Source organism: Haematobia irritans, chromosome 5 (genome assembly GCF_050003625.1).
Source record: "Haematobia irritans isolate KBUSLIRL chromosome 5, ASM5000362v1, whole genome shotgun sequence".
Taxonomy (NCBI): domain Eukaryota; kingdom Metazoa; phylum Arthropoda; class Insecta; order Diptera; family Muscidae; genus Haematobia; species Haematobia irritans.
In genome coordinates, this window is record NC_134401.1 from 27,543,598 (window position 1) to 27,604,496 (window position 60,899).

General features: G+C 33.7%; 1 protein-coding gene and 5 non-coding genes across 6 annotated transcripts; 2 read left to right on the forward strand and 4 right to left on the reverse strand.

The window, feature by feature from the left end:
• Nucleotides 1-2,505: 2,505 nt before the first annotated feature.
• Nucleotides 2,506-2,577, reverse strand: TRNAE-CUC (transfer RNA glutamic acid (anticodon CUC)). Its single transcript has one exon. It is a non-coding gene; the product is annotated as a tRNA-Glu (tRNA).
• An 11,199-nt stretch (nt 2,578-13,776) lies between these two features.
• LOC142242081 (5S ribosomal RNA) lies at nt 13,777-13,895 on the forward strand. Its single transcript, XR_012723968.1, has one exon. It is a non-coding gene; the product is annotated as a 5S ribosomal RNA (ribosomal RNA).
• Nucleotides 13,896-14,336: 441 nt separating this feature from the next.
• On the forward strand, nt 14,337-14,455 carry LOC142242093 (5S ribosomal RNA). Its single transcript, XR_012723980.1, has one exon. It is a non-coding gene; the product is annotated as a 5S ribosomal RNA (ribosomal RNA).
• A 2,592-nt stretch (nt 14,456-17,047) lies between these two features.
• On the reverse strand, nt 17,048-17,119 carry TRNAE-UUC (transfer RNA glutamic acid (anticodon UUC)). Its single transcript has one exon. It is a non-coding gene; the product is annotated as a tRNA-Glu (tRNA).
• Nucleotides 17,120-46,959: 29,840 nt separating this feature from the next.
• On the reverse strand, nt 46,960-47,031 carry TRNAE-CUC (transfer RNA glutamic acid (anticodon CUC)). The gene has a single exon. It is a non-coding gene; the product is annotated as a tRNA-Glu (tRNA).
• Nucleotides 47,032-52,695: 5,664 nt separating this feature from the next.
• LOC142238746 (uncharacterized) lies at nt 52,696-53,735 on the reverse strand. The gene is made up of 3 exons (XM_075310472.1): nt 53,177-53,735; nt 52,959-53,118; nt 52,696-52,889 (listed from the first exon to the last, which is right to left on the reverse strand). Exons 1-3 carry the CDS (start codon nt 53,690-53,692, stop codon nt 52,780-52,782), a joined length of 786 nt encoding a protein of 261 aa, XP_075166587.1. The 5' UTR covers nt 53,693-53,735; the 3' UTR covers nt 52,696-52,779.
• Nucleotides 53,736-60,899: the final 7,164 nt, after the last annotated feature.

Sequence of the window (60,899 nt, forward strand, 5' to 3'; positions counted from 1 at the left end):
TACCAGACACTTTGACTTCGTCGCATTGAGGAACTAGCCATTCCTCTGCGCCCATAGGTTTACTCTTCGCAAATCCCCCCAATATCTTGGTTGAGAACGGAGTCAGATGGGCATACCTGCTGAGGCCAAAAACGTACCTTACAATTGCATTAAAGGAATCATTAAATTTCCGTTTGCCCCTGGAGAAGATTTCACACCCATACATCAATACCGGGATTAAGTAGGACTTCGCCAAGATCAGTTTGATTTTCAGTGGTAGATATCTCTGTGTCTTCCAAAGAGATATGAGAGTGGCAAATATCCTACCACAGATCATGGTTATATGGTCTGACCACGTTAAAGAATCATTAAACATAACACCAAGATTCCTATACTTTCTGACAATCTCAATAGATTCGTCATTTATATGAATATAGGGAGTTAGTGACAGCCGATTGACACGCCTTTGGATTAGCAGACACTTGGACTTCGCCGCATTGAGGCACAAGCCATTCCTCTGCGCCCATAGGTTTACTCTTCGCAAATCCCCCCAATATCTTGGTTGAGAACGGAGTCAGATGGGCATACCTGCTGAGGCCAAAAACGTACCTTACAATTGCATTAACGGAAACATTCAATTTCCGTTTGCTCCTGGCATCACAACTGGAGAAGATTTCACACCCATACGTCAATACCGGGATTAAGTAGGACTTCGCCAAGAGCAGTTTGATTCTCAGTGGTAGATATCTTTCAAAGAGATCTGGGAGTGGCAAATGTCCTACCACAGATCATGGTTATATGGTCTGACCACGTTAAAGAATCATTAAACATAACACCAAGATTCCTATACTTTCTGACAATCTCAATAGTTTCGTAATTTATATGAATATAGGGAGTTAGTGATAGACGATTGCCACACCTTTAGATTACCAGACACTTGGACTACGTCGCATTGAGGGACAAGTCATTCCTCTGCGCCCATAGGTTTACTCTTCGCAAATCCTCATTAAATCTCTCTACACATCTATCAAAGTCTTCTGGGCTACTGCTCAGGTAGATTTGAAGACCATCCGCATTTGGAATGAATTAAAACATCCGGGGGTCATTCGCATAGATAGAAAATAGTAAAGGTCCTAAGATAGAACCTTGTGGAACACCTTGTAAGACTGACAGTGTCATAGATCTATTCCGAGCAACCTGAACATACTGCGATCTGTCACTAAGATAGGATGATATTAGGCGTGAAGAGAACACCAAGAAGTGCATAAATCCTGACAGTTTCTGTCGCAGGACGTGATAATTAACCGAGTCGAAAGCTTTCGAATGATCAAGCAGGGTAAGTAGTGCGATATCACCATTGTCTATACACTCTCTGATATCCTCAGCCACATCCGTTAATGCTGAAGTACAGCTATGATGAGCTCTAAAACCAGATTGTCGATCCGACAGAAGATTATTGTGGCAGACGTGTGATGTAATTTGTCTATGCAATAGGTGTTCGAACACTTTCGATAAATATTGCAATTGACCTATACTCAGAGTTCTTCTTCGGAATCGGTATTATCCTGGCGGTTTTCCAGCGATCATGAAAGATACTCCTAGTAATAAATTGATTAAATACGTATGTCAAGTAAGTCATCAGTTCCGGCAGAAGAATCTTAATAAATCTCGGATCAATATTGTTCGCGCCAACTGCATTGGACTTCACAGATAGGAAGCTACCGAGGACATCAAAACGAGGACATCAAAACACATTCAAAATTGAAAGATGATTCCATTGGAGTATTCAGTGTATCATAAAATGATAGATCCGCAGAAGATGTAAAACGTTTCGTTAAGGGAATCAAGATCGATAGATGGATCAACCGCTCCACTACATTTGCCAAAACCAATATCTTTAGAGTCTTCCATGTCCTACCTGAACCTAGAGCATTCCCAAACTTACTTTCGAAGTGCCTACGTTTCTCCCTAGAGATCTCTCTATTCACTGCCCTTCGACCAAAACTTGTCGATGGGCAGTAGACCTGACGATTTTCCATTGGGCGAACCTCAAATCCCTTTGATTGATCAGCTCCCTGATACGAGAGGTGAACCAGCTATTACCTTTTCTCCTTACAGTCTTTGTACTTTAATTAAATCTCAATATATACTATGTATACTATGGTAACAATGAATTTAATCTATTTAGTCTATATTTATCAATCATTTACGGCCATTTTCATGTAGCTCCGTTAGGCTTTAACTGCCAGTTAACAGAAAGAAAAATGGTAATATCTTTTCTCCGGTTAACTTTAACTGAAAAATTTTCAGCAGTTAAGTTTCTAACTGGCATTTGGAATATATACGCAAAATGACAGATATGTAGATATCACGGTTTAAAAGTTCGTTAGCTAACGTAGCACTAACGGAGCTTCATGAAAATGGGGGTTAATCTGTATATATCAAGCAATTTAATCTATATTTTAAAAATTGCAATTTTTAATATCTGAGTGAATTTTTAACCAAAATAAAACAATATAAAAAATTTTCCCGTACCGGGAATCGAACCCGGGCCTTCCGGGTGAGAGCCGGATATCCTAACCACTAGACAATACGGGACTGTTGTTTCCATTCTGACAAATTTACATTTTATATTGGATCGTAACAAAAAATAATAAAAAACATAAACCCACGGTTTTGGCAGCATACACTTAAACTGAACAAAAATAGACTCACCAATCAGTTATGCCCATAAGTCTCACATTCATTGCTACAATAACGACAAACACACTGGCATAACATACCTACATGTATTTGTTTATTTTAATCCCACTGTCTGTTTGCTTGCTCTCTTGATTTTTTTCTTATTGTCGCACACAACGTCATAGACTAAAGTAAAGGGTGATTTGTTAAGAGCTTGATAACTTTTTTTAAAAAAAAAACGCATAAAATTTGCAAAATCTCATCGGTTCTTTATTTGAAACGTTAGATTGGTCCATGACATTTACTTTTTGAAGATAATTTCATTTAAATGTTGACCGCGGCTGCGTCTTAGGTGGTCCATTCGGAAAGTCCAATTTTGGGCAACTTTTTCGAGCATTTCGGCCGGAATAGCCCGAATTTCTTCGGAAATGTTGTCTTCCAAAGCTGGAATAGTTGCTGGCTTATTTCTGTAGACTTTAGACTTGACGTAGCCCCACAAAAAATAGTCTAAAGGCGTCAAATCGCATGATCTTGGTGGCCAACTTACCGGTCCATTTCTTGAGATGAATTGTTCTCCGAAGTTTTCCCTCAAAATGGCCATAGAATCGCGAGCTGTGTGGCATGTAGCGCCATCTTGTTGAAACCACATGTCAACCAAGTTCAGTTCTTCCATTTTTGGCAACAAAAAGTTTGTTAGCATCGAACGATAGCGATCGCCATTCACCGTAACGTTGCGTCCAACAGCATCTTTGAAAAAATACGGTCCAATGATTCCACCAGCGTACAAACCACACCAAACAGTGCATTTTTCGGGATGCATGGGCAGTTCTTGAACGGCTTCTGGTTGCTCTTCACTCCAAATGCGGCAATTTTGCTTATTTACGTAGCCATTCAACCAGAAATGAGCCTCATCGCTGAACAAAATTTGTCGATAAAAAAGCGGATTTTATGCCACTGATTTTGGTAATAAAATTCAATGATTTGCAAGCGTTGCTCGTTAGTAAGTCTATTCATGATGAAATGTCAAAGCATACTGAGCATCTTTCTCTTTGACACCATGTCTGAAATCCCACGTGATCTGTCAAATACTAATGCATGAAAATCCTAACCTCAAAAGAATCACCCTTTAGAAGGGAATGTATACATTCCACACATCACGTGCTTACAAAATATTTATAAAATTCATTTCGAATTTTCACTTTGTTATTTAAGTGGAAAATTATGGTCGAAATAAAATATGAACGTTCGCATTAAATTACATATGAAACCATAAAATTGGCGAAACAAAAGGAAAAAGTATTCTACAAAAAAAAAGGAAAAAATCTTTTTCACTCGAATAGTCGAATCGAATGGCACAATGACGCGCCGCATCAATTTGATGTGACCAATAAAGAAAAATAAAGAAAGGAGTAAACCGTGTATGATGGTCGTTAACATTTTGACCAAGTTCTTTCAACCATTGTGGCAACAAATATTAACTGGTACTTTTTGGTATTTTCCCTCCTTCAGGCGGAACATCGAACATTCATACAGTTGGCGAAAATCGAATAAGGTGACATTAAAATTGTCATTAGTCCAAAGAGAGGGTATAACGTAAGGAACCAAGTAACACATTTTCAAGCCAGGAGAGTTTATTTTTCCTTTTGCGAACAGCTTGGATAGTATGTTTCACAGGTATTTCTTTCTTGCAAACATCAAATATAATAAAAATGTAATGTTAGACGGACGGATGGTAGACCGAGGGTATCATTCTGAGTCGATCGTGTATACCTTACGGAGTCTAAAAGGGTAAAAAAAATTATAGACATTTTACTCAAACAATCATTGATTTCCAATATATAAATTGATTGTAAACCGGCTTTTATCCGTGAAAACTTTAGCACGTCAAAATACAAATGTGCGACTGCAATATACACTACAAATATGTTCGCAAAACGTCTACATTGTCAAATCTCCTTTTTTAGTTTATACTAACATACGTTCACACTATGCCCGAAATCTTCTCATCAGTCCAATTGGTACCAATTCAATCACTATCCCAGCAAAAGAAGCGTCGCCAAAAAAGTAGTGAAAATGTTCTTTTTTGGATCTGGCAGTGGAGCAAAATTGGCGCTGAAGCGATGAATTTACATCACTTCTCAAGGTCTAATCCGAATTTGGTGTTGTGGATGTGAATTAAAAATGTTGTTATATTTTGCCAAAAATATAATTTTTATGATTATTATGATTTTTAATGCATTTAATACAAATTCAAAATTTTTCTAAAATGTATTTAGCATTGTTTTCGACAAAATTGGAATAACTGTATCATTTTATTAGTTCTTACTCTATTTTTAACCTATTTGAAACAAAAAAAGTTAAAACTACCCCCTAAAAATATGAAAAAAGCGAGCTTTTAACAAGTATATACGGCCGTAAGTTCGGTCAGGCCGAATCTTATGTACCCTCCACCATGGATTGCGTAGAAACTTCTACGAAAGACTGCCATTCACAATGGAATTACTTGGGTTGTGGTATCTTAAAACTTCTTACCATCGTTTTCTAAATTGTGAGTTAGTTCATACGTGGTATATATTAGACAAAAAAGTTATGTATAGTTAAGTCTACTAATAATTACGAATTGATATGGACTTTTTGCACGGTACGTAGAGAGCCAGAATTGAAATACGGGGGTCGCTTATATGGGGGCTATATAGAATTATGCACTTGATATGGACCGATTTTTGTGTGATTGGGGATCGATTTATCTGAGGGCTATATAAAACTATAGACCGATATGGACCTAGTTAGGCATGGTTGTTAACAGCCATATACTAGCACAATGTACCAAATTTCAACTGACTAGGATGAAATTTGCTCCTCCAAGTGGCTCTAAAATCAAATCTAGAGATCGGTTTATATGGACTGATATGGACCACTTTTGGCATGGTTGTTAAATATCATATACTAACATCACGTACCAAATTTCATCCGAATCGGATGAATTTTGCTCTTCCAAGGGGCTCCGGAGGTCAAATCTGGGGATCCGTTTATATGGGGGCTATATATAATTATGGACCGATTTCGACCAATTTTTGCATGGCTGTTTGAGGCCATATATTAACACCACGTACCAAATTTCAACCGAATTGGTTAAATTTTGCTCTTCCTCGAGGCTCCGGAGGTCAAATCTGGGGATCGGTTTATATCGGGGCTATATATAATTATGGACCGATTTTTGCATGGTTGTTAAAGACCATATACGAACACCATGTACCAAATTTCAGCCGGATCGGATGAAATTTGCTTCTCTTAGAGGCTCGGCAAGCCAAATCGGGGGATCGGTTTATATGGGGGCTATACATAATTATGGACCGATGTGGACCAATTTTTGCATGGTTGAGTTAGAGACCATATACTAACATCATGTACCAAATTTCAGCAGGATCGGATGAAATTTGCTCCTCTCAGAGGCCTCGCAAGCCAAATTTGGGCGTCCGTTTATATGGGGGCTATACGTAAAAGTGGACCGATATGGCCCATTTGCAATACCATCCGACCTACATCAATAACAACAACTTGTGCCAAGTTTCAAGTCGATAGCTTGTTTCGCCCAGAATATATATACTTTATGGGGTCTTAGAGCAATATTTCGATGTGTTACAAACGGAATGACAAAGTTAATATATCCCCCATTCTATGGTGGAGGGTATAAAAATTAACCAAAGATGTAACATCCTCAAATTAAATATTAGGCTATTTTTGAAGTTTTTTATCTTTAATTCAAAGATTCGATATTTCAATTCGTTAAAAATTATTGCTTTAAATCAAAAATATTTTTAAGCAAAAATACGTGTCCTAAATTTAAAGAATATATTTTGAATGCAAACATGAAATTTCTTTAATTAATTTTTTTTATTTGAAAGAAATTTGTCTTAATTTTGAGTAAATTGCAGGTACTAAAATTTAGGTAATTTTGGGTCAATATCTTTTCAGAATACTCTTCATTTTGGGCTTTTGTATCGGTATCCGATTTGCAAGTCCTAAAAAGGCAAGATCCCATGTATAGTGTAAAAGTAGTATTACCGTATACAATTCCCCACCACTGTATATTTCCCTATTATGTGTGTTTTATTGTTCATTCCTGGGTCTATATAGAGGTTAACTAACATGTCTACCAACAACAGCTGTTTAAACAAACAAAATTTTGTTCAAGTTGTTGTTTCGCTAATATTATTAGAACGCTAGGTTATAGTAACACCCTCATAACCATTTTTTTTTTTGTTTGTTATACGATGGGCCACCCATAGGCCAACGGTTCCACCTAATTTCAATTAATATGACCTCCCACTTGTTTACCGTTGTTTGGACGAGCGTGTGTTCTTGTTTTGTTGGTGTTCCATTCACCAACATTCAACAATCATTGGAAAAGACACACGCTCTTGGTGCCAGTCAGTCAGCCAGGATACCAAAAAACACACCTTTGGCCCCAACCCTTTTTCATACGCCATTTCCTATGCATGAAACCTTGTAAGTCAACTCTTTGTCCCACAAGAGGAGTATATACCGTTGCGAGGGTGGGGTACATTTCTAATAAAAATTCTTTGTGATTTTTATTTTATTTCCATTAATAACAAATAGGCATGCAAGTGCCATTGCTGTTCATATTGGAGATGGTGCTTCAAGTACAAACCCCTCAATCGTTTCCCCATCACTACCTATCCTCTAAGGACAGCCAGAATCTAATAAACGTGTTGTATACATGTCGGCACTATTGGTATTGCAAAAAAAAACCAAGAATTGTTAAGGCTGTACACGTGATTCACGTGATTGTGATGTTATTATTGTCCTTATATTGGTCACTAATGGGAAATGTTTCGGCGTAATTTACTTCTTTTTTCTGCTAAACCTGATGAGCGGCTTGAATATTTAAAGACTGTTTATTTTTCAATTTCCTTTGCAAGTGTACAATTTAATACACTTGGGATGAAGTAAAGAAACATCAGTCTGGGAGACACACACTCCTACGAGAAGTACTTAAAATACAAAGAATTTTGATTTTCTTTTATTTAATTACAGTGCACTCGCGGCAACGTGAACACCGCTTAACGTGAACACCACATAACGGGAACAAACTTTTTCTTACACTAACTACTCCGTAACGCTGAAAAACATGAAATTTTACGTTAAAGACACATTTAAAATGCCAAGTACAATTTCAAATACACCTACGGAATATGTTAGTGACTTAGTTTGGCTTTTTTCGTGAATTTTAATTATTAATTTGAATTGCGTTACAATTCCACATACCCACTGATATATTTTCGATCTCTTTATTTTAATTTTTTCATGAAATTACATTAAGGTTTTTATATTACTTATAACAAATAAAAGACTATCACGCTATAACGTGTAAAACTCTCGAATATCGCTATGTTTTGTTCTGAAATTCGCTAACGTGAACATTTTCGCTAATGTGAACTCTCTTGGTTTTAATTAGTTCACGTTACTGCGAGTGCACTGTATAGTGTTGTAAATTTTGATTACTTTTGAGTTGAGTACTCGTTACTTTAATAAGTTCGGCCAGGCAGAATATTAAGTACCCTCCACCATGGATTGCGTAGAAACTTCTATGTAAAACTGTCATCCACAGTCGAATTACTTGGATTGTGGTAATACTTACCGATGGCAAGGTATATTAATTCTTCTTGACATTGTCTTCTAAATTGTAAGTTAGTCCATACGTGGTATATATATTAGACAAAAAAGCAGATTAAATACGTATATAATTCAGTTCTTAACCGCTATATATAGGGAATTCCACAAATAAATACGAACCGGTATGAACTTTTGCACGGTAATTAGAGAGCCAAAATTTAACAAGTAAGTAAAGTCTAAAGTCGGGCGGGGCCGACTATATTATATCCTTCACCATTGTGTATACCAAAATTTGTGTTACAATCTCAACTCCTTCAAATTTGTTGGGAGTTATTATTAAGATTTATATTCCCATATACAAATATTTATATCTGAAACGATTTGGAGACAATTGTTTGTGCTTCTACAAAATCGCTAGAATTAAAAATTTTAAATTCGACCATTCTGTGGAAAGTTTGGCATTACAATGTGAAGGATATGACTACGATATAGGGAAATCATCACAGAATTTTGTGTAAAATGTTGGTATTTTGGCCACATCAGATCAAGATGACACACTTACACGCAGAGAAGAAACATGATTGTCACAATCATATTCGAAGAGCAAAATAATATGATAGCAGCTATTTTTGCGGCGACCATGTAACATTTTAACTTGCAACCATGTTGGCTCAGTGAACATGGTTCTAAGAAAAATACAATTGTCCTCATCTAAAATGTTATTATATTGATAACAAGAATTTTGTTTCCATTAAAAGACAATGGTCACGATCTAAAATATTATGTTATTCGTCAAAAATGTTTTTCTTCTAGTTAAAAGAACATGGTCACAGCCTAAAATGTTTTGATTTTTATGAAAAAACTTTTTTCGTCGTCGAAAAAAGGACGCCACTTGAGAAAAGAAAACACAAAATCAGCTTTATTTATTTGTTTTTATTTATTTATAAACTAATTCATTGTTTATTTGTATTTGTAATGTCGTGCAAGCAAACATCACATATTTTTACACAATCTAGTTTGGTTCAATTTCAACAATAAGTAATCATTCCATATTTACTTCGTGCCCATCAAATGTACAAACGCAGACATCATGTAACTGCAAATAAAAATAAATTATACCATATATCAAAATGCAGAACAAAAACCAGGTACATTTTTTCAATTACACTTTCCTTTTTTGTATTCACATAAAACCACGTGCCATTTCTGAATAAATAAATTAACACAAAACACAATAATTCCGTATTCTCCGTCCATTCCTAGAAACAATCAACACACGACTGACGCGCAAAATGAAAATTGTGTGTACCTGCTCAATGTTTTTATAAAATTCTTGTCGCTGCAAAAAAATTAAAAAATTAAATGGTCACGAAAACAATGTACATGGTCTTTATGGCCATGTAATGGTTGTAGACATGTCTATACGTAAACTATAAAAATACTTTTTTCTCCGCAAAAAAGTAAAAAAATTGAATGGTCAGGTACATGATTTTCCTGACCATATAATGGTCTCAAATTCTATAATTTAAATAATAGAACATGTTTGCGGCATTTGAGAACCATTTAAATGCTTATTGCCAACATATATTTTTCTCCGCTCGAAAATTATTTTTACAAAGACAAAATATATGGTTTTCGCGACAATTACATTCTGTAAATAAGCATTAAATGGATGCGGCAACAATGTCCAAACATGTTTTTTCTGTGCGTGTAAGTAGCATATTAAATGTATTCTCTGTGGAAACTATCGAGTCAATTGGAGGAAACTCCCATTGAATATGGGTCTAAAATATGAAACATTCTACCATATTCCCCCTACTCTGGTGTACATATATATGGGAGCTATATGTAAATATGAACCGATTTTGACCAGATTTGACATGCATAATTAAAATAATAATCCTGCTATTAAAGCAAAAAACGTAAATGGGAGAAAAATTTTGGCCTCCGTGGTCATATGGGTATAAATCGGACGAACGATATATATGGAAGCTATATCTAAATTTGAACCGATTTGGCTGATAGTTTGCATATCTTACGAAATCCCCAAAATATTTGGCTGCCCGAAATTTTGAGAAAATACGTTGATAAATACGTCAATTATGACCAGATCGGTGATAAATATATATGGCAGCTATATCTAAATCTGAACCGATTTTTTTCAAAATCAATAGCGATTATCTTTGAGCAAATGTAAAACTCTTTGCCGAATTTGAGGACGATCGGACTTAAACTGCGAGCTGTACTTTCCACACAAAATATATACAGACAGAAGGACGGACAGACAGACTGACAGATGGATATCGCTAAATCGAATCAGAATTTTATTCTAAGACGATCGGTATACTAAACGATGGGTCTTAGACTTTTCCTTCTTGGCGTTATATACAAATGCACAAACTTATTATACCCTGTACCACAGTAGTGGTGAAGGATATAAATATAGTGGTCGATTTATATCGGGGCTATATACAAATATGAACCGATACGGACCATTTTTTTTATCTGATGGCTATATATAACTATAGACCCACATGGACCTAGTTAGGCACCAAATTTCAACCGGATCGGATGAATTTTGCTCCTCCAAGAGGCTCCGGAGGTCAAATCTGGGGATCGGTTTATATGGGGACTACATATAATTATGGGCCGATATGGACCAATTTTGGCATAGTTGTCAGAGACCATATACTAACACCACGTACCAAATTTCAACCGGATCGGATGAAATTTGCTTCTCTAAGTGGTCCAATATGGCCCACGTAAAAGTGGTCCAATATGGCCCAATTGCAATACCATCCGACCTACATCAATAACAACTACTTATGCCAAGTTTCAAGTCGATAGCTTGTTTCGTTCGGAAGTTAACGTGATTTCAACGGACGGATGGACGGACGGACATGCTTAGATCGACTCGGAATTTCACCACGACCCAGAATATATATACTTTATGGGGTCTTAGAGCAATATTTCGATGTGTGATCCTACGGTGGAGTGTTAAAAATGACTCTCTTAGCAACAGTGATGGCAATGTACTTTAATTTTTATACCCTCCACCATAGGATGGGGGTATATTAACTTTGTCATTCCGTTTGTAACACATCGAAATATTGCTCTAAGACCCCATAAAGTACATATATTCTGGGTCGTGGTGAAATTCTGAGTCGATGCGAGCATGTCCGTCCGTCCGTCCGTCTGTTGAAATCACGCTAACTCCCGAACGAAACAAGCTATCGACTTGAAACTTGGCACAAGTAGTTGTTATTGATGTAGGTCGGATGGTATTGCAAATGGGCCATATCGGTCCACTTTTACGTATAGCCACCATATAAACGGACCCCCAAATTTGGCTTGCCGATCCTCTAAGATAAGCAAATTTCATCCGATCCGGCTGAAATTTGGTACATGGTGTTAGTATATGGTCTCTAACATTCATGCAAAAATAGGTCCACATCGGTCCATAATTATATATAGCCCCCATATAAACCGATCCCACGATTTGGTTTGCCGAGCCTCTAAGAGAAGCAAATTTCATCCGATCCGGCTGAAATTTGGTACATGGTGTTGGTATATGGTCTCTAACAACCATGCAAAAATTGGTCCACATCGGTCCATAAATATATATAGCCCCCATATAAACCGATCACCAGATTTGACCTCCGGACCCTCTTGGAAGACCAAAATTCATCTGATTCAGTTACAACGTGATTTTAATATATGGCCTCAAACACCCACGAAAAAATTGATCGAAATCGGTCCATAATTATATATATGCCCCATATAAACCTATCCCCAGATTTGACCTCCGGAGCCCCTTGGAAGAGCAAAATTCATCCGACTCGGTTGAAATTTGGTACGTGATGTTAGTATATGGTATCCAAGAACCATGCAGGAATTGGTTCATATCAGTCCATAAGTATATATAGCTCCCATATAAACCGATCCCCAGATTTGACCTCCGGTGCCTTTTGGAGAAGCAAAATTCATCCGATCTGGTTGAAATTTGGTACGTGGTGGTAGTATATGATATTTAACAACCATGCCAAAAGTGGTCCATATCAGTCCATAATCATATATAGCCCCCATATAAACCGATCCCGAGATTTGGTTTTGGAGTCTCTTGGAGGAGCAAATTTCATTCGAGTCAGTTGAAATTTGGTACATTGTGCTAGTATATGGCCGTTAACAACCATGCCTAACTAGGTCCATATCGGTATATAGTTATATATAGCCCTCAGATAAATAGATGTTTCTACGCAATCCATGGTGGAGGGTACATAAGATTCGGCCTGGCCGAACTTACGGCCGTTGACGATTATTATACAGTACTTTTCGTGGACTATAAGTCCACACCTATATTTGCATAACTTTTTTGACAATATGTCAAATCGACAGCTAAGCAATTTCTTTTATATGCCACTTTGGTATGTAACTGTTTTCGCACATTACCAGGAATATGACTATAAAAGGAAAAATAAGTAAAATACGATTTATTTTTTTATTAAAATATATTTAAATCAATGGAATACATTTTCAAGAAAGTAAAATTAATGCACTTATTATATATGTCTGGTTGAAGCCATGATGTTGTCAACATTTTATTTTATAGTGGTCTATATCGATTTCTTTTTATCAGCACAATCAAAACTGGAATATTTGGAAAATCGGCCTATAAGTGAAATAGATAATCGGCCGATATTGGAAATGGATATTGTTAGATGATACTAGAAGAATGATTTTTGGACTAAATGTGAAAATCTCCTACATATATATACGAATATATATTCACCAATGTGGTATCACAATGGACTGAATAGTCTAAGTGAGCCTGATACATCGGACTGCCACCTACCCTAACCTATATATGCGATGAACTATAAGCGAAAACTACTGTAATGTCAATAAAGAATCTATGGAAGCGATGGAGATAAAATCGAACTTTGAAATTATGGCTGGGAACAGGCTTTCTGCCAATTGGAGTACAGTAGGTAACGGATATAAGCACATTTCATATAAGAACAATTTTTGGGTGGTTTTTGGTACGAAAAATGTTTTGTATAAGAAAAACGCTTAAAAGAAAAAAAAACTTATTAAAAATATAACTCCTATAAGAACGTTTCGTTATGAGACTATTACTATTTAAAGCATTTTTTTTTTAATTATTGGTAATAAGTTAAATATAAGAACAAAAATCGGAAGAAAAGGAAGCAGATATATAAGAGCTCAGCTTGATTTTTTAAATTTATTTTATATTTATTTATAAATTCTTTTCCACAAGACAAATTTTCAATATTTTATTATTAATTATCTTCATCTTTTACACCACATTGAAGGAAGATAATTATATTATGACCTCATATGAATTCAGAAAAACAATTAATTTTACTCTAGAAATCAGTTTGTACACAACATTAAATTATATAGTGTGCATTGATTTTTGATTTCGCAAAGAAGTCAAATAATAGTTTATGTTCTATCGCCAACGACCATACCACGCTGAGTACATCGGTTCTCGTCCGATCACCGAAATTAAGCAGCGTCGGGCGCGGTTAGTACTTAGATGGGGGACCGCTTGGGAACACCGCGTGTTGTTGGCATTAAATTTACATTTTTTTTAAATTAATTTCTAGTATAAAAATCGGAAGAAAATGAAGCAGATATATCAGACACTACAAGTAATTCAAAGTTCAGATTGATTTTTAAATTTATTCTTATTTTATGACAATTATTTTATTCTTATTAATCCAATTTTTTAAAAATTATAAAGCGATTTTTTTTTATTTTCTTTCAAAATCCGAATTTTTTATGAAGGAAAGTTTTTATAAATTCCTTTCCACAAGAAAAATGTTCAATATTTTATTATCATATTCCTACTATATATTTTACACCACATTGAAGGAATTATTTTATGACCTCATATGAATTCAGAAAAACAATTAATTTTACTCTACAAATAAGTTTGTACACAACATTAAATTCTATAGTGTGCATTGATTTTTGATTTCGCAAAGAAGTCAAATAATAGTTTACATTCCTTCGCCAACGACCATACCACGCTGAGTACATCGGTTCTCGTCCGATCACCGAAATTAAGCAGCGTCGGGCGCGGTTAGTACTTAGATGGGGGACCGCTTGGGAACACCGCGTGTTGTTGGCAATAGATTTACATTTTTTTTTAATTTATTAATCGTCACTAAAGCTGAGTACTATGTCCAGTTTTCAAGCTGAAAACCAGCTTATTTTCACGGTTACTTTTTTTAATCAATTAATTTCGAAATATTAAATGGTTGGCAATCAATACAATGGACCTTTTCCATCCATAATTTGAAGAGACTTGATAAAAATGTTATCGTCTTCATATACATTTTTGCACTTTTAATTTAGTGTTTTGGTGAAAAACTCGAACATAGTACTCACCTTAACTCTTTAAAAATCAACAAAAAATCTGTCAAAACTAAATTAATTTTTTGGTTAAAAACAAAAGTATTTATTTCTTCTAAAGAACAGAAAATTAACACACATTCAATGCATGCATTTCAACAACAAAAAAGGATAATGAATTCAGTTTTGTATAAAAATAATATAAAAAACATTTTTGTGCAATTCAAGTAATAATATAAAAATTAATTTTTAATATTTAGTTAATAATTCGGTAAGATTTTTATTTAAAAATAAAAATGAATATCTTTAATATTTACGTATGTGTTGCCCGATTTTCCAAAATTTTATCATAAAACTCTTATTGATTGACTCTCCAATTAAGAGGTACAATTTTGCATACAAATAAATTTTTAACAAAATCGACAGAAATAAAATTTTGACAAAATTTTCTATAGAAATGAAAATTTTCAAAAATAAGAAATAAATTTTTGAAAACAAATTCCATAAAAAAATGTTGACAAATTTTTCTATATAAATAAAATTTTGACAAAATTTTCTATAGAAATACAATTTTGAAAAAAAGAATTCTATAGACATTTAAATAAATAAAGGTGTATATTAAGTTCGAGTTAAGCCGCTTAAATCTATGTTTTTGTCAAGACTACTTTTGTTTAATAATCAATTTTAAAGAATATGAACTAGTGTTGGGAAAGTAACGAGTATTTGATTACAAGTACTCGTTACTAGTAAAAGAGTACTCAATATCTTCAATGCCAGTTTTTTTTCTTCTGACGGTAAGTAAGTTGGCGGTTTGGAAGTAAAATTCTTGACTTCTTGGAAAATATTAATTGAAGTTTTATCAGTTAAAATAACACCTTTGAAGAAAGTGAAAAATTTATCTGATTTCTTAAAAACGTTTGCATTTGAAAAAATTTGCATTGGGTGTAGGTGGGAGCTATAATTTAAAACATCACATGGAGCATGTCTCATGCGAATAGTATGAATAATAATGTCGTTGACTTCAGCTGGTTCAATCCAATTGTTTTCAGAGAAGGTACCCAAGCTTATTCAAAAACCCTTGGAAAATTTCAACATTGGGTCTCACGATAAAAATGATCGCTAAATATTTTCATCCACTGTCAATGGTGGATTTAAAAAGTTTGCAAATTGCAAGCATCAGTAATACACAATGCCATTTAGATATACCCTGACGAAAAAATACCAAATAGTGAATACGAAATTGGCTCTAAAATTTGAATGATTGGTGAAAATCCTTTTCTAACGAGACCCATATATCTACAACACTACATTTTATAACACTAGAATAAAACTGGATAATGTAATTTGCTTTTCTATACTGTTTTTAAATTTAAAAAAGAGGAAGATATTATTAAAAAGTGCCCACAATGTCTTTTTTAATTTTTTTTTTTATAAAAGTAACGAGTACTCAATTCAAAAGTAACGAGTTATCAAAAGTAATCAAAATTTACAACACTAATATGAACTTTAAAAAAGTTGCTTAGCCATCCCCCCCATGAAGTTATAATAAAAGATTTATAACTTATACTTTTTTACTGATTTATTTGTGATTTTAGCGGCTAAACCTTAAAAAATATTTTTCTTTAAAAATTCTAATATATAGTTTTTTTTTTTTAATAAAAAAATATCCTTAGCGAGATCTTTTAGGTATACATTGAAGAAAAATACCCGAGTTTTCCACGAGTATCTAATTTTTCTGTATTTGTGCTGTTATAAAAACTAAATTATTGCTTTTACATGTATTAATTTGAAATTTGGTCAAGGAGGCCGTCAGTCCCGCCACAAATCCCAGATAGGAGCAACCCCATCGGAACAGTGGGAAGATTCTAATCACAAAAAGAATCATAATCCGGAATCATCACACGGTCCTTATAATAGGGTAGAACGTCAGTTCACTCCTACTAATGACAATTTGTTAACACTCAGGCAAAATTATTTGAGCAACACTAAATTCGTACGCATTGAAAATTATTTTCAAAGAAAGTAAAATGTATCATTTTAAAAAGACAACTAAAAATCAAAATCCAGTACTGTGGAAATACTCTGTGAGCTAACCAACCACACTTATCGCTAGTGGAGAATCTCTAGTCAGCCTTCTACCTACTTAATGCCAACTGTGGTGGAAATAAAATAATCAACAATGAAATATTTTTACACAAACAACAACCACGTGTGTGTACGTGTATTTTTAGATTAATGGATCGTTGTTGTTTGCATAGGGCTGTTATGATTCCCTTATATTTTGAAAGATGTTCAGTTAAATAAAGCTCCTCCGCCCTGTGTTTAAAATTTGTTATTGTAAACTTTACTTCAATTAGAAAAAAAGATCTTCCCATACCGGGAATCGAACCCGGGCCTTCTGGGTGAAAGCCAGATATCCTAGCCACTAGACCATATGGGATATACATAATATGAAGCCAAATAATGTAATAATATGAAGCCAAATAATAAGCAAATGTAAAATAAACAAAGCGGTTGAATTTCAAGTATGTGAACGTTTTATTGGCATCAAAGCAAACTGTTGACAGTTATTTCATTCAGTTGAATTAACAACAGAGATCGTATTATTGATCCATCCATTAGATAGTTTCATGAATATAAATGAAATGATGTCATATTTTGCCAATTTTTTCAGTAAAAATCAACAATAAAGGTGGGTATTATCACAAAGTTTGTATTCCTTAAGGTGGATTAATTAAGAAAAGTAATCGTGAAAAATGGCGATTTTAGCGGCTAAACTCGAACTTAATACCCACCTTAAGGTAAGAATGGTTTTTACTTTCTTAGATCAAATTCACGGCAAAATACATGAACATAGTGCAATAAAGTAAATGCCAGTAAAACTATCAAAATATTCATTCTTTATATTAGAATAACTTAAAAGTTAGGTTTGTTATAGGAGCAGTCCGAAATGTTAAGCTTAAGGTGAGTACTATGTTCATATTTTTCACCAAAACACTAAATTAAAAGTACAAAAATCTATATGAAGACGATTATTTTTATAAAAAGTCTTGCGAAATAATGAATGGAAAAGATCTATGGAATTGGTTGTGAACCATTTTGTATTTATAATTTAATTAAATTAAAAAAGTAACCATGAAAATAAGCGGGTTTTCAGCTTGAAAACAGAACATAGTACTCAGCTTTACTTGCAAAAATATATATTTACTTAAAAAAATATATTGCATGGTTACTTTTTTAATTCGATGAAATTTATTCGACTACGATGCCTCGGACCAATTTTTGAATTGTTGTTATAAAGCATGTACTGACATCACCTGCCATATATCAAACGGATCGAATGAAATTTGTTCCTTCATGAAGCTTCAGAAGTCAAATCTTCGGGGATCGGTTTATATGGGGCTGTATATGTCATTATGGACCGAAAAGGACTGTGTAGTTGTGAACAAGTATATACTGCCATAACATACCAAATTTTAACCAGATGGTATAAAATTCGTGTCTCCATGAGGCTTCAGAACTCAAATTGTTGGGGATAGGCTTATATGGGGGCTTTATATATTTATGGACCGATTTATGCGTAGGATAGGATGAATTTTGCTCTTCCAAGAGGTTAGGAGGTCTGGGGATCAGTTTGTATGGGTGGAGGTTAGGTTAAGAGGAAAAGAACATCCAGGTTTCCCTATTTAAGGTCGGCTGACATACATCTAAGCCAATATCCGACATATTGTTTTTTCCCACATACTTGCCACTTTCCCATGGACAATCTTGATTCGAGTCTTTTTTTAAAATGTTATGGGCTACCGTTTTTGGGGATAAATGGTTGTGAATAAAAAGCCTTATCTTTTCCTTCTTGTTGGTCCCCTCATTCCCGTTGTAAACCTTTCGGTTCGGGATCATTTTTCGGTCGTTAAAATCATATACAGAAATGGAGTTTCATCATTCGGTTAATACTATTTAATTATATATCCAAATGCTTCCTAGCGCCTAGGGCCTCGCTATGTTGCAAAGTCTTCGTACTTTCTTCCCAATGATATGAGTCACGGAAGTATTTTGACATGTAAACCTCAATCTCTAAAGATCGGTTAGATTTCCAAGATTTGCAATTAAATCCTTCTGTACATAAATTATGAATCCATGTTCTGTTTAATGGGGGTATATGTTGCCCACATAAAAATCCTTGTGGTTGTAATGTTGCAAAGTTTTGTTTGGTTTTAACTGAAATTCCCTGGTCAAGAGGAAATTGCTTAGTAATTCTACTTACATTCTCTTTCTTTACTATTATGTCAACTAAAACTTCATAACATGATTGCACTTATGTGATCATGGTAAACAACATCTATCCATTAATTCCATCTATCCACTGGATAGGACTTCAACTATCCCAGAAACAAATGGGTTAAGTACGTTATTCATCCATAACCTTAGGCGCCAACTAAAGACTAAAGTTGTATTGTGATGTCCCCATTTTGTATTTGACCATTAGTCGGAATGGACAACTTGTGCTGCCATCATTTTAAAATGAGATATACATGTCATATCCTTCGAAACTATTTTCATTGTCATTAAGTTACAACAATGTCCTGATAAAACGTTATGCACTCCTTGGACGTATATGCTTCATTACATGTTGTCCGTTTCAGGACAAAAAATGATATGTAATGATTTGTTGAGATCTCGTTTCCATGTTCTATTTTCTTGGATAGGGAGTTTGGGGCTAAAGTATACATCAATATGATGGTAGAACAAGGATTTGTTTTTTTTTTTTTAATGAAATTTGTACTCAACAAAAATGATATCCAATAACCAGAGGTTATAAAATTACACAAAAGAATTTCAAGGATAACGAACATAAATCCTTAAAACTTTAAAGGAAAGGACCTGAAGCTTTTACATTTGTATATTATATTTAGTTATAAAATACGAAGACTATATTTGGCTTAGATGGCATGAATTTAGATTTGTAACGTCCCAGGTTTTGGTTTGTAGAAAATAAGCGTCATTTTACGGTCGCAGGGAACGGTACATAAGAGATATCTATATATATGCATATAATTTTTATACCCTTCACCACTACTGTGGTACAGGGTATAATAAGTTTGTGCATTTGTATGTAACGCCAAGAAGGAGTAATCATAGACCAACCTTTTAGTATACGGATCGGCTTAGAATTAAATTCTGAGTCGATTTAGCGATGTCCGTCTGTCTGTCTGTCCGTCTGTCTGTCCGTCTGTCTGTCCGTCTGTCTGTCTGTCTGTTGATGTATTTTTGTGTGCAAAGTACAGCTCGCAGTTTTAGTCCGATTGTCCTAAAATTTGGTATAGGGTCCTGTTTCGGCTCAAAGACGATCCCTATTGATTTTGGAAAAAATCGGTTCAGATTTAGATATAGCTGCCATATATATTTTTCGCCGATCTGGTCATAATTGGCGTGTATATCAACCGATCTTTCTCAAATTCCGTACATCCGAATATTTTATGGGTCTCGAAAAACTTGCAAAATACCAGCCAAATCGGTTCAGATTTAGATATAGCTCTCATATATAGCTTTCGCCCGATTTACACTCATTTGCCCAAAGAGGCCAATTTTTAACTCCGATTTGGTTGAAATTTTGCACAGGGAGTAGAATTAGCATTGTAACTATGCGTGCCAAATTTGGTTGACATCGGTTCAGATTTGGATATATCTCCCATATATAGCTTTCGCCCGATTTACACTTATATGACCACAGAGGCCAATTTTTAACTCCGATTTAGTTGAAATTTTGCACAGGGAGTAGAATTAGCATTGAAACTATGCGTGCCAAATTTGGTTGTAATCGGTTCAGATTTGGATATATCTCCCATATATAGCTTTCGCCCGATTTACACTCATATGACCACAGAGGCCAATTTTTTGCTCCGATTTAGTTGAAATTTTGCACAGGGAGTAGAATTAGCATTGTAGCTATGCGTGCCAAATTTGGTTGAAATTGGTTCAGATTTAGATATATCTCCCATATATAGCTTTCGCCCGATTTACACTCATATGACCACAGAGGCCAATTTTTAACTCCGATTTAGTTGAAATTTTGCACAGGGAGTAGAATTAGCATTGAAACTATGCGTGCCAAATTTGGTTGAAATCGGTTCAGATTTGGATATATCTCCCATATATAGCTTTCGCCCGATTTACACTCATATGACCACAGAGGCCAATTTTTTGCTCCGATTTAGTTGAAATTTTGCACAGGGAGTAGAATTAGCATTGTAGCTATGCGTGCCAAATTTGGTTGACATCGGTTCAGATTTGGATATATCTCCCATATATAGCTTTCGCCCGATTTACACTCATATGACCACAGAGGCCAATTTTTAACTCCGATTTAGTTGAAATTTTGCACAGGGAGTAGAATTAGCATTGAAACTATGCGTGCCAAATTTGGTTGAAATCGGTTCAGATTTGGATATATCTCCCATATATAGCTTTCGCCCGATTTACACTCATATGACCACAGAGGCCAATTTTTTGCTCCGATTTAGTTGAAATTTTGCACAGAGAGTATAATTAGCATTGTTGCTATGCATGCCAAAGTTGGTTGAAATCGGTTCAGATTTAGATATAGCTCCCATATATATGTTTTTCTGATTTCGACAAAAATGGTCAAAATACCAACAATTTCCTTGTAAAATCGCCACTGCTTAGTCGCAAAGTTGTAAAAATGACTCTAATTTTCCTAAACTTCTAATATATATATATATATCGAGCGATAAATGATAAATAAACTTTTGCAAAGTTTCCTAAAAATTGCTTCGGATTTAAATGTTTCCCATATTTTTTTTTACTAACATTGTGTTCCACCCTAGTGCATTAGCCGACTTAAATTTTAAGTCTATAGATTTTGTAGAAGTCTATCAAATTCTTCCAGATCGAGTGATATTTAAATGTATGTATTTGGGACAAACCTTTATATATAGCCCCAAACACATTTGACGGATGTGATATGGTATCGAAAATTTAGATCTACAAAGTGGTGCAGGGTATAATATAGTCGGTCCCGCCCGACTTTAGACTTTCCTTACTGGTTTTATTTTGGATAATGATGATGATGATGATGATTTTTTTATTTTGGAAGAACTGGTTAGAGAGCGTTCGGATAAATTACCCAGAGAACCCTCAGAGTGCTGAGTTGCCAAAAAGCCGCGTCCCATAGATTATGCTCATCGCCGGCAACTCTTTGTCATCAACCAGTGCACTGCAACCAAGTTCCTCACGCCAAGATGACGGTAGTCTCCAAGGCTTCAACACCTATAGTGAGACGAATAATGTTAAGAGTGTCAATAGTACCCCAAAATACAAAAAAAAAACTATCCCAAGATTCTCCGGGTCACATTCGACACAGCAATTTCTGATAAGTTCCAAGGAAGAAACAAGGTCCCAAGCCCCAAGTCGTTCTCAGACAAATGATACTCATTCAGTCCATTGTATCACAATGAACTGAATAGTCTAAGTGAGCCTGACAATAAACCTGGCCACCACTTTAACCTAAACTGTAATATACAGAGCTGTCTGTACAATGTCCTTAGAACTTTAGTCACCTTCCAACCATCTTGTGGGTAGACAACCACCTCCCAGGAATTTAAGGGTTGGTCTTTGCTTTCTACAGCGAATAACGAGAGGCTCCAGATCAGACAGCTTACCAGACTGGTATGAAAACGATTCAGTGTGGACATCTCAGGCAAGTTACACTCAGTGGATTAACATACCGAACTGTCAGAACGCTACCCTTACAACTGCAATAGGGTGTCTCCGTCGTACATCCCTGGATCATCTTTATGTGGACATCAAGATCTTTCCCATACGTAGACGCAATAACATGTTGTCAAAACAGAGTCTCCTGGATTGTTGTCATGGTGGTGGTGGAAAGATGACCACCACCCAGAAATTTAAGGACTGATGTTCACTGTATAGAGCGCAAGATCCAGCGTTACAAAAGAGAGGCTCCAGATCATGCAGGGGCTCAGACCAGGCAGGTCAGAACGGGATTCATGAGATACTATGAAAGCGTGAGAATGTTAAGGCTATAAGGTGTATCCTTTTCTTGGAATCCGACCACCGGAGGAAAGAGACCTCCTACGGTAGTTTGACGCAATAAAGATGAGGCAAGTGCATCAGCCCCAATTCCTACCTATAGGTGATTCATAGCAGCTTAGCTAAGGCGTGTTCCATCTGTCACGTTTTTGCTTATCCAACGGAACCTACGCGATTCACCACTAGATCTCTATGTCTCTCTAGACGCATCCCACATTAGTCGCAGAGTTCCTCGATCTGGATTCAAGCTGATGTACCTAAATGCACCACCATATTACAATAACAACAACAACTTAGTACTGGCCTTTTAGAAAAAACATGCATCAGCTGTTTCAAAGATGCAACCTTGTTTTCTTAAGAAATGCGACCTTGTCTTAAAATAACATTCGATTTTTTTTTAAATAAATATCTTTTAGAGAAGCTCTGTTATTCCGTTGCTATATTCCGACGTATTCACGTTCACATAATTAAAAATACCAACTTTTTGAGATTATTTGGTTTATTTTATTCACAAGTTTGTAGGTTAATTGTGAGTCGGCCATAAAGTTATTAGCATAATAGTCTCATCCCTATGCGGTACTCTCTCTCTTTCTCTTCACCCTCTCTCAGTCTCTCACCTTCATTGGTTTAGAACTTTGTTAAGCAAACCATTGGTACACAATCCTTACTTTAATATGTCCTTTGGGTATCTTTTGTGAGGTTTTATGGTTTTGTTATTTCTCTTGGAAAAATTTACTTAAAAAAAAAACAACGAATATGAACCATTTCTTGGGAAATTTTTATGTCTTAAGACCCTTGTTCCTTTCCAAATGTGGTAATGCTTATTCATAAAAATTACCTTAACTTTCGTGTATCAGCCATCTAACCAACCAACAGTCAAAAGAAAAAGACATTTTTGGATGTCTGCTGTTCCTTTCGTTTGGTTTTTTTTTTTGGGTCCTTGGGACACAAGAAGATGGATGTATGGTAAAGTTGTTGCATGGTTTTGTAATGATGTTCTGCAACATTTGTTCCGAGGCTACCGCTGCTGTATGAATGAACGCACGTGGAACGTCTTTTTGTTCCTTGTGCCAGACATTTTTCTTAATTTACTTTCTTAAGTTGTAAATTTATTTTTCGTGTAAGCGCAAATAAACATAAAATGGTGAATTATACTCTCAGGATACAGGCAGGCGACACAGCATCTCTCTGTGTCAGGTTGTATTTTGGGAATTTGCACCGAATTATTCCCAAATGACTGATGTCTGTTTGTCTTTTGGACTAGCGTTGTTGTTGCTCTTGTTATTTGTAACCGTGGAATTCCACCTCCACATATAGTGGGGGTGAATGAAATGGAGTGCATTTCCAAATATCCTGTAAATGGAAAATGGAATTTGAATGTAAGATAAAATAGTCCTTGCTATGTGTACATAGTCATAGAGGTGTCTTAAAGTGCTTTATAGCCCGTTAAAGTAACCATAAAAGCACCCCGATTTTTTCGAGTTTAAAGGACTCATAATATTTGAAGTGAATATGTCAGTGGTGGAAAAATTGAAGTGGTTCTAAAAGTGTTAAAGAAAAGTTTCGCATCCTCAATTTGAAGGTGAATAACAACGGTGAAATAAGGTAAGTCAAAGAATGCGGGATGGTCCGGTAAGTACTTAGTCTCACCGGCGGATGCAAGAGTATCGCAATTTACTATCGGATAGTAAATTCTCCTAAATCGCTACTGGTGCAAATTTAGCCTAATCGGATTCGTTTCCTTGTTATTTAGAGGGTACGGGAACTGGATTATTCGTAGATTTTGAAAAACGGAATTGGAGGAATATCAGTCGATTAAAGTTTGAGAAAGAAAGGCACGCACTTGGATGATGTATCCAACGACTCTTCTTCTTCGATGGCTCGCCCGAAAACGGATACCACGTAGCCTAAAGTGAGAAAAATTGTTCGCGGATTATAGAAAATGGAATTGGAGCATTGTTGGTAGGTGATTCGATTATAGATTGTGAAACAAAATCTCTCAATTGTGTACAATTTTTTTTTTTTTTTTAATATTCACTTTTATTACGACTGAGTTTAACTCATCTAGTAATTTATAGATAATTTACAATATAGTACTAGTAAGTTAATCTAGTATTAAGATATATAGTTGAGAAATAGTACATTAACTACACTCTAATTTAAGTTAATTTCATTAGCTGACTAAGTCCATTGGAGTAGTCCGTTTGATTCTTCTTCCAATGGAATAACTGGTGAAGATTTCGTTCAGTTCAGAATTTGAATGATGCTGAAGCTTGGTGGCATGTATTCTAGCATGGAGAGAGATTTCATCTGCTATAGTTCTCACTCCTAAATCACGATGTAAATCACTGTTTCTAATGTACCAGGGTGCGTTAACAATAGTACGTAATATCAAGTTCTGAGTCTTCTGTATGGTATCTATTTCTTTCTTTGCAGCACAGCCCCACATCTGTATACCATAAGTCCATATTGGTTTTATTACTTGGTTGTATATAAGCATTTTATTTTTCAATGATATCCTGTTGTCGACAAACATCCAGTACAATTGACTGAATTTTAGTTTGATTTCTTTATTCTTTTTCTTCACGTGTTCCTTCCATCTTATTTTAGCGTCCAATGTCATGCCCAAGTATTTAGCGGTGTTTGCGAATGGAACTATTGAACCATTAAGATACAATGGAATACATTTGGTGTCTTTGTTAGAAAATACCATATGAATAGATTTGTTTTCATTTATGTTCATCCTCCATTTATTTATCCAATCCATGAGAGTGGATAGAACGTGTTGGAGCTTTTTGGTAGCTTCCATTTCTGTTTTAGCAACGGCAAGAACTGCCGTGTCATCAGCAAACGTAGCAATTGTTGCTTGTAATGTATTTCGACCCACCTCAATGTACATCTTGCTACTCCACTTGGACAATGTAGAAATTATTACTTGCTTCATGTTAATACCGGGAAATAACAACTATTTTAAGGCTTTAACATTGTTGAAAATGTTATCCATTGCTAACGACAAACGTACTACAGAATAGTTTCATATTCATTTATGACGACTCATACGTCATCAGTGATGTAGATTAGAGGTAGAGTTCTCGCTTCTCGTGCGGTACACCTAGGTTCGAATCTGGGTGTGGTATTTTTTTTTATAGGTGCTGGCGAATTTTTTCATTTTTTTTTTGCTTTGTGCTTTCGTAAAATGGTCTTGCTATACATTGGGGAAAAGAACAACACAAGGCTTAGAGAGGTCTCTCCTCGAACAAATACGTCGCATGAATTTAGCTTTTATGGTCTAACGGATTTTAACTCTCCGAAAAAGTTTCGTCAATTTTTTTTCTTCTCATTTATTCGCATGGTGAATAAAACCATCGAGAAAACATAGCTTGGAGGCCATTAGTATTGCATAGGTCCCTTCTTTCTCAAAAGTAATATAAAGGAAATAAGATCTCTTGGAAGAACCGCTTTTAAGTTCGCTGCCTCATTAAATTAAATGTATTTTCTTTTATTGCATCAGAAACCCAGAAAAAAAACTAATTCGCATATATTTTGGAAATCGTTTAGAATATTAAACTTTCTATCGGAGTATTTGAATTTTATAGAAATCGATCCGCCACATAGCAGGGTAATTTTGTCCCAAGATTATTTTTTTTTAACGCTAAATTAAGAATCAGTTTTAGAATCGGCAAAACATTTTCTGGGGATCGCAAGAATTTATTGAATGGTGCTCAACGAAAGAAAGACCCATATTCAATTCAACAGAAATTTCAATAACACCAAGTGTGCACCCAAATCGTCCAGACACTAAAATTCTTACGGAACTCATAGTGATTTCTGGAAGGTAAGTCCAGATCCTGGATATGAAATTAAAATCTCAGCAATAAGACAAAATTATAACCCCATAGGTATCCACTATATATAGTTAGCAGATTCGACTGCCAACTTCTCATTTGTGGGAAATTCCCATGAATGAGAAGTCCACATTTTTTCTCAGCTACTAGAAAGCCCATTGCACTTACCCTGCGAAAATTAGTGATTGGGAACGAACAGAAATTGGAAAGCATCAACATATGTATTGATCAGGATCGTGCATACAGACCATCGAATAATTACGCAGTGGACAACGTTTCTGTGTTTGGGCAATTTTACTGCTCCTAGCCACTCCACCCACAATTTCATCCACATTAATCTGTAATCAACATGAGTTATGAACTGCCTATGCAGTTAACATAGACTGCAACATTGAGCTGCTCATCACATTCTTGCAACTACTTCATAACAGAGCACCGCTATAGCTCAGGTAGCTAGACGACACTACATTCAGCTTGTGTATTCGAATAACCTGAGTTCGAGTCCCATCTCAGTCGGCATATAACATTTTTAAATTTAGCAACCCAGCTTTATAACTAAACATATGCAACAATTATAAATATCTTTACTTGAAAACAGCTATCTTCGACCACAGCAGTACTGATCATCGAGGCCTCGACGACCATCCATTAACGTGGCTGAAAAGATTTGGCAATAAACAAGAGAAAAACGTTATCTAACAAAGTATGTATTAACAAAACCAATTATTTATTAACAATTTTTATTACCATAATTTTTGCATATGTACCATGCCGCTAACGCATCTAGATAAAAAGTTATAAAAAAAAAAACCCATTTTTAGTTTTTTGTATAAAGAGAAAGAATCTCAACATATCTATAATTTTCTTTTCGGCCAGAAGAAAATATTAATATTTAACCACGATCGTTCAGTTTTCGGAAACAAAAATTCCAATACCCATTTTTGTTTTGCAATAGGGCGAATGAATAAACCCTAAAAAAAAAAGCTTCTGCCACTAAATATACAACTGAGCCATCGATGTTAAACCTCTTCATAAATTGAGTATTCAAAATAAACCCTTAGCTGTAACTATTCAAATCGTATAAATTTACCAAATTTAAACTTTCATCATAAAAATAATGTGTAAAATCGAATGAATTTCTATTTAGCCTGAATATTTATTTTTATATAGTTTTCATTTCCATCATAATAATGAATTTTATCCTTAATAAAATCATGTCATGAAGCTATGGACATTCGCGCTTAATCTTTCTTAAATTGGTGATTTAGGGACAGAGTAAGGAATCTGCTGTTGGGGTATTATTAGAATATACGCCGATAATACCATGGTTGGGTAGGGTAATGAGGCAGGGGTTCCGTAACACCTAGGAATCCTCCCCTAAAATTGGTCAACTAACCCATATCTCTAGTATACTGTTATCTGTTTATATTTCACCCTACTGGGGCAAATATATGTAGGGTGGAAACCAGTCCATCCTTATTCTCTTTGGGAGTCTATAAAATCTTTGTTTATGTTCGAAGTGTAGGATGGGGAGAACTGGAGGTCCGAACCCCCCAACCGACTGCTAGCTAGCGCAGAATGACTCCCTACCTCTGCGTTCTCACCTAAAAATATCTGTTTCTGTTAATTCCAATTATTTCCTACCTTCCCTGTTCAATTTGTAAAGACAATTTCCGTTTGGATTTCAAAACTGGCTATATGAAAATCCTTCATATAGATATAGAATCGATTGACGTGTTTTGAACATTACATAAATGAATGGCGCCCGGCGTGGGGCCTAGACGCAAATCCCTTCGGGTTGGTGTTGTGCCTCACATATAACTTTTAGTTTTGTTTTTGTTTTTCTTTTTAGAATACATTTAGCATGGAAGATAGGTATTATTTTGCCTAGACAAATTTATTTGTTGAATACTTAATGAGCCTCTGTGGATTTTCATTTAGCTGAGAGTTCGGATATGTGACCCAGAGTAACTTTTTAACACTTTCGCAATATTTTTTTGTCTACCCGAAATATTAACTATAATCTACTGCGTGATAGTTTTGTGTTTTTTGATTTGGATGTGAGAGAAGTTGAAATTTAGCACCCAGTGGTTTAGACGGATTTACCTTAATTTAGCAAGAGGCATTCTAAGGTCCATTGACCGCGGGATAAGAGGAATAGTATACGCTAAGGACTTATCACTTTCATAATTCAAAGATATTAAATTTTCACACCATAGACCTGTTTTGTATACCTTTAGTTGACCGGATTTAGATCTTTTTCCTTACTTTTGTCGAGACTAAATCACCTGTTGGAAACGTTATTTAGAGATTTACTTTTAAAAGTTTTTGTTTTTATTTTCTTTCACATTTGGATAGAAGATTCATCTTCTATTTGAACATTATCGTAATTATATTTTTTTGTTTTGGTTAGAACATTATTTTCCTTCATTATTGGCATTGTTTTAAGGGAAATGTCGACTGCACGTACTCCACCTCCGACTCCGACAATTCGGAATAGGCCTACAGACGGAAAGGATACACTAAAATGTAGCGTTTGTGACGAAGTGATTTCCCCTGACTCACAGGACTGTTTGAGGATTTCGGTTTGTGGTCATATGTTTCATCGGACATGTATAGAAAAACACCTTTCGGCTTCGTCGGACTGTCCAAAATGCCATTTGGCATGCGATCTTTCTAATTTACGGAAATATACTTCAGAGACTCTCATAGCACAAGAAATAACTGACCATTCGACTAACCCAACGGGAGCCATTAAGAAAACAAAATTGGCAGGACGCGGAAAGGCCACTGAATTAATAGGGAATCGCCCTCACACTCGGGCTTTCGACAAACTTCTGAGTCAGATCGGAGGTAACGAATTAGGTGAGGATGTACCTTCGGAGAATGGTTCAGAATCATTAACCAACCCCTTTTCGCCCATTCGACCCACGAGGACGAATATTCAGGATAATGGTTTAAATAACGACGGCTTAAAATCGCCTATTCCACCGACGCTAATTTCCAGTGCGGTTGACTACAATAAGATAGGGCAACTGATTGAGAACAGCCTTTCGCAGATGCTAAATAATTTAAACATTTTCAGTCAGCAAGATACTGGCAATCACCCTAATTCTACTATACCAAGACCATCAGAATTACTACATCATGTAGGGCCTTCTAACTCCAATAGGAATTATAGTCATAGTAGCTCCGTTCCTTACAATAGATCCCAGTTTCAATCACTGCCAGCTGAAAAGTCGACTTCAGTCATACAGAATTGGAACGTGAAATTCGACGGATCTAGAAATGGTATAACAGTAGACGAGTTTCTTTACCGAATTAAGTCTTTGACAGCCGAGCATTTTCACAATAACTTCGAACCAATTTGTAAGAATTTGAACCTGTTGCTTACTAATAAAGCGAATGATTGGTATTGGCGATACCACAAAAGGGTAGGCCAGATAGAGTGGAACGCTTTTTGTACAGCTCTTAGAATGCAATATAAGGATATGCGGTCAAATTATGACCGTAAAGAGGAAGTTAGAAGTAGGAAGATGCGACCCGGTGAATCGTTTGACACATTTTATGATTCCATTTGTTCCATTATGGATAGGCTTGATGAACCCATAGAGGAATTCGAACTAGTGGAGTTGTTAGTACGAAATTTACGCCCGGACATACGGCACGAGCTGTTATATGTCCAAATAGATTCAGTGGCACACTTAAGGAAGTTAGTTCACTTGAGAGAAAATCTTTTGAGTGACGAAAATTATAGGAGAAATTTCTCCATGAAATCGTCTTCCTCTCAACAAATTTCAAATCGGCGTAACATTGCTGAAATTGATTGTGAGGAGCTTCATGTGGAGCCGTCTGATATTTCCATGAATGTGGATGCAATAAATTGCAATTCCAACAATTATAAATGCTGGAATTGCGATGAAGTTGGACACTTCTGGGACGACTGCGTTCGGGACAGAAGAGTATTTTGTTACGGATGTGGTACAAAGGGAATTTACAAGCCACAGTGCCAGAAATGTGCCACAAAAAGATTAAATCTTTCAAAAAACTCGTCGCGTCAAAACCCGACACTCCAGCCACCATAACAATTTCTACTCAGACTAATTCCAATTCTCTTCAACTTCACCCGTATATATCTATATTGAAGAACGAAAATTCTTCAAAAGACACAGAGCACAAAACATTCTATCCCATTCGTCCGTATCACCAGAGACTTCAAGACTATATTGCAAAACGTAATAGAATTTTTCTGGTAGAGGCGTTGTCCGGTACTAGACGTAGACATAGTAAAAGGTCGACCAGGCGAATGAAAGATTATTACAGGAAGTTGAAAGAGACATATAGATACGTAATTTCGAGTATAGTCAACAACGAGGTTGACAAACGATTTTATGCCAAGATAGATTTTTTAGATTTTAACGAATACGGATTACTTGATACGGGGGCTAACGTCTCCTGTATCGGGTCGACTCTCGCGTTACAGGACTTCTCGAGATATTCTCAGTTTACTGTGTATAGGACTTATGTACGAACTGCAGATGGGCGGATGCAAAGGACGATAGGTCATCTTGTAGTAGATGTTACCTTCCGGGGCCAGACGAGAAACTTAAAGATTTTAATTGTCCCATCCATTACTCAAAGACTTATTTTGGGTTTGGATTTTTGGACCGCTTTTGGATTGGCATCGGAAATTTTCGACACGGCTATCGTTACCAATCCCCACGATTTAGCTGTGACAAGTAATGAATTGGCTGATGTAGCATCTACTGAAAGTATGCCTACGGGTTTGAAAGGTCTGATAAACGAAAGTGTTGAACATAAATACCCTCTAGACAAGATCCAGACACAACAGCTTCAGACAATAGTCGATTTGTTTCCGGATTTTAAGAGACAAGGTCTGGGCAGGACCAAACTGATCACACACGATATAGATGTTGGAACTTCTAAACCCATCAAACAACGATACTATCCAGTTTCTCCCGCCGTGGAGAAACTGATGTATCAGGAAGTGGATCGCATGTTGGATTTAGGAGTTATAGAAGTTTCTACATCTCCCTGGAGCTCGCCGATGCGTCTAGTTGTTAAGCCAAACAAGGTTCGTTTGTGTTTAGACGCTCGCAAGCTTAACCAGGTTACGGAAAAGGATGCATATCCTCTCCCGAGTATCGAGGGCATTTTTGCGCGGTTGCCACAGGCCAATGTTATTTCAAAACTGGATTTAAAGGACGCGTACTGGCAGGTCCCTCTGAGCGAGGAGGCGAAGCCTCTGACCGCTTTTACCGTGCCAGGACGTCCTTTATACCAGTTTGTTGTAATGCCATTTGGCCTGTGCAATGCGCCGCAAACAATGTGTCGCCTTGTCGATCAATTGATACCACCGGATCTAAGAAATAGTGTATTTGGATATCTAGATGATATCATCATTGTCACCAAAGATTTCAAAAGTCACCTATCTATTTTAGTCAGGATAGCGGAGGAGTTCCGCAAAGCTAACTTAACGCTAAATGTGGAAAAGAGTAATTTTTGCGTTACTCAAGTCCACTATCTGGGCTATGTCATTGGTCACGGAGGGATTAAAACCGATCCCGAAAAAGTGGAAGCGATTACCAACTGGCCTGTACCCAAAACTTTAAAACAAGTTCGGGGTTTCCTGGGGCTTGCCGGTTGGTATCGTCGTTTTATCCGAAATTTTTCGTCAATTACTTTCCCCATAACGGAAACATTATCATCTAAACGCAAGTTTAAATGGACCCAGGAGGCAAATGAGGCATTTGAACTAATAAAGAAACTCCTTACGACGGCTCCAGTGTTATCAAATCCTGACTTTACAAAAAAATTTTTCGTCCAATGCGATGCTTCGCATTATGGCATCGGGGCGGTTTTGGTCCAACTTGACGCAGCTGGTGAGGAGCGTCCAGTGGCATTTATGTCAAAGAAATTAAATACGGCCCAACAAAAATATAGCGTTACTGAAAAAGAATGTCTAGCAGCCGTTGAGGCCGTGAAACGTTTCAGATGTTACTTAGAAAGGCAGGAGTTTGAGATCATCACCGATCACTCCTCACTATTGTGGCTGATGAAACAATCTGACCTCTCTGGCCGATTGGCACGCTGGATATTCAAACTACAGGCATTCAAGTTCACCATAAGTCATCGGAAGGGCAAGGACCATATAGTGCCAGATGCACTGTCGAGGGTGGCATGGGATTCCGAGGCAGATCCAGAGGTATCAGCACTTATTTTTTCGGAACCGGAAGTAGACTTGAATTCTCCTAGTTTTTACGACTCTGACTATATGGAATTGCGTGATAAAATCAATCAGAATGTGTCGAAATATCCTGATATCAGGGTTTTGGATAAATTTGTGTACATCCGGACCGATTTCTACCAAGGTGACGGGGATCAAGAGGATTCCACCTGGAAATTGTGGATTCCTAAGAATTTAAGGTCTCAAATTATATCCCGATTTCATGATGTTCCGATAGCCGCTCATGGTGGCATGGTCAAGACCTTAGATCTGATTCGCCGACAATTCTATTGGCCCGGCATGGTGACGGATATTAGAAAATACGTTGGGGAGTGTGACATCTGTAAAGCTTCGAAACACCCTAATATGATTCTTCGTCCGGAAATGGGTAAGCCGGCGGTGTCAATTCGACCTTTTCAGCGACTCTATATTGACCTATTGGGCCCCTACCCAAGGTCAACGAAGGGTTATATTGGTCTGTTAGTCGTTCTTGATCACTTCACGAAATTTCACTGGCTTCACCCATTAAAGAACTTCACTGCACATTCAATTCAGGAATTTCTCTTGAAGCAAATTTTTCACGTATATGGGGTACCAGAGATAATCGTGAGTGACAATGGGACACAGTTCAAGGCAAATGAATTCAATGCGTTTTTGACCATGATGGGAATTAGGCACACCTACACCGCCTTGTACTCCCCGCAAGCTAATGCCTCGGAGCGGGTAAATCGCTCCGTTATAGCGGCCATACGATCCTATTTAAAAGGGGGACATAGAATGTGGGATGAACATTTAAGTTCTATCAGTTGTGCATTGAGGAATTCCGTGCATCAATCTACCAAGTGTTCACCCTATTTTGCCACCTTTGGCTTTAATATGGTGACCCACGGTGAATCATATGCTTTGCTTAGGAATCTTCAGATGTTAGATGAACCTTATTGCCCGTTGAGACGGGAGGATCAACTAGCTCTTCTTCGGAGGAATATACGAAAGAATATAGGGCAGGCATATGAGACCAACAGGGAACAATATAATCTGCGTACTCGTCCAATCACGTACACGGTTGGTCAAACAGTTTACCGTAAGAATTTCTCGCAAAGTAACGCTGAGAAGCAGTACAACGCCAAATTGGCTCCTGTTTATATTAAAGCCATTGTTAAGGAGAAAATAGGGTCAAATTATTATGTTCTCCAGGATGAAAGTGGAAAATCTAGCGGTACCTATCATGCGAAAGACATGAGGCCGTAAAGATGATCTCCGATTAATCTCGTATGCAACCTGCACGAGATTACCCGGTTTGTAATGTATTTCGACCCACCTCAATGTACATCTTGCTACTCCACTTGGACAATGTAGAAATTATTACTTGCTTCATGTTAATACCGGGAAATAACAACTATTTTAAGGCTTTAACATTGTTGAAAATGTTATCCATTGCTAACGACAAACGTACTACAGAATAGTTTCATATTCATTTATGACGACTCATACGTCATCAGTGATGTAGATTAGAGGTAGAGTTCTCGCTTCTCGTGCGGTACACCTAGGTTCGAATCTGGGTGTGGTATCTTTTTTTATAGGTGCTGGCGAATTTTTTCATTTTTTTTTTTGCTTTGTGCTTTCGTAAAATGGTCTTGCTATACATTGGGGAAAAGAACAACACAAGGCTTAGAGAGGTCTCTCCTCGAACAAATACGTCGCATGAATTTAGCTTTTATGGTCTAACGGATTTTAACTCTCCGAAAAAGTTTCGTCAATTTTTTTTCTTCTCATTTATTCGCATGGTGAATAAAACCATCGAGAAAACATAGCTTGGAGGCCATTAGTATTGCATAGGTCCCTTCTTTCTCAAAAGTAATATAAAGGAAATAAGATCTCTTGGAAGAACCGCTTTTAAGTTCGCTGCCTCATTAAATTAAATGTATTTTCTTTTATTGCATCAGAAACCCAGAAAAAAAACTAATTCGCATATATTTTGGAAATCGTTTAGAATATTAAACTTTCTATCGGAGTATTTGAATTTTATAGAAATCGATCCGCCACATAGCAGGGTAATTTTGTCCCAAGATTATTTTTTTTTTAACGCTAAATTAAGAATCAGTTTTAGAATCGGCAAAACATTTTCTGGGGATCGCAAGAATTTATTGAATGGTGCTCAACGAAAGAAAGACCCATATTCAATTCAACAGAAATTTCAATAACACCAAGTGTGCACCCAAATCGTCCAGACACTAAAATTCTTACGGAACTCATAGTGATTTCTGGAAGGTAAGTCCAGATCCTGGATATGAAATTAAAATCTCAGCAATAAGACAAAATTATAACCCCATAGGTATCCACTATATATAGTTAGCAGATTCGACTGCCAACTTCTCATTTGTGGGAAATTCCCATGAATGAGAAGTCCACATTTTTTCTCAGCTACTAGAAAGCCCATTGCACTTACCCTGCGAAAATTAGTGATTGGGAACGAACAGAAATTGGAAAGCATCAACATATGTATTGATCAGGATCGTGCATACAGACCATCGAATAATTACGCAGTGGACAACGTTTCTGTGTTTGGGCAATTTTACTGCTCCTAGCCACTCCACCCACAATTTCATCCACATTAATCTGTAATCAACATGAGTTATGAACTGCCTATGCAGTTAACATAGACTGCAACATTGAGCTGCTCATCACATTCTTGCAACTACTTCATAACAGAGCACCGCTATAGCTCAGGTAGCTAGACGACACTACATTCAGCTTGTGTATTCGAATAACCTGAGTTCGAGTCCCATCTCAGTCGGCATATAACATTTTTAAATTTAGCAACCCAGCTTTATAACTAAACATATGCAACAATTATAAATATCTTTACTTGAAAACAGCTATCTTCGACCACAGCAGTACTGATCATCGAGGCCTCGACGACCATCCATTAACGTGGCTGAAAAGATTTGGCAATAAACAAGAGAAAAACGTTATCTAACAAAGTATGTATTAACAAAACCAATTATTTATTAACAATTTTTATTACCATAATTTTTGCATATGTACCATGCCGCTAACGCATCTAGATAAAAAGTTATAAAAAAAAAAACCCATTTTTAGTTTTTTGTATAAAGAGAAAGAATCTCAACATATCTATAATTTTCTTTTCGGCCAGAAGAAAATATTAATATTTAACCACGATCGTTCAGTTTTCGGAAACAAAAATTCCAATACCCATTTTTGTTTTGCAATAGGGCGAATGAATAAACCCTAAAAAAAAAAGCTTCTGCCACTAAATATACAACTGAGCCATCGATGTTAAACCTCTTCATAAATTGAGTATTCAAAATAAACCCTTAGCTGTAACTTTTCAAATCGTATAAATTTACCAAATTTAAACTTTCATCATAAAAATAATGTGTAAAATCGAATGAATTTCTATTTAGCCTGAATATTTATTTTTATATAGTTTTCATTTCCATCATAATAATGAATTTTATCCTTAATAAAATCATGTCATGAAGCTATGGACATTCGCGCTTAATCTTTCTTAAATTGGTGATTTAGGGACAGAGTAAGGAATCTGCTGTTGGGGTATTATTAGAATATACGCCGATAATACCATGGTTGGGTAGGGTAATGAGGCAGGGGTTCCGTAACACCTAGGAATCCTCCCCTAAAATTGGTCAACTAACCCATATCTCTAGTATACTGTTATCTGTTTATATTTCACCCTACTGGGGCAAATATATGTAGGGTGGAAACCAGTCCATCCTTATTCTCTTTGGGAGTCTATAAAATCTTTGTTTATGTTCGAAGTGTAGGATGGGGAGAACTGGAGGTCCGAACCCCCCAACCGACTGCTAGCTAGCGCAGAATGACTCCCTACCTCTGCGTTCTCACCTAAAAATATCTGTTTCTGTTAATTCCAATTATTTCCTACCTTCCCTGTTCAATTTGTAAAGACAATTTCCGTTTGGATTTCAAAACTGGCTATATGAAAATCCTTCATATAGATATAGAATCGATTGACGTGTTTTGAACATTACATGCTTCAGGTGGATTTGGAATGTCCCTAGTATATAGGAGGTACAGAACTGGCCCTAGGATACTTCCCTGTGGCACACCTGCTTTTATTGGACGAAGTGTGGAGTGTACGTTTTCGATTTTCACTCTAAAGTGGCGGTATTTTAAATATGATTCTAGTAATTCATAGTATTCAATTGGGAGATCATTGTATAGTTTACAAAGGAGACCATCATACCAGACTTTGTCAAATGCTTGCCCAATGTCCAAAAATATTGCGGAACAAACACTTTTGTTTTCAATAGCTCTTTCTGCTACATCAACGATACGGTGTACTTGTTGAATTGTTGAATGCTCAGTTCTAAAACCAAATTGATGGTTTGGAATAAGACACCTTCTATTAATAATAGGCTGTAGTCGTTTTAATATTAACTTTTCGAAGATTTTCGACATGATTGGAAGTAGTGATATTGGTCGATATGATGTTAATTTATTTTCAGGTTTACCTGGCTTTTGTATTATTATTATTTCTGCAACTTTCCATTCTAAAAGAACGTAACGTAGTCTAAAGCATGCATTTATGATGTAAAGCAGTTTCTTTACTGCAATATGTGGTAGATTTTTTAATATCTTGCCAGTTATCTAATCATAACCAGGAGATTTTTTTAGTGCTTAAGTCTTTTGAAATTATATTTTTTAGCTCTTTGAGTTTAGCTGGTTTGATTAGAAGACTGTCATTTCTTTCAATTTTGTGTACAATGACTTCGACGGCTACCATCAAAAGTTGCTTTAACGAATTTCAAAGTTGTCGCCCGTCGGTTTTCAATGAGCAACGTCCAGTTGCCCGAAAACCGGGTACCACATAGGATAAAGTGACCGAAAGCCATGTTTGGATGAAATATCGGTCAAAAGAATATATTTTTTATCCTTTATCCCTCACAATATTATTAATTACCAATAACTTAGGAATGACACTATCGTTTATCGGACGAAAATACAACGAGGGAAAAAGTAGTGTAACACCAAGGCAACATATTTTTTGCGAAACGAAAACGTTACAGCATTAGGTCAAGGTTCGCCGTTTTTTTTTTTTTTTTTTTTAATTCCATCTGTTTTCTTTGAATTTTTTCTATGGTAGTCAAATTCATGTACCAGTTCTCTTCGGGACTTAATATACCATTTACAATGTCGAAAAAGTTTTCGTCCGACCATGATGTAGATATTCCTTCTCTGGCATCGTTCATGAAAACACATCTCGAGAATCAATACTGCCGAGGTCATTTGTGTCCCATCGGCTTTGCCATTTATTCAGTAATCAACCGCGAGCTTCCCTTTTCTCCGCTGCTGATTAAGCAATTATGCTCAGCATTGATGCTTTTTCGTTAAATATATTAGACCTTTCCGTTTTCAGCAGAGCCAGCAGAGGAATTCCAGCGACCACCATTGATGCGGATAACGAGATCTTTGCACTTTGTCTAGTATTTTCCTGAGACCAGTACTATTTTCTACTGCGTTTCTCAATGCAGGTTAGGGTTGCGAGATGATGGTTCCTGAAATCCGGCACATTGCCACGTACATTCCTCCCTAACTCTGAGGTGGCAATCGCTGCTTCTTTTATAGTGCCTTTCGACAGAGTTGGACACTAAACGTGAGCTGATTATTATAGGGTGGTTAAATTGTAAGGGCCGATGTTGAATGTGAACCACACCTAAACGCCAAGTTTTTTTCCGAATTTTATTGGACACTCTCTATTTCAGACTTACTCAATTTGAACCATGGAGAGATACACAATCCAACAACGTGTTAAATGGTTCCAAGAAATGGCAACAGTGGATGATCAATTTTCGAAGAAAATCATCTTCAGTGATGAGGCACATTTTCACCTCACTGGATTCGTCAATAAACGGAATTGCCGCATTTGGGCGAATGAGAATCCAAGAGTGATTGTCGAAAAACCAATGCACCCACAAAGAGTGACTGTTTGGTGCGGTTTATGGGCTGGCGGCATAATCGGGTCGTATTTTTTCCAAAATGAGGCCGGTCAGGCAGTTACTGTGAATGGTGTTCGCTATCGTGAGATGATAACGAACTTTATATGACCCGAATTGGAAGATATGGACGTGGACGATATGTGGTTTCAGCAGGACGGTGCCACTTGCCACACAGCTAACGAAACAATGGCTCTTTTGCGCAACAAATTCAATGGCCGTGTTATCTCACGTAATGGCGATGTCAATTGGCCGCCAAGATCATGTGACATCATGTGTTGGACTTTTTTCTTTGGGGTTATTTGAAAGAAAAGGTGTACGTCGATAAGCCAGCAACAATTCAAGAGCTAAAGGATGAGATAATTCGACACATTTACGGCATAGAACCTCCATTATGCCTCAGCGTCATCGAAAATTTGGACCATCGGATGAAGGTGTACCACAGAGGTCGCGGCGCCCATTTGGCCGATATTTCGTTCCGTACATAATTGAGTAATACCAGTATATCATAATAAAATAAAATTACAATAATTTCCTAAATAGTTTGTGTTTTATTCAAAATCAACATCGGCCCTTGACATTTTAACCACACTTTATAATTTGTAAAAAATTATAATAATCAGAAAAACGTGAATTTGAAATAAAATTAGATATGCGCATATTTTTTTACATTTACTATTCAAGCGACTGCTGATGATGCGAAAGACAGTGATGGTTAGTGATAAATGAAATGGTACAAAATCTGACATCCAAAAATACGAACATCCAAAACCAAAAATATTTAATTTCAAATCGTATTTTTTTTTTTTTTTTCTAAAAAAATGGAAAATATTTAAACATACACTAATAGAAAAAATTACGCTCCATAGTCGTGAACGGACGGTGACAAAATGAAACGGAAACGTTCACAAAAAATCAAAACGAAATGTTCACAATTTCGTCCACGGGCATTCACGATTTCACGAACGGCATTCGTTTTTATTTGGCCATGAAAAGTTTTAAAATAATCGTTAGACATTATTATGGCAACTCCCTCGTTGGTGCGATGTGCTAAGGCGACTATTAACGCGTATGGTGCAGAAAACACAGGCTCGAGTCACGGTAGCGGAAATCTTTTTTTAATTTTTTTGTTTATAAATTCGTAACCATAACGTTTTCAGATCGTGAACGCTGGTTGTTATTTCGACAACGCATGGTGTAATTTTATCGTTGTCAGATTGACACCGCCTGTTCTCCGTTTGACATCACATGTGTTTTGATTCACTTTCATGAACGAATCGTTTTGAAATGAGCGCGCCGTGCATGATTTTTTTCTATGAGTGTATGCCTTGAATAATTGAAATTCCAGGATTTTTGGATTAGGGACACTTTCTGGTGACGAAATTCCGAGACAGTCCAGGCGAATCCCGGCCATTTGGCAAGCCTAATGCAGGTGCTGGATAAAGTACTTGCGCCTATGCTACGCTCGTCAGTAGTTTTTTGGTTGTCTGTCCAGGGCCTCTCATATAGTTATATAACATAAAGTCCCCATATAAGTCAGTCCACACATTTGACTTCGTTATCCTCCTGGAGGCGATTTCAATCTGTTCTTGAAATTCGGCACTTGATGTCAATAATCGTCCTTTGAAAAAGTGGTTCATATCGATCAATAATTTTATTATGGAATTTGGGTCCTCAATTTTTATGGGATGCGTCCTCCAAAGGGTCCTAAATGTTTATGGGATCCATCCATTATTAGATATAACACCCATGTAAACTGAAGAAATGTGAACTTAATGTCATTTACCGCCAAGGAACTACAGTAGTTGTGTTAGATTTTCGTCGCCGCTTTGGGCTTTCTAGAATCAAATGTCGCCTACCGACAGTCACTATGATTGTGCTTACAAACTTAGACGAACACGACTACTATGCTACAGTGGCCTTCTTCGTTCTTTTTGCCATTAAAATTTTCCCAACCAGAAGTATCACTATTTTTTTTTTTCAAACAGTGTTTTCCTTAAATTGTAAGAAAAATTTAAAATTTTCTTAGAAAAATTATTTCGTTGGCTAATCTAAAATCATGATTTAGTGTAAATTGTCTTTCTTCGAGTTTACACACTTAATGTCTTTCTTTAGAACAGGAAATTGGCCAAGATTCCACTAAACATGTGATAAACACATTATTTAACCTAAAGGCTTGTATCCTTTTTTCGCTGTTGTTACTCTCAGCTAAAAGCTGTAAAGATACATCTCAGAGAAAGCGAGGAAGAGCTAAAAAAGTTTACCATCAATTTTAAGGCAGAAAAGCCCTCTAGTATTAAATAGTGTAACTTAATTTACCCAACATTCGGCATTCGAGGATGCAATATGCTTTCGGTTTTTCATATTAACCGGTAAACCAAATAAATATTCCTTAAGATATTTATCATGTCCAAAAGCTATAGATGGAATGGGGTCTATAGACTGTTTGGTCCACAGGTAGCATAGTTCGTGGTTGGCTGGGGAGTTTGTAATTATGTGCATTTTAAACACTGGAGAAAATTGCTTTGTTGAGGTGGATGGAGTAGTGGAAAGGGGTGAGTAAACAGGGAAAAGGTCTTTGTGCGTTTTATTTGTTATCATCATTCACTGCAAATTTTGTGGTTTTCATACGATGGTTTTATGCCCCACAATAAGATCGTCCGTCTGTTCTACCACAATGAGAGGTATGACCTCTGTACATTCGGGTATTGCAACAAACTCATCCCCCTGTGTTACACTAAGATTGTCCCCCCCATTGAATTTGGTAGCTAGACGCAATAGCAGTCCCCAAGGATATGTGAATGCGGTCTACCGCCACTTTCACGAACCAGACAAACATTATGTTTTGTACTGGTGGCGTCTGTGTTTGTATTACGAGCATTTCCATTCTAATGATTCCATCCTGACTTTTTGGAATAGTGAATCTTTATTGCGGTTCTGTCTTATGGACAGTGAATGTGTTAACGGAGCACAGTGGTTCATTTCTATGCAAGACAAAATAATGAAATCGGTAATTTTTCCAAATTTTTAAAATTTTGACAAAATTTACTGTAGAAATAAAATTTCGACAAAATTTTCTATAGAAATAAAATATTAACAAAATTTTCTATAGAAATAAAATTTTACCAAAATTTTGTATAGATACAAAGTTATGCAAAAAAAGATTTTTATAAGAAGAACATTTTGTAAATATTTTATATATAAATAAAATTTTGCAATAACTTTCTATAGGAATAAAAGTTTGACAAAATTTTTTATAGAAATGGAATTTTGACAAAATTTTCTATAGAAATAAAATTTTGACAAAAATTTCTATAGAAATAAAATTTTGGCGAAATTTTCTATAAAAATAAAATGTTGACAAAATTTTCTATAAAAATAAAATTTTGACAAAATTTTGTATAGAAATAAAATGTTGACAAAATTTTCGATAGAAATGAAATTTAGATAAAATTTTGTATAAAAATAAAATTTTGACAAAATTGTTTATAGAAATAAAATGTTGACAAAATTTTCGATAGAAATGAAATTTAGATAAAATTTTGTATAGAAATAAAATGTTGACACAATCTTCTATAGAAATGGAATTTTGACAAAATTTCCTAAAGAAATGAAATTTTGACAAAATTTTCTATAGAAATAGAATTTAGGCAAAATTTCCTAAAGAAATGAAATTTTGACAAAATTTTCTATAAAATAAAATTTTGACAAAATCTTCTATAGAAATAAAATCTGGACAAAATTTTCTGTAAAAATAAAATTTGGTAAAAAAATTTCTATAGAAATAAAATTTTGACAAAATTTTCTATAGAAATTAAATGTTGACAAAATCTTCTATAGAACTGACATTTGGACAAAAATTTTCTATAGAAATAAAATGTTGACACAATCTTCTATAGAAATGGAATTTTGAAAAAATTTCCTAAAGAAAAGAAATTTCGACAAAATTTTCTATAGAAATAAAATTTTTATAAAATATCGTATAGAAAATAAAATTTTGCCCAAATTTCCAATAGAAATGAAATTTTGACATAATCTTCTATAGAAATAAAATGTTGACAAAAATTTCTATAGAAATAAAATTTTGACAAAAAATTCTATAGAAATAAAATTTTGACGAAATTTTCTAAAAAAAAATAAAATTTTGACAAAATTTTTTATAGAAATAAAATGTTTACAAAATTTTCGATAGAAATGAAATTTGGACAAACTTTTGTATAGAAATAAAATATTGACATAATCTTCTATAGAAATGGAATTTTGACAAAATTTTCTATAGAAACAGAATTTTGACAAAATTTCTTAAAGAAATGAAATTTTGACAAAGTTTTCTATAAAATAAAATTTTGACAAAATCTTCTATAAAAAAAATTGGACAAAATTTTCTGCAGAAATAAAATTTTGACAAATTTTTCTATAGAAATAAAATTTTTACAAAATTTTCTATAGAAACAAAATTTGTACAAAAATCTTCTATAGAAATCATATGTGGACAAAATTTTCTATAGAAATAAAATTTTGACAATAATTTCTATAGAAATAAAATTTTGACACAAATTTCTATAGAAATAACATTTTGCGAAATTTTCTATAGAAATAAAATTTTGACAAAAATTTTTATAGAAACGAATGAAAGAAGAGGAAGCACGCTCAAAATAAACCCAGCCAACTGCACTCAAATCGATGATTTGACGGTGGCAACGGAAAAGAGATATGTTTGTACGAATTTATTTCGGCATAAGCCGGCTATCATGTAAAACCTTTTTTCGGAAGGTTCAAGTGTGGTTTATTGTTGGGTTTAATGAACTGCCTGAATTTATTCTGATAATTGGTTGATAGTTTTGCTGCAAGTAGAGGATGCTGATGAGGAATGTGGTAATTCCGAAACGTGCGTCCATCCAACCATCTTGCAGTCTATAGGGCTTTGCCCAAATAAATTTGACAAACATTCTTTTCCTCTGTTGGTTAAGCTACACTTGTAGTTTAGTCAATGCATGGTTTTAAGCTGAAATCAAAAAAAAAAAAAACAACAACAATGATTAAAGAACAAAACCAACAATAACAAAACGAATGAAATTTTGACAAAATTTTCTATAGGAATAAAATTTTGACAAAATCTTCTATAGAAATGACATTTGAATAAAAGTTTCTATAGAAATAAAATTTTTACAAAATGTTCTGTAGAAATAAAATTTGGACAAAATTTTCTATAGAAATAAAATTTTTAAAAAATTTTCTTAAAACAAACTTTCTACAAAAATCTTCTGTAGAAATAAAATGTGGACAAAATTTTTTATAGAAATAAAAGTTTGACAAAATTTTCTATAGAAATACAATTTTGACAATAATTTCTATAGAAATAAAATTTTGACACAAATTTCTATAGAAATAAAATTTTACGAAATTTTCTATAGAAATGACATTTTGACAAAAGTTTCTATAGAAATAAAATTTTGACACAAATTTCTATAGAAATAAAATTTTACGAAATTTTTAATAGAAATAAAATGTTGTCAAAAATTTTTATAGAAATAAAATTTTGACAACATTTTCTATAGCAATAAAATTTAGACAAAATCTTCTATAGAAATGACATTTGGACAAAAATTTCTATACAAATAAAATTTTTACAAAATTTTCTGTAGAAATAAAATTTGGACAAAATTTTCTATAGAAATAAAATTTTTACAAAATTTTCTTGAAACAAAATTTCTACAAAAATCTTCTATAGAAATAAAATGTGGGCAAATTTTCTATAGAAATACAATTTTGACAATAATTTCTATATAAATAATATTTTGACATAGAAATAAAATTTTACGAAATTTTCTACAGAAATAAAATTTTGATCAAATCTTCTATAGAAATAACATTTGGACAAAATTTTCTATAGAAATAAAATTTTTACAAAATTTTCTGTAGAAAAAAAATTTGGACAAAATTTTCTATAGAAATAAAATTTTTACAAATTTTTTTTGAAACAAAATTTCTACAAAAATCTTCTATAGAAATAAAATGTGGACAAAATTTTCTATAGAAATAAAATTTTGACACAAATTTCTATAGAACTACAATTTTGACGAAATTTTCTATAGAAATAAAATTTTGACAAACATTTTTATGGAAATAAAATTTAGACAAAATTTCCTAAAGAAATACAATTTTGACAAAATTTTCTATAGAAGTAAAATTTGGACAAAATCTTCTATAGAACAAAAGTTTGACAAAATTTTCTATAGAAATGGAATTTTGACAAAATTTTTTATAGAAATAAAATTTTAATAAAAGTCTTGAGTAGAAATAAAAATTTGACAAAATTTTCTATCGAAATACAAGTTTGACCGAATTTTCTATAAAAATAAAATGTTAACAAAATTTTCCATAGAAAAACAATTTTGACAAACATTTCTATAGAAATTGAATTTTGACAAAATTTTCTGTAGAAAAAAATAGAAATAGAAGTTTTGAATAGAACTAAAAATTTGACAAAATTTTCTATCGAAGTAAAATTTTGGAAAAATTTTAACTTTTAAATGATATTAATTTAATTTGGAAAACTGGTCCGCTGGTAGGAATTTTGGTCTAATTTTTGAAAAATCTGGATCCAAAATAAAAATTTATTATGGCAACGCTGATTGTCATGTATAAAGAAATAAAATTTTGACAAAATTTTCTATAGATGCAACATTTTGATAAAATTTTCAATAGAAGTAAAATTTGGACAAAATTTTCAATAGAAGTAAAATTTGGACAGAATTTTCTATAGAAACAACATTTTCTATATAAATGGAATTTTGACAAAATTTTCTATAGAAATACAATTTTGACAAAAGTTTCTATAGAAATAAAATTTTTACAAAATTTTCTATACACCGAGAAAAAGTAAACTGCTTTATTGGAAGAATAAACTAACTCGTACGAAAATTGAACAAAATTTTGCTACACATTTTGAGATTTCCACAAAGCAAAATTGAATGCCCTGTTGTACTTTTTAACTACAGTTCACGAAATTACACCCTCTAATAGAAGAAAATATTAACTAAAAGTTAAGAAGAAAGTCATTGGCGCCAAATCATGACCATTTTAATCATACAGTATTCTTCTTATTCTTATTATTTTGGGAATTGTATGAAAATTGCCTTCTGCTTCAGTTCATATTGAACTAAGGGTATGATCACATTAGGCAAATATTTGACCAAAATGAATGTCAAACTTTTTTCCAGGAACATTTTCAAAATATCTGTATGCCGTTCTTACCATTTTTGGGAATCGTACGAAAATTTTCATTTGCTTTAGTTCATATTGAACTTATGTGTACGGCCATCGAACTTTATACACACGTTTAGTTCATAAAATATTTGAGACATACTTAAAAAAAACGAAAATTTCGTTGGGCTGTTGTAAATTTCGCAAAAAGTAATAAAAATAATTTTTTACCAAAATAAAAATAAGTTAAATTTAGCGTTAGTTTAACCACAGAAATTTTTTTCTGTGTAGAAATGAAAATTTTGAATGGAAATAAAAATTTGACAACATTTTCTATTGAAGTAAAATTTTGCAAAACTTTTAAATTAAATTAATTAAATTGGGAAAATGGTCAGCTTGTACTAATTTTGGTCCAAATTTGGACAAATGTTGGTCCAAAATAAAAATTCATTGTGGCAACGCTGGGTAACACTGTGCACATTGCATACGACACACTGCCGGTCGTAATGAATGAATGAGCAAGAATAAATGAATGAAACGAAAATAGAAAATGTTATTAATGTGAATTATTTAACATTAAATGGTTTTATTGTTGTTTGGTGTTTGTTTTCATTCCTTTGTCACACACACTACGCATACTTATCCTTATTGTGCGGTGGTGGTTGCAAGAAACAGCCAATCCAAAGTCCATACAGATGGCCAGGTCTTACATACAAAGTTTCTAGTTATGTGGCAAGAAAAACCGTACCGCGCGTACAAATTACATTAAAAACGAATGGAGCTAAACGAATGATGTATAAACTTTGTTCTGGAAGAATAATAGAAAAGTTTTCAAATTAGTTGCAAAAGAATAAATTGAATTAAATTTCCTTTTCATTTTGACTTTAGAGATAATATAAAAAAAATAATAAAAATTTTCTTCCCGTACCGGGAATCGAACCCGGGCCTTCCGGGTGAGAGCCGGATATCCTAACCACTAGACAATACGGGATTGTTGAATGTCGTAGGCTAAAGATTGTATACATTGTTATGGCTGTGTGTTTATCGCAATGCCACTGAATGTTACCACCTTACAGTGGTGAGTTAAAAAAAAAACTATTCTTGTTTCGTGGTGAAGGCTTTGTCGACCGGTTTATTGAGGTGAACTCTGTACGAAGGTTTTCTTTATGAATGGATGTGCATGAGTATGTATGAAACATAGGCAAAACTAACAAGCATTTTCGATTGCCATCGATTCATTGTTAATTTGTACAAGTGAATAATATATTTTAATCATATTTTTGCTTATAGAATGATTGTTTAAACTTTTCACTTGGAAAAAGACTTAATTTTCGCTCTTTCAATATGGTTGTGGTCAACTATTAACATTTTTAATATCGTTTAAAATAATCTAAAATGACTCATTCGCGGGAGTTATTTATAAACCTCTTTCACATATTTTATATACGAGTTGTACGAAGTAACTTTGTGGAAATACATACAGTGAATCAAAGAAGTGTACATACACCTCTGTTTTCTTTTGGCATAATTAAAAATATCCCTTAATTTATGTTTGGTCCACCATTTTCGTAAATCTGTTGTGGGAATCGAGTGTTTATAAAACAGAGAAGAGCATGGCAAAAAACTTTACACGTGCTATTACTGTAAAATCATCTTTCTCCATAGAGATTACTGTTATAACAGTATCCAAGAGAGTTCACGTTAGCGAACTTCAGCGAATTTCAGAACAAAACATAGCCATATTCGGGAGTTTTAAACGTTCTAGCGTGATAGTCTTTTAGTTTTGTTATTAGTAATATTAAAAAATTAATTTAATTTCATGAAAACATTAAAAAAAAGAGATCGGAAATATATCAGTGGGTATGGAATTATAAAGGAATTTAAATTAATAATTAAAATTCAAGAAAAAAGCTGAACTGGATCACTAAAAAATTCGGTAGATGTATTTGGCATTGTGAATCTGCATTTAACGTAAAATTTCATGTTTTCAGCGTTACGGAGTAGTTACTGTAAGAAAAAGGGTGTTCACGTTATGCGGAGTTCACGTTAGGGAGTGCACTGTATTGCTCTTGCTTCAAATATTATCAAACGTATTTATTTTGGTATAGGCTTCATGGGACAGAAGATGGTAAGTACGTGTTTCAGCCCACTAATATGGATTTTCAAAAATTGTCATAAATGATACACAGACAAAAAGTAAACTGTTTTAGCAAAAACGAACTACGTCGTACGAAAATTGAGATTTCCACAATGCGTTGTTGAACCAGGAAAATTTGATGCCGTGGTGTACTTTTAGCTACAACGTACGAAATTACACCCTCTCATAGAAGAAAAAAACCAAAACTAATAACTAAAGGTAAAGAAAACAAGTATATACAGCACTAAATTCGGCCGGGCCGAATCTTAAATACCCACCACCGTGAACCAAATATTAGGGTTTCCTTTGAAATTTCAGGAGGGCTTGATGACACTTCCCGAAGATAAATTTAAAGATTTCACCTATGAGGACTATATCAGATTCTGGATTTAAAAGAACCATTTTTGTTTGAGTTTTAGAGGAATCATTAACATCTCTGGTAAGTGTGCAAGAAAATTATAAAATAACGTCTTGATTTAAAATCTTAAATCTGTAGAAGTAAAATCTGGAAATTTTACATTGAGTTTCAAGCAATTTTCATGATCAGTGCGCCTTCTACACCCTCAATAAGTGAAGTCGGTCTATATGGAGGCATTACCAAATGGACCGATAAAAACTTAATCCGATACACGTTTTTGTGAGCCTAAAATACCAGAATATTTACAATTTCAGGCAAATCAGATAAAAACTACGGTTTCTAGAAAACCAAGGAGTTAAATCGGGAGATCGTTCTTATGGGGTCTATACTAAAATATGGACCGATACTCACGGTTTTCGGCACACCTCTTTATGACCCGAAAATACCTCTGGATTTCCAATTTCAGGCAAATATGATAAAAACTTCGGATCCTAGAAGCCCAAGAAGTAAAATTGGAAAATCGGTCTATATGGGGGCTATACCAAAATATGGACCGATACTCACCATTTTCGGCACACCTTTTTATGGTCCTAAAATACCTCTAGATTTCCAATTTCAGACAAATTGGATAAAAACTACGGTTTCTATAAGCCCAAGACCCCAAATCGGGAGGTCGTTTTATATGGGGACCATACCAAAACATGGACCGATCCTCACAATTTTTGGCACACGTATATGTGGTCCAACAAAACCTCTAGATTTTCAGGTAAATTGAATAAAAACTGCGGTTTCTATAAGCCCAAGAAGTAAAATCGGGAGATCGGTCTATATGGGGGCTATACCAAAACATGGACCGGTACTCACCATTTTTGGCACACCTCTTTATGGTCATAAAATACCTCTAGATTTCAAATTTCAGGCAAATTGGATAAAAACTACGATTTCTATAAGCCCAAGACCCCAAATCGGGAGGTCGGTTTATATGGGGACTATATCAAAACCTGGACCGATATAGCCCATTTTCGAACTTGACCTGCCTGCAGACAAAAGACGAGTTTGTGCAAAATTTCAGCACGATTGCTTCATTATTGAAGACTGTAGCGTGATTACAACAGACAGACGGACAGACGGACATCGTTATATCGTCTTAGAATTTCTCCCTGATCAAGAATATATATACTTTATATAGTCGGAAATCGATATTTCGATGTGTTACAAACGGAATGACAAACTTATTATACCCCCGTCACCATTCTATGGTGGTGGGTATAAAAATCTTTGGCACTTTTCCCCATATGATAAACATATAAATATATGCAAACTTTTCAGCTCTAGTGTATTTACTGGGATTAATAAAAATGTGTTCTTTATAACCCAATGGGGTGTTTCATTTCTCTCTCGGTTAATAAATCATTTATGAGTCATTCGTTTTACTCATAAGTGAATAAATTTGTTGGTTATAGAATGCTCATACATAATTGTTCATATATTCGCTCTTTACAAGTTCTTTAAATTTAAAAAAATACTCTTTCAAGAGCGTAAATGTTTGCACAAAGATAATTGAGTATAACAAGATTAAGCATTGTGCTCTTATAAAGAGAAAACAAATGTCAAGGTGTAGAGGGCTATGAGCAGTGTTGCCAATTTGGTGCTTTTAGCACCAAATTTAGTGCTTTTTGATTTCTAAAAAGCACCAAATTGCCTTTTTGGTGCCCTTTCAAAAAAAGCACCAACTTGGTGGTTTCTGGCATTTTCATTTAGTGCTTTTGGTGCTTTTTTATTTTGAACAGTATTAAGTTTAATTGATACAAAAATTTTGATTAGACTTTCAAGAGCCGAAGAAACTCAAATTTATTGCCAAATATAGAATTTGATTGTTATGAAGTTGGTATTGATTATTTTTTAATTAATATTGTTATTTAGGGTATTCTGTAGGAAAGTCGAGCGATGAGTGTCGAATTTTCGAATTTGGTAAAGATGCCATTAAGAACGTTTGTATTAAATTCACAAAAGCACGCACAACTGAAATAAGACTCCTTCCATATATTAATATAGACTCCTTCCATATATTAATATTTTGAAAGTTGAAAAACATCACTGATCAAAATGAATTGGACGAAAGCATTAAAACTGATCAAAGTGTATACTTGAATAGCGGTTCATAATGGTGAGTACTAAGTTCGAGTTTTGCCGCTAAAGTGAAAACTATATCAGTAAAAAAGGCATAAAATTATGCATATTTGCTGCAAATTTTATTATAACTTGATGGGGAATAGCCAAAAGCAAATTTTCACAAAGTTTGTATTCCTTAAAATGAATTATTAAAGAAATTGCAATTGTCAAAAAATGACTATTTTAGCAGCTAAACTCGATCTTAAAACTACATCTTCGGAAGTTTTTTTTTAGTAGAGCATTTAATTTTCGATTTTGTGATGGAAGGTGGTATGTTAGAATTTATAATATATTTTTGGTGCTTTTTGGTCTTGGGGAGTTGGCAACACTGGCTATGAGAAAAAATTGTTTTATTTGTCAATTTTTTCTAAAGCAGCTCTGCCCAGGAATAAATTTAAACGGCAATATTCACATAAAACCATAACGAATATTTGCTTTAAAATACACATACGTTTTATTTTAATTTTCTACAATCGTTTTGGTATTGCTTTTGTGGGTTTTTATTCAGAAATTTATGAAAAACACAAATGTTTTTATATTTTCCGACGCAAACGGCAGTATATTTGAGAGACATGTCGACGCAAACTTTATGATATTTTGTTGGCAGAGTCCTCTGGTACTTCAGTTTTGCTATGACAAGACTGCATCTTCTTCTCAATTATCTTTGGTTTGCATGACAATCCGCGTTGCCACAATGAATTTTTATTTTGGACCCAGATTTTTCAAAAATTAAACCAAAATCTCCTATGTTTGTTAAAATTTTATTTCTATAGAAAATTCGGTCAAAATTTTATTTCTAAGAAAATTTTGGCAAAATTGTATTTCGATAGAAAATTTTGTCAAATTTTTATTTCTACTCAAAACTTTTATTAAAATTTTATTTCTATAGAAAATTTTGTCAAAATTGAATTTCTATAGACAATTTTATTAAAATTTTATTTCTATAGAAAATTCGGTAAAAATTTTATTTCTAAGAAAATTAGGTCAAAATTTTATTTCTAAGAAAATTTGGTCAAAATTGTATTTCGATAGAAAATTTTGTCATTTTTATTTCTATTCAAAACTTGTATTTCTTTTTTTTTCTACAGAAAATTTTGTCAGATTTTATTTCTATAGAAATTTTTGTCAAATTGTATTTCTATAAAAATTTTATCAAAATTGTATTTCTATAAAAAATTTTATTTCTATAGAAAATGCGGTCAAAATTGTATTTATGTAGAATTTTTTTTTTTCAAAATTGTATTCCTGTAGAAAATTTTGTTAAAATTTTATTTCTGTAGAAAATTTTGTTTCTATAGAAAATTTTGTCATAATTGTACTTCTAATGAAAATGTCGTCGAAATTTGTTTTCTATAGAAAATTTGTCTAACTTTGATTTCTATAGAAAGTAATGGCAAGTTCTACAGAAATAAAAATTAGTCAAAATTTCTGTAGAAAACTTTGTTAAAATTTTAGTTCATTAGAAAATTTTGTCCAAATTTTATTTCTATACAAAATTTTGGCAAAATTTCATTTCCATAGAAAATTTAGCCAACATTTCATTTTTATAGAAAGTTCTCGCAAAATTTTATTTCTATATAAAATTTTTTTCAAAATTTTTTTCCTATACAAAATTTTATACTATTATAAAATTTTTGGAAGTTTATTTCTATACAAAATTTTGGCAAAATCTTATTTCCTTATAAAAAATTGTTAAAATTTTATTTTGTTTTAGAAATTTTTGTCAAAATTTTATTTCAACAGAAAATTTTGACGAATATGGACCGATTTGACGAAAATGGACCAAAATCAACCAAATTCCTTTTAGTCCGACCATAATTTTGGTCCGATCGGATAGTAATGTTCTTAAATATGGAAATGCGGTTTATCTCTTAATGATAAGTAGGGGTGGTTTGTGGTAGTAAGTCGGCGCCCGACTTACTACTTTACTTACTTGTTTATATATAATTTCACACAATACAATACTACAGAATAGAAAATACTATTCATTCTTTTGTCATATTATTTTTACAATAATTTATTTAATATAAATAAAACTTAAAATTAATACAGCCGTGAGATATACCCCAAACTCAATTTTTTTGTCGCTTTTCAGCACGTTCCTTTGCATGGACAATATACTGTTGCAAAACCGTGCTTATCCGACTGTCATCCACATTATGGAATTTACAATGAGTAACATCTGAAATAATGTATTGCAAATATTTATAAGAAAAGTCTGAAAAATGTTTTGAAAAAAATAATAAAATACCTCTAATTATGCTAACAAAGTAGAATTTTTGTATAGCCTGCTTTTCTTTGGTTCCACGCCACGAATATTGCTTAGTAACTTCATCAATTACAATTTTTTTAAAAGCTTGTCTCACAAATGTTTTAAATTCCTCTCCGCCAACTTTCATTAAAATCCGTTTCTGCAGGAAAAAAAATCCCTTTACATAGGGTTGAGATTTAATTTTATATTAAACTTACCAACTCAGCATTCAAATCGCTATCAGTCTTTAACTCCTCATCGAACTCTTCTAAGTCTGTTGCGCTGGAAAATGGTAACTTGCTCGAGAGAGTTTCTGTTTCACTATCGAATAATAAACTTTTCATCTTCAGTTGTCGAACCTCATTACGTAGTGCAATTACTTCTTCAGTTAATGTTTCCATTAACTTCTTATTGGTTTCTATCATATTGTTAATAATGGCATTTTTTTCTTCATCTCTACGTATCATTTCTTGCTTCAGTGCTCGCAATTCATTTATTATAGTAGAATGTTCATCAACATTTATTTCCTCCTTTATATGCACTGCATCATAGTGACTGTCAATGTTATTTTGGGTTTCCATAATCTCTTCTCTTACTTCTCCCATTCCATTGCTCAGAATATACTCATCAGTTTCACTCTTTATAGACGCATCATTATTATCGATACATTCAAGCACAGAGTGCAATAATTCGTTCGCTTCTCTTACACTTTGTGTAGGTAATTCCGACGACATTTCCTTTACCCTTTAATTTATTCCGATAATACAACCGCTCGCTTCTACCTCAGGAACTAAACTGAATGGCTTTATTCTTTGGTATACGATGGAGTACAGTTACAACAAAACAAAGCAAAAACGAAAAAAACAATCATTCTTTGATTGTATGTGTACTTGTTTGATGCTTGTTATACTTTGTTTTACAGTTGCTGACTCATAGGTTAGTCATAAATGAGCTCCGTGTGTGCTTGTTTGATGATTGCCTCTTGCCAACATAACTTCGAAAGAAATACATTTTGAGAGTGGCGCATGTGAAAATCAGCATATGAGATAAAATGAATGAATCTCATAAATGAGTAAATTTATTTTCGCATCATATAACAGGGATGGAAAATAAAGGGTGATTCTTTTGAGGTTAGGATTTTCATGCATTAGTATTTGACAGATCACGTGGGATTTCAGACATGGTGTCAAAGAGAAAGATGCTCAGTATGCTTTGACATTTTATCATGAATAGACTTACGATCTGCCACAACGTCGAATTTTCAGTGAATGGGCCCTAGAAAAGTTGGCAGAAAATCCGCTTTTTTATCGACAAATTTTGTTCAGCGATGAGGCTCATTTCTGGTTGAATGGCTACGTAAATAAGCAAAATTGCCGCATTTGGAGTGAAGAGCAACCAGAAGCCGTTCAAGAACTGCCCATGCATCCCGAAAAATGCACTGTTTGGTGTGGTTTGTACGCTGGTGGAATCATTGGACCGTATTTTTTCAAAGATGCTGTTGGACGCAACGTTACGGTGAATGGCGATCGCTATCGTTCGATGCTAACAAACTTTTTGTTGCCAAAAATGGAAGAACTGAACTTGGTTGACATGTGGTTTCAACAAGATGGCGCTACATGCCACACAGCTCGCGATTCTATGGCCATTTTGAGGGAAAACTTCGGAGAACAATTCATCTCAAGAAATGGACCGGTAAGTTGGCCACCAAGATCATGCGATTTGACGCCTTTAGACTATTTTTTGTGGGGCTACGTCAAGTCTAAAGTCTACAGAAATAAGCCAGCAACTATTCCAGCTTTGGAAGACAACATTTCCGAAGAAATTCGGGCTATTCCGGCCGAAATGCTCGAAAAAGTTGCCCAAAATTGGACTTTCCGAATGGACCACCTAAGACGCAGCCGCGGTCAACATTTAAATGAAATTATCTTCAAAAAGTAAATGTCATGGACCAATCTAACGTTTCAAATAAAGAACCGATGAGATTTTGCAAATTTTATGCGTTTTTTAAAAAAAAAAGTTATCAAGCTCTTAACAAATCACCCTTTACAATTTTTAAGAAAGTACATAAAAGGTATTTTTTTGAGCGAAAAAGTACTTTTCACTAAATTTCAACAAAAATTCCATTGGAAGATTATTGTCAAGAGCTCCTTTAGACTGAATTTTAAAGAAAATAAATTTTTTTGTCAACTCCTCAATTTTAAATATTTTTTTTTGTTTAGTTTCATATCCGCTTACAAATTTTCTGTAGGTAAATGAAAATAAATTTTTGACAAAATTTTCTATAGATATAAAATTTTGACTTAATTGTTTATAGATATAAAATATTGACAAAATTGTCTACAGAAATAGAATTTTGACAAAATTCTGTAGAAATAAAATTTTCACAAAACTTTCTACAGAAATAAAATGTTTACAATATTTTCTACAGAAATAAAATTTTGACAAAATTTTTTACCGACATAAAATTTTGACAAAATTTTCTATAGAAATAAAATTTTAGCAAAATTTTTTATAGAAATAAAAAATACAACAAATTTTTTTTGAAAACAAAAAATAAAATACAATTTTGACAAAATTTTCCAAAAGAAAACATTTTGACAAAATTTTCTGTTGAAATAAAATTTTGAGAAAACTTTCTGAAGAAACAAATTTTTGTAAAATATTAAAATATTTTGTCAAAACTATTGTACCATAAATCTGATATCGGCTCAAAAATGTACACAAAAGGTACTAAATCATTCGCGGGGGTACTACGGTACTGACCAGGGTGAAAAAGTATTGAAAAAAGTACTATAGTACTGCATTTTCCATCCCTGTCATATAATTTCATTCATATGAGAATTGGTTTTTACAGGATAGCTAACACGACACATTATACAGAAGGGCTGATATCTATTGCAACTACGGATAGCATTCGGGATTGGATTTTTTTATTTTGAATCCCGGGGTATTTTGGGATCCCGAAAAATGGGTAAATTAATTTTCATATTATATAACTTAAATCATGTGGGAAATAATTGTTACAGGGCAGCTAATACGACAGACGGGCTGGTATCTGTTGCAACTAGGGATGACATTCGGGAATTTTTATTTTGAATCCCGGGATTTTTCGGGATCACGAAAAAATAATCCCAATTAGTTAAATTTGAGAGTTTTAGGATTTAATATTAATAAATTGGAGATTTCATTAAGTGTAAACGACCCTTAGACCCTTAAACCAGTGTCGAATGTGAGAGATATATTTTTATACCCTCCACCATAGGATGGGGGTATATTAACTTTGTCATTCCGTTTGTAACACATCGAAATATTGCTCTAAGACCCCATAAAGTATATATACTCTGGGTCGTGGTGAGTGGTTCTCAGTCGATCTGAGCATGTTCGTCCGTCCATCCGTCAGTCAGTCAGTCCGTCCGTCCGTCTGTTGAAATCACGCTAACTTTCGAACGAAACAAGCTATCGACTTGAAACTTGGCACAAGTAGTTGTTATTGATGTAGGTCGGATGGTTTATTAGGTCTGACAGCTGACAGAATGATTCCAGTGACAGTTCATTTTACAGTTTATAAGCTTAATCTATTGTATTCAGAAATGAAGTTGATCGTGATGGAATTCAAGCGTTGGTTACAGTCTTCTTATGGTTACAGTCTTCCAGCATTTAAATGAGAATAAATCTTTAGTTTCTCGTACCATTGCCCGTTACCGTAGTACTGACAGTGTTGCATTGCTTCAAAAAAAAAAAACGGTAACAACATCAGAATTGATCCGATTAAAGCAATTGAAATTCTAAATATTGCAAGATCTAACCAATGCACAAAAAAATTTACTTAAAAGAGCCTAGGAGTTGACACTCGAGCCAAAAACAATCTACAAAAATTTGGAGAAAATTTTACCAAAAACCTACAAAACAAAAAACAAATTATTTCATTCTATGGAAAATTTTGTCAAAAATTCATTTCCATAGGAAATTTTCTAGAAATTAATTTCTATAGGAAATTTTAGCAACATTTCATTTCTATAGGAAATTTTATCAAAATTTCATTTCTACAGGAAATTTGGTAAAAATTTATTTCTATAGCAATTTTTGTCAACATTTCATTTCTATAGGAAATTTTGTGAAAATTTAATTTCTATAGAAAAATTTCGTCAGATTTTAATATCTATATACATTTTTGTCAAAATTTTATTTCTATAGAAAAATTTGTCAAAAATTTTTGTGAAAATTTTATTTCTATAGAAAAATTTCTTCAAAATTTTATTTCTATAGAAAATTTTTGTCAAAATTTTTTATAGACAATTTTGTTAGATTTTTATTTCTTAAGAAAAATTTTGCCAACATTTTGTTTCTATATATAATTTTTTTCAAAATTTTATTTTTATAGAACATTTCGTTAAAATATTATTTTTATAGAAAATTTTGTCAAAAATGTATTTCTATGGAAAATTTTTGTAAATTTTTTTCTATAGAAAATTTACCAGTAGAATTCTATCAACTCTCAAATTACACCTTTGATTGGCAACGAGAACTCAAGCGCCGCCGATGATAATGGAGTAGGCCGTCTTAACGGCGCTCTCCGACCCCACGGTCTATGAATACGTGCGAATGCCGAATATTATCGGAAAAATATTCTAAACTGTGTTGAAGGCCTGGGCAGACACACATTTTGGCAATCCAACAGGACTGAATACCAACGCATCAACAAAGAATACCGAAATGGAAAAAGAGGTTCCTCGCTTCATTTCTACCGCATAAAGGACACCAAATCTCCGAATCTCAATCCGATGAAATTTTGCGCCTGGGGGATTCGGGAGAGTACGGTTGACACTAAAAAGTAACAAAGTGTCGATCATTTAAAAACGGTACTTCGCCTGAAATGGGCCACAATAGCTTTGCGTATTGTTACCACAATAGCTTTTGGCAATGCTACCAGTATCTTTATAACGACTTATAGTGTGGTACTCAAAGATTTTGTTCACTTGCAGGTTTTCCATACACCACTGTAACATGGTCATATTTCCTATCAGCTAACTTATGTATTCGTACCGGAATTGGAACCAATAATTTCTCTGGGTGTATTTAAGCACTACATAGATGTTCATTATTTTAAAGACTTAACCAAGATTTAATTCACATTTTGGTTATAAATTTCATAATAGAATTGTCATCGTTAGTATCATGATGTGTATCATTATCCTAGAATGCCATGTGGATGGCTAGTCCCAACCGCAATAGCTGTTGCTGTTTATGCTTAGATTATGCCACATTTAAACATCCTGTATAATGTAATGTACATTTCCGTTTATTTATTATAACATCTACCGGTTATTTGGTTGGACCGACTAAAAGACATTCACAGAATTGTCTACTCGCTTGGTATGTAGATCATACAGCGTATTGTACCACAAACAACATCCGCAATAAAAAAATTGCGGATATACAAGGATATTAAATGCCAGCAGTCTGCAGGGTGACAAATATAAAATTTAGGTAAAATAAAATTCGACATGGATAGGGTAGGGAAGTGAATTTAGAGAATACAAAGCCAATAGCGGCAATGAGAGCCGAATTGGAAGAATGGGCACGTGCAAAACTCGGAAAGGCGACGACAGTACTGTTATAGGGTGACCCAGACAAGAAAATGACTGTAGAACTACTTAAAGTGTAGGACGAAAGCCAGGGAGGGCGTGGGAATAATGACCGGGCACGTAGAATTGTGACCACATCTGCGCCGAATATGAGTTGCAGAGGATGATGCATGTAGGGCGTGTTGTTTAAGGATGATGAGGCCTTGGAACACTACCTGGAAGTACCTGGAAACAGCGACTGGTCATAATTTTATTTCTATACAAAATTTTCTCATAATTTTATTTTTATACAAAATTTTGTCAAAATTTTATTTCTATAAAAAATTTTGTCAAAATTTTATTCCTATAGAAAATTTTGTTAAAAATTTATTTCTATAAAAAAGTTTGTCAAAATTTTATTTCTATTGAAAATTTTGTTAAAAATTGAGTTTTATACAAAATTTTGTCAAAATTTTATTCCTATAGAAAATTTTGTTAAAAATGTATTTATATAGAAAACTTGGGCAAAATTTTATTTCTATGGAAAATTTTGTCGAAATTTTATTTTTATAGAAAATTTTGTCAAAATTTTATTTCTATAGGTATTTTTCAAAATTTTAATTTCTATAGAAAATTTTGTCAAAAGTTTATTTCTATAGAAAATTTTGTCAAGATTTAATTTCTACAGAAAATTGTGTCAAAAATTTATTTCTATTGAAAATTTTGTTAAATATTGATTTCTATAGAAAACTTTGTCAAAAGTTTTTTCTATAGAAAATTTTTTCAAGATTTAATTTCTACAAAAAATTGTGTCAAAAATTTATTTCTATTGAAAATTTTGTTAAAAATAGATTTCTATAGAAAATTTTGTCAAAATTTTATTTCTATAGAAAATTTTGTTAAAAATTTATTTCTATAGAAAACTTTGGCAACATTTTATTTCTATAGAAAAATTTGTCAAAATTTTATTTCTATAAAAAATTTTGTTAAAAATTGATTTTTATAGAAAATTTTGTCAAAATTTTATTTCTATAGAAAATTTTGTTAAAAATTTATTTCTATAGGATTTTTTTCAAAGTTTTAATTTCTATAGAAAATTTTGTCAAAAGTTTATTTCTATAGAAAATTTTGTTAAATATTGATTTCTATAGAAAATTTTGTCAAAATTTTATTTCTATAGAAAATTTTGTCAAAATTTTATTTCTAGAAAAAATTTTGTCAAAATTTTGTAAAAATTTTATTTCTATAAAAAAATTTGTTAAAAATTGATTTTTATAGAAAATTTTGTCAAAATTTTATTTCTATAGAAAATTTTGTTAAAAATGTATTTCTATAGAAAACTTTGGCAACATTTTATTTCTATAGAAAAATTTTGTCAAAATTTTATTTCTATAAAAATTTTTTTTAAAAATTTATTTTTAAGAAAATTTTGTCAAAGTTTTATTTCTGTAGAAAATTTGTTGAAAATTTATTTCTATAGAAAATTTTGTCAAAAATGTATTTCTATTGAAAATTTTGTCGAAATTTTATTTCTATAGAAAATGTTGTCAAAAATTTATTGCTGTAGAAAATTTTGTTATAATTTTATTTCGGTAGAAAATTTTGCCAAATTGTATATCTATAGAAAATTTTATTTCTATAGATAATTTTGTCAAAATTTTATTTCTATCGAAAATTTTGTCGAAATTTTATTTCTATAGGATTTTTTCAAAATTTTAGTTTCTATAGAAAATTTTGTCAAAAGTTTATTTCTATAGAAAATTTTGTCAAGTTTTAATTTCTACAGAAAATTGTGTCAAAAAATTATTTCTATTGAAAATTTTGTTAAATATTGATTTCTATAGAAAATTTTGTCAAAATTTTATTTCTATAGAAAATTTTTTCAAAATTGTATTTCTAGAAAAAATTTTGTCAAAATTGTATTTCTATAAAAAATTTTGTTAAAAATTGATTTTTATAGAAAATTTTGTCAAAATTTTATTTCTATAGAAAATTTTGTTAAAAATTTATTTCTATAGAAAACTTTGGCAACTTTTTATTTCTATAGAAAAATTTGTCAAAATTTTATTTCTAGAAAAAATTTGTCAAAATTTTATTTCTATAAAAAATTTTGTTAAAAATTGATTTTTATAGAAAATTTTGTCAAAATTTTATTTCTATAGAAAATTTTGTTAAAAATTTATTTCTATAGAAAACTTTGGCTAAATTTTATTTCTATAGAAAAATTTGTCAAAATTTTATTACTATAAAAAATTTTGTTAAAAATTGATTTTTATAGAAAATTTTGTTAAAAATTTATTTCTATAGAAAATTTTGTCAAAAATTTATTTCTATCGAAAATTTTGTCGAAATTTTATTTCTATTGAAAATTTTGTTA

Coding starts and splice junctions, on each gene's coding strand:
- LOC142238746 (XM_075310472.1), bottom strand. CDS start 53,692: ATGTCGTCGGAATTACCTACACAAAGTGTAAGAGAAGCGAACGAATTA. Junction 53,119..53,176: donor GCGATTTGAATGCTGAGTTG/GTAAGTTTAATA, acceptor TTTTTCCTGCAG/AAACGGATTTTAATGAAAGT. Junction 52,890..52,958: donor CTTTGTTAGCATAATTAGAG/GTATTTTATTAT, acceptor ACATTATTTCAG/ATGTTACTCATTGTAAATTC.